At 30.8% G+C, this 53,414-nt stretch overlaps 2 protein-coding genes and 1 long non-coding RNA gene across 10 annotated transcripts; all 3 read right to left on the bottom strand.

Moving 5' to 3' along the window:
• Positions 1 to 17,570: 17,570 nt before the first annotated feature.
• On the bottom strand, positions 17,571 to 19,636 carry LOC129288029 (uncharacterized). The gene is made up of 3 exons (XR_008587882.1): positions 19,389 to 19,636; positions 19,147 to 19,241; positions 17,571 to 17,809 (listed from the first exon to the last, which is right to left on the bottom strand). It is a non-coding gene; the product is annotated as an uncharacterized LOC129288029 (long non-coding RNA).
• A 573-nt stretch (positions 19,637 to 20,209) lies between these two features.
• Positions 20,210 to 31,428, bottom strand: LOC129288023 (disease resistance protein RPV1-like). 8 transcript variants are annotated; one of them, XM_054924330.1, is made up of 8 exons: positions 31,201 to 31,428; positions 30,960 to 31,074; positions 27,722 to 27,985; positions 27,082 to 27,535; positions 23,300 to 24,404; positions 22,881 to 23,156; positions 20,968 to 21,729; positions 20,210 to 20,847 (listed from the first exon to the last, which is right to left on the bottom strand). In XM_054924330.1, exons 3-8 carry the CDS (start codon positions 27,837 to 27,839, stop codon positions 20,485 to 20,487), a joined length of 3,078 nt encoding a protein of 1,025 aa, XP_054780305.1. In that variant the 5' UTR covers positions 27,840 to 27,985; positions 30,960 to 31,074; positions 31,201 to 31,428; the 3' UTR covers positions 20,210 to 20,484. The 8 variants fall into 8 exon arrangements, with proteins under 8 accessions (XP_054780305.1, XP_054780307.1, XP_054780303.1 ...); XM_054924332.1 differs by having other exon boundaries at positions 27,722 to 27,978; XM_054924328.1 differs by having other exon boundaries at positions 30,960 to 31,054.
• Positions 31,429 to 32,523: 1,095 nt separating this feature from the next.
• Positions 32,524 to 33,214, bottom strand: LOC129289453 (uncharacterized). The gene is made up of 2 exons (XM_054926224.1): positions 32,981 to 33,214; positions 32,524 to 32,880 (listed from the first exon to the last, which is right to left on the bottom strand). The coding sequence occupies exons 1-2, from the start codon at positions 33,141 to 33,143 to the stop codon at positions 32,738 to 32,740; spliced, it is 306 nt and encodes a 101-aa protein (XP_054782199.1). The 5' UTR covers positions 33,144 to 33,214; the 3' UTR covers positions 32,524 to 32,737.
• Positions 33,215 to 53,414: the final 20,200 nt, after the last annotated feature.

Here is a 53,414-nt window from a genome sequence, read left to right as displayed (position 1 = left end):
AAAGAATGAAATCACCAATCACGAGTGTTAGATAAGTAGAGCTTGACAAAAGTGATTTATTCTGGTTTGACTCCTACCACTTGAGTCTACATTCAGTTTTCAGGAACGTCCTGAGATTTTCAACTATATTACTAAAGATTAATCTGAGCTTTTGGTTGCCTCAGTACATAAACAAACTTCTCAATAAATCAGAAACTCTCTTCCTTATAAAGGTAATGATAAATCTCCTTAAGCTTCTCGAGCCTAAGTTCCTTTGTTTTGAAGTTGTAAGACAGGGATAAACAGAGTAAGTTCAAGAATGAACTATTATTGCTTTAAAACTCTCTTTTAGAGTAGATATATAATTAATGAAACTCTATCAATAAATGATACACAGAAGGTAGGTAAACTTTGATGCTCAAAATAAATGCAGAATGTTCTTGTTCTCGTTGTTCCTCTTCTTCGTCAGGTTTCATAAATGAGTTTATTTACAGTTGAGAATCATAAATGATCTGTTAGACTCATAAATTTTTCCATTAGAGGTTGCTTGTAATCTGTTTCTTTGTAGCTTTGAGTTTCCTTGAATATCTGAGCTTCTCTGAGGTGCTCCGATGGGTTTGCCAATGGAATAGTGCTTTACGGTAGAGATTTCCTCTTTTATACAGTAACGGCTAAAAATATTAAATGCTTCTGACAAAAGTGGTTAAAATGTATATGTTTTGATATAATAGAAAGCAAGCTTGTAACACTTGCCCCGAGTGTTATCCAAAAATCACACAATTCAAATAAGCTAAGTGTGGTTAAGGAATTAATCCTAAAACCAACTTAGGAAACAAACCATTTAAATCACTAAACAAATACACAATTGCAAAGTAAACATTTAAAGCTTTTTGAAAAAATTTATAGGTTCTACCTATAGCGCACGGAAGCAAGTTAGGCAAAAGAAAGGTAAAAATATGTTGTCATGACAGCATTAAATTACTGTCATGACAGCCCTCCTGAGTCAACTTCAGGGAGGCACCGTTCTGTCTTTCTATCTCTGATCGAAGAAATTTTAAAGCTTACACATCACATTCAAAGGGTACTATAAGTGTACCAAATTTTAAAAAGATCCAACGGTCGGATTAAAATTTTGACATGTTAAGCTGTCATGACAGCACTTCCGGACCAACTTCCGGAGTGCACCATTTCATCATCCGACCTCCGATCGGAGTGATTCCAAAGCCCACATGTCACTTTTTAAGAATACTAGTAGCATACCAAATTTTGAAATCATCCAATGGACGGATTGAATTTTGTGTAGGTTACAATATCACTACTGTAGCTGTCATGACAGAAATGAAATGTTGTCATGACAGCACCTCCAGACCAAATTTCGGAGTGCGCCATTTCTCCATTCGATATCCAATCGACATGATTCCAAATCCCACACAAAACTTATAAAAAGTTTTACTTGTAAGCCAAATTTTAGAGAAATTCAACGGTCGGATTAAGATTTGGACACCCGGATGCAAAAGTACAGCTTTTTGGTAAAAACCAAAATTGTCCAAATCTCATCCTAATGATCATAAACCTGTGGGAACACTTTGGACACATCAAATAAGACCAAAAAAACACATGAGAAAACATTCAAATGATGGAAAACCCTCATACATTAAAATTTGACCACCCGAGTGCCATTTCTCAAAATGGACCCTAAACCCTCAAAATGCACAAATCATCCAAGAGTGGTCACAAATCAATCCAAATACCATATATTTATATAAATACATATACTAAACATTTTCACTTGGCTCAAAGTTCTTGTGGGGCCCACACACCCACTCTCTCTATCCAAGGTATATGTTTGCCCATAGTACACCATTTGCAATGCAACTACTTTGCATTTGTTTGTATAATCACATATATATCAAAATAAATATCTATTTGTAATAGAAACATAGTCTACTCAGTAAATCCATCAAAACCACACGCCATAACCAAGTTTCCTAGCAACAAGTCTACAAACAGATAAAAATTCATACACAAGCACACAATCCACACATATTCACTCACAGATACATAATCATATCCTACTGGCACCCTAATCCTAAATACATTACAATATATTTGCTCAAAAGAAAGGGGTTGCAGTTCTTTACAAATCACAAGCGAACCCCTAGCTTTGCTCCTTTCCTCGTCCACCACTGGATCCTTCTCCTGGACCTAGAATATTGAAAAGAAAGGGGTGAGACAACCACAGTCTCAGTAACAGAGAAATCTACATTGATTATAACAAAGTAAGCCATAATCAAATAAACGAATAATAAATTCAACATAGTATATAATTTAGCCATTTAAAATGCATGAATGCATAACCTAGGCCGGTATGGCCTTTCATGACCAACAGAATGCCCCCTGGCACTCTTTAACTCATAGGTAAACCTTATACCTACTTGTACCTCCACAAGTACAAAACATAATCTAAGGCATGATTTGATCCACCGAACCGCCTATGCCCCTTCAATGTGAATCCTGAGCAGTCAAAGCTAACTCCCTCCCAGAGCCAGCCCGACTTACTCTCCATGTGAGGGCTACCTTGGCCTAGGCACTCAACCTCACACTTCATATGTCGGATTCCCTCTCCCACTGAGAGGTGTCGAACACTCAATACACTAACCACTTTAGTGCACTGAGCCCATAATACATAAGGCAACACTGAGTACTGGCAGTATGCCATAGAATATCAAAAGTACATACCTTCTCATTGGTGAACTCCCACCGAGATCATTCCTTTTATTCGTGTCTACCTTTCCCGAGTATTGACCACTTCAACACTTTAAGGTAGTATAACATTTATAAATCTCCCTTAAACGGTTCCTTAGCCTATCTAAGGTATCTTACTTAGTTACACTTCCTTAAGTGCAACTTTTATTCCTTATGATTAAAATACACGTAAATAAATCTTGTTTCCATAAAAATATTGTTGTTAAACAATTAGAAAATATATTTGCACTATAATCAAATTAGTACCCCATAACCCCTTATAAAGCACATTTAATCTTTTAAAACATGTAATGCATCATAGCTAGTAATAGTTATTTAAAAATAGCTAAAACAGAGTAATAAAAAATATAAATTTCCCTTGTTACCTCAACCCTTTGGTATCAAAAGGGTTCCTTTTGTACAAAATAGAACTTGGCTTGTTCATTAACTTCCGAACAAATTCCACCAACAATCCCTACAACATATAAGTGATCACATCACTTATCATGTCAAATAGCATTAATGAAGACTATAACTCATACCACACAACTTGGGTCTATGAGCCATAATCCATCCCAATAGTCCATATATTAAACCAACCATTCACATAGTATCACTTAACCACCAAAACCATTTATTAGCCATCACTAGGCTAATTTCTAATTTATATAATTTTTAATCAATTAAAAACCTTTACTTAGTGCCACCAACTTTTACCATTAGCCCTTGTAATGAAAACCAAACCTTAATTTAAATCTTATTGGGCTTAAATAGGAAAATTATAACTAAATCAATAGGCTTAAACTATTGAGGAGCAAGACCCAATCTCTCAGGGTTTAATTTGTTCCCAAAACACCTCTTTTCATCCAATTATCCACTCAAAATATTAGATCACTATATAGAAACTCAAAACATGCTCCCTAGGATTCAAAGAAACAAAAGCTTACAAGAATAAAGCCTTTGGGATCAAAATCCAAAAATTGAAGAAAATTAAGAGAAAGAGAAGAGGATTGAAGTAGGGAGTTTACCTATTATGTAGCCGAGCTCACAACGGTCGCAAAGACTCCTAAATCTGAGCCTAACTCCCTTTCTTTTTCCTTTCTTCTTCCTCTCTCTCTCTCTCTCACGCGTTCGGTTCCTTATTTTTCTTTGTTCTGTGTTTTCTGCGTGCTTTCACTTTTAAAAACTGATGCTAAAACATTTTGGGGCAAATTACAAGAAAGGGCCCAATATTTTTTATTATTGCACAAAAGCTCGGGTCAACTTTGATAATTTTTCCCATAGTTAAAAATTCAAATAAAACCAAACTTTTTCTTAGCAAAATTCAAACTCTGGACCTCTATCAAATTATTCTAAATTTTAATTTAATTATAGATATTTTATTTTATTTTATTTTTATAAATCTGAGTTTTAAAATTTCAGGATGTTACATAGCTCGGCGACCAAATCAAACATAAGCAACCAGAATAACTTCAAGAAAATAATTATGTTTAAATATTATTTAGTAAAGATATAGAGTGAACACAATTGATTTTGTATGAAAAAAAGGATTAAAAGATAAGTTCTGATGAACTTCAGAGAAGATGTGAAAAATAGAGTATAAAGATTCAAAGTAGTGTTAGTGTTACTATGTTCTAGTATTGGTGTTACAATTATGAGCAGGCACAAAAAAGAAGGTCATAGCACATGTGTTGTCCTTGTAGTACCAGTGTAATCTAATACGTAAAAGATAAAAATTTTTAATATTTTTTGAAGAATTAGAATATTTCTGAAAAGATTATTTAACACTGGTGTTAAAAGAAAATAACACCAAAGTAACATATCAATCAAATCTCTTTGTAAAATAGAAAGGATAGTATCAGTGTTAAGGTGTTAGCACAAGTGTTGCACAAACTTGAACAAAACTTAATATTAGTGCTAACCAAGTAAAATAGGTGTTGACATGACTCAACTAAGGATAAATGAAGAATAAGATCGATATTCATAAGATAATACTAGTGCAAGGAAAAAGGTTCGAATAAGAGAGACTTAATTGCATAGGTTTTAAAAGGGTAACACTGATGTTAGAATGAGTAGAACCGGTGTCATATAAAACATGAATTAATAAAATAGTGAAGATAATAGAGGTAACACGAGTGTTAAGTTTCCAGTACTGGTGTTATCAACACTTGAAAATATTTTTGAACAAGACAACTTCAAGCACTGACTTAACTATCAAGATGGTATAGCTTCTATTATGTATAAGCTCTTACTTAGTCAGATTTAACATAAATCCAATTAATTTGGTTTTAATTAAGAAAGCCTAAAACGCACAAAACTTCTCTTTATTTTATAATCATCAAAACTAAGGTTCAACAAATTTGTGACTATTTAGTGTAATTAAAGATAATGCTAAAAGCCATTATTCTGCCTAAATTTTTGTCAAAGAACGCTAAGCACCTTTTAACAAGTGGGGTAATGTTTTTCTAAACTATTTTTTTGAGGAACAATTGTCCTTCCATTAAAGAACTATCAGTTTCACTATAATCTGCCTACATGGATTACGTGTGGGCCTCATTAACCATCTGACCAAGCTTATTATTATTATTATTATTATTATTATTATTATTATTATTATTATAGTGTTAAAATACTAATTTGCCTTTAAACTTTTTCCATGAGTGCTAGGTACCAAGAAATCTTGTTAAAATACAATTTAATAAATATTTATTTTAAAGAAATCATTTTAAAATATTAAATATTTTAATATTTAATAATTTAAATATTATTATTTACAAATATACATTCAAAATTTATAAATTATTTTTTTTAAAATATAATAGCTAACTAGTTTTTCATAAATTTATAAATTATTTGCAAATTATATGTGAAGATTTGTAAACAACAACAATAATTACAAGTAAATTACGGAAAAGGATATAATAAGAAAATTAACATTGATTAAGTCTTTCAAATTTTCTAATATTTTTGAATAATTAACAGTTAAATTAATGAATATTTAATAGAGGAGTGATATTTTTTTTTGTTTTTAATACATGAAGGAAAAGATGATTTGAACTGAAGCGTCACTTGCTCAATTTTAAATATAATGGCTCATAAGAAGGAATGACACTTGAGAATTATTCAAGATAAAATCCCAACAAATTTTAAAATGCAAAGTAAGTCTCCTAAGTTCTTAATTGATGTTTTTATATAATGCAAGATGTTCCTGATTTTAAAATTGGAAAAATGAGTGACAAATTCAGTAAGATAATATTAATTTTATTTGTTAATTTGGAGGTTTATTTCTTTCATCTTTAATACAAAGTTATAAAACATCAAAATATTAAATTTGGATGATGTAATATTTTAAAAGAAGATTGTTAATTAAAAAAAATTCTATAATTACATAGAAAATTTAAGGGACTTAATCAATATTAATTTAGTCGTAAATAATAATAATAATAATAATAATAATAATAATAATAATTTTATTTACAATCTTCAAACACAATTTATAAGTTATTTATGAATTTCTGAAAAACTAGTTTGGACTATTAATATTTAAAAATAATTTATAAATTTGGATGAATATTTATAAATAATAATATTTCAATTATTAAATATTAAAATATTTAATATTTTAACATTATTTTACTAAAATAAATATTAAATTTTATTTTAACAAAACTTCAAGATACCTATCACTCCTATAAAAGGAATTTAAGAACAGATTAGCACTTTTACCTTATAGTAATACGTTGGATTAGATGATCAATGTGGCCCATATATAATCCATGTAGGAAAATCATGGTGAAATTGATGGTTCTTTAATATAAGAATAAAATTGCTCCTCGAGAAAATAACTTAGAGGGAACATTAAAGATACCAATACAAGGTTACCCACACTCCTAAAAAAAATGGGAAAAAAATAATCTTTAACCATTAAAGATATTACAAGATAAACCATGTTCAAAATCAACAATAAAACTATTATTTTTACTTTTGAAAAATGAAGAATAAAGTGAAATGAAATTTGAAGCATGCAAACTGTTAAAATGGAGTAGATTTTACAAAGTATACCTAAAATCAGTAAAAAGAAAAAAAAATTACATATACGTTCTTGTAAAAAAAAACTTATTTATAAATAAATCTATTGTAGAAATTGTGTGTGTACGTGTGTGTCAAAAAAAGGAGTCCCACATTGCCTAAATATAAAGAGCTCTTTGTGTATAAATATTAAGGAATGAAATGAATTAGTAAAATGGATTTGAAGGAAAAGTGGGCTTGCACGTATGAAACAAGCCAACTCAAGAGGCTTTGGGTTCCCTTTTTTAGATTATTTTTGTGAAAAAATAAATAATTATTTATTTAAATGAGCTTATCTAAAAGCCTTATTTTTGACTGATTCAATTTTAAATTTGAATCTCAGCTGTTTTTAGCCTTTGACTAAAATTCTTAAAGGAATTTTGTTAATCAATTTCCTTTACACATTTGTACCAACGGCTCTAGACATTGGTTAATGGCATTTTATGTTTGTGTAATTGAGGCTTAATAGTGTTTAATCTAGTGATTATGAGCCCAATGTTCATGTCTATGGTTTCAGCCATCTATAGGTGTGGGTGCAGACAAGATAAGGTGCTAGGCTCTTGAGTTTTTGAGCCACTTCTTCCCTCCTTTACCTTGATTGTGTGCTATGTTCATTTAAGTTTTTTTTCTTGTTAATGCTGCTATTTTGTTGCCTTGCTTGTACAAGACATTCTTGTTTAATCTTGGGGAACTGTCGATCTATCATCTCAGTGTGCCAGAATAATTCTTAAGGACAGTGTCCTTCAGCATGACTCAAGCAACTTTCATTTTCCTTCTTGTCGCCAACAATTTTAAGAACTATATGATGTCCAATGCTGAGAATGTCATCCCTGAGGATGTACCTAGTTGTTCTAGTGCAGATTAGTTCATCCTAGCTATTGTTGCTGTCCCCCTACTAAGGCCATTCTCAGACATTTCAAAGATAAAAGTATTTGATATGCATGGTGTAGTTACTGCTCTTGCTCAACCTGAACTCGCTGCTAACGCTGACTAAGCCTAAAGAGTTGCACGGACTCATGCAAACAAGGTATGCCAATATACTATTATTAGCACTTTATCTAATGATCTGTTTGATGTCTACTACATCTACAAAGAAGCTTGTAAGATATGGGAGTCCTTATTGGTAAAGTACATTGCTAAAGATGCTGGCAAACAAAAGTTCATTATGAAAAACTATTATAGATAGGAGATGATTGAGAACAAAGATGTGAAGGAGTAGATAAATGAATATCACAAACTACTGGAGAAGCTTCGAGCTGAAAACATCAACCTTCCTGATAAGTTCGTTACTGGAATCCTTATTAAGAAGATGCCAGAATTGTGGAATGATTACAGACAATAGTTGAAACAAAACAAAAGTAGCTATCCTTGACTGACTTGATCACTCACATCATAATCGAAGACACCAATCGTAAGGCAGTGTGTGCAGCTCAAACTAAAGAAATGACATCCAAAGCAAATCTGGTAGAGACAAAGCCTCAAAACAACAAGTGTGACCCTAAAACCAAAGATAACAAAAATAATAGGAAATTTGATTATAAACACAGTACTTTTAAGCCCTTTTTGAAGAAAAAAGGAGACTGTTTTGTCTATGATAAATCAGGATACTATACAACACAATGTATGAAGAGAGCAAATAGTGATAAACCTTAAAAGCCAAATGTAAATTCGATATAGGATGATGATAATGATATGACATCATTGCTGTAGTGGTGTCTCAAGCTCTCTTAATTTCTGATGTAAAGAAATGAGTGATAGACTCTTGGGCTATGAGACACTTATATGCTAACCAGGAGATGTTTACCTTTTATGATCTTATAAAGGAAGGGGAAGACCATGTTTACTTTATTTATTCTCAAATTGCCAGAGTTCAAGGAAAAGGGAAAGCAGTCTTAAGGCTCATATCAAGAAAGACTCTAGCTTTGAACGATATTCTGCATGTGCCTGAAGTTAGAGAAAACTTAGTTTTAGTTGCTCTATTAGGGAAAGCTAGGGTCAAAGTGTCATTTGAATTTAACAATATTGTAATGATAAAGAATAATGTATTTATGGGGAAAGGTATTGTAATTAGGGATTGTTTGTTTTGAATGTTAATTAAATAAATAACTGCATCTTCTAAATATATACCTATTTATGTAATTGATTCCTTTGATTTGTGGCATGTTAAATTAGATCACATTAGTAAAGGTTATATGAATAGGATGCAAAAACTTGGACTTCTTTTTGAAATTAAAAACAATGTTTTTGAAAAATGTGAAGTGTGTGCAGAAACCAAACAAAGTAAAAAAATCCTCATTTTTCTAGTCAAAGAGAACTTAAATTATTGTTTTTAATTCACATTGATTTAGGTTATTTGAAACAAACTATGACTAGAGGTGGTAAAATATATTATATCACTTTTATTGATGATTTTTCAAGATATACTAAGGCATACTTGTTAATAAATAAAGATGAGACTTTTGAAAAATTTCTTTTATATAGAGCAAAAGTTGAGAATCAATTAAACAAAAAGCTTAAAAGAGTTAGATTTGATAGAGGTGGAGAATATATTTTATTAAGTGATTTTTGTGAAAAAGAAGGTATTATTCATGAGAAAACACCTTCTTATTCTCCCAAGTCTAATGGTGTTGCAAAAAGAAAAAATAGAACATGAAAAGAGATGATGAATGCTTTACTTATGAGTTCTTCTGCACCTGATAACTTATAAGGTGAAGCTATTTTGTCTGCATGTTTTTTTACAAAACAAGGTACCTCATATGAAAACAAAGAAAACACCTTATAAATTGTGGAAAGGGTTTACCCCAAATTTAAAATATTTGAAAGTGTGGGAGTGTCTTGCAAAAGTTTTATTGCCTGATCCTAAAAAGAGAAAAATTAGTTCTAAAACTTCTGATTGTATGTTTATTGGATATGCTAAACAAAGTGCAGCTTATCATTTCTTGGTTTTAAAAAGTGATGTTTTAGACTAAAACACAATTGTTGAGACTAAGGATGCTGAATTTTTTGAACATATTTTTTCCTTGAAAATTGAGTGTGTTTCTAAACCTGTTGAAAATTTTGAGTTTGAACGAAATTCAAATAAGGATTTGGTTTTAAGAAGTAAAAGACAAAGAAAAGAAACATGTTTTGAAGATGATTTTTATACTTATTTGGTGCAAGATAAATCACTTAATTTTTATGAAGCTATTTCTTCTCCTAATGTTAAGTTTTGGAAAGAAGTAATTAAAATTGAATTTGGGTCCCTAAGGAAAAATAAAACTTAGGTTTTAGCATATTTGCCTTAAGGAGCAAAGGTTATTAGGTGTAAATGGATTGTTAAGAAAAAAATATTTTCTAGATGGTTCAATCGATAAATATAAAACAAGGGTTGTAGCCAAATATTTTACTCAAAACAAAAATATTAATTATTTTGACATATTTTTTCCTATGGCTAGAATTTCTTCTATAAAATTTTTTATTGCTTTGGCTTTGATTTACAAGCTTTTTGTTCATCAAATAAATGTTAAAATATCGTTTTTGAATGGTGATTTGGAAGAAGATATTTACATAGTGTAGCTTGAGGGATGTATGATTCCTGGGCAAGAAAATAAAGTTTATAAACTTTTCAAATCTTTATATGGCTTAAAACAAGCACCAAATCAATAGCATGAAAAACTTGATCAAGTTTTGATAAATAGTGGAATTTTACTATTGAACTAGAAAGATGTGTTTATACAAAGCTTGTAAAAAATGATTGTATGATTATATGCTTATATGTGGATAACATGCTAATCTTTAGCTCCTGTATGTGTGTTATTAATGAAATAAAAAATTTTCTTTTTTCAAATTTTGATATGAAAGATATAGATGAAGCCAAGGTAATCTTGGGTATAAAAATCATAAGGAATGATAATGGGATTTTACTTTCTTAAGAACATTATGTTGAGAAATTTTCAAAAAGTTTAGACATCTTAAAAAGGCTCCTTTGAGTATTCTTTATGATTCGAGCATGTAATTAAAAAAGTACAAGAGTAACCCAATTGCTTAATCTGAGTATGCACAAATTATTAGGAGTTTGTTGCATTTGATGAATTTTACCAGGCCTGATATAGCTTATGCTATAAGTAGATTGAGTAGATATACCTACTAGCCAGACGGTGAACACTGAAAGGCTTTGTTTGAGGGTCTTGAGATATTTAAGAGATACTGTGAACTATGGTATATTGTATAGTAGATTTCTCGCTGTATTAGAAGGATACAATGATGCTAATTGGATCTCAATTCAAAAGAGACAAAATCCACTAGTGGTTATATATTCACTCTTGATGGTGGTGTAATAACTTGGAAGTCTGCAAAACAAATAATCAATACAAAATCCTGAAGGGATTCTAAATTTATTACTATGGAGCTGGCTAAAACTAAAGCTAAGTGGTTGAAAAACTTCTTAGCGAGTATTTCAATAGGTGAAAAGCCCACACCATCAGTGTCTTTATACTATAATAGTTAGTCTGCAATAGCAACGATAAAAAAATAAGACCTTTAATGGCAAAAGTAGATATATTTAATTGAGACATAATATTATAAGGTAGCTGCTCAAAGATAGGGTCATCTCAATCAATTATGTAAGATCAGAGTTAAATCTGGTGGATTCGTTAACTAAGCCTCTGGGAAAGAAATTTATTATTGAAACGTTAAGGGAAATGAGACTTAAGTCTATTTGAAATTAATGGTGATGACAACCTAACCTTTATGATTGGAGATCCCATGAAGAAAGTTTAATGAATGAGAACAAGTCACTTATTAGTTCTACTAGCACTGAATTTTTGTCCCTTTGTCGCACCCGAAAATGTGACGCTGACGGCGCGCAAGAGAGGAGGTTCCGGCCTTTGAAGCGAGAACTAGCTGTATAAGAGTCGCCACTAAAATTTTGAGAAAAATATTGAAAAACCATTTAAAGGAGGTAAGGATGGCCTGGAAAATCAGAAATGGGTTCGGGAATCGATTAAGTGTGGGGAAGGTGTTAAGCACCCCACAACACTTGTTCGTAAAAACAGTTATCTAAAGTTAGTTGTGCTAAATTTATATGGTTTTAAAGTTATTTTAATTATCCCTTTCTTATTCACATGTTTGGTAAAAACTGATAATAATTAAGTGAAAAATATCTATTTATTTACAAGGGAGGACTTGATTCAGAATCAAATTCTAAGACCTATGTACCCTGTGATAGGGATCAAAGTCCATGTAGTTCGGAATTAAAAGTCATTGGTGAAAATATTTTTGAAGAGAAATGAATTAGAAATAATTCACCAATTTGGAAATAAAATAATTTTCTAACATTTGGATATGTGAGTTTTAAATTGCAAAAAGCAATTTAATTTCAATTATTTTCTCAATTTTGAAATTTTGAAATAAGGAAAGAAAAGAGTTTAAAATTATTATTTTTTATGTTTTATGATTGGGAATTTAATTGCTATACCTGAAAAATCTTATTGGTTGATACAATAATATAATTATTCTAAATATCTATGGAGATTTTGAAATCTCATACGATAAAAGAGTTTAACAACTTAATATATTTTTTTAGACATATATATATATATATATATATATATGTATGTATTTTAAAGACTTTTAATCATTATACCTGCAAAGCCTTATTAACTTATACTGTAATATGATTATTCTAAATATCTATTAAGATTCTAAAATCTCGCACGATAAAAGATTAAATAATATGCATTTAACTATATTTTAATTTAATTAATTTATTATGTATGTATATAATTTACATATTTCTTTAAAAACTTAATCGTCATATTTGTAGAGTCTTATTAACTTATAAGATAATATAATTATTTTAAAAATCTACGAAGATTCAAAAATCTCACGTGACTAAAAGATATAATTAGTAAATATGATTACAATTTGAATACATTAATTTGATTAATTAATTTTTCTAAATTGTGTATTATATCATTATTTACAAAAATTATTTATTTATTATATAAATTGAGAATCACGATGTCTGTGAAGATTTATTATCCCACGCGATGATGTAATTAATTTAAATCTCTCTGAAAATTCTTGAAACCTCACATAAGACTTAAATAAATTATTAATTTAGATTATAAAAGAGAGTTAATTTTAATGATGAGCTTTCGAAACCTATATTAACATATAAATTTTGCTCTCATATCTGTGAAACCTTATTGATTTACACGATACGAGATTATCCTAAATATCTACGAAGATTCAAAGTCTCACACAATATAAGGATTACATAATATTCACTTTAAATATATTTTAATGTGTAATTATACAACGTACATTTTTTAAATATAGAAATCTTAATCGTTATACTTGCGAAGCATTATTGACTCACACGGTATGCGATCATTTAAATTTCTGTGAAGATTCTCAAAATCTCATACAACAAACATTAAAAATTGATATTTGTGTTTAACATTGGGGCATAAAAGAGTATATATGTTCAAGAATCATTCATTTAAATATAAAATTCACAGAAGCAATTAATAAGGAGTAAACCGTTTCCGCTTCTGACTAGGCCATGTAACCTTAAACGATTGGCTTAATGCTTCAATGATATTCAAAAGGAAGTAACATTAAATAATATGAAGCAGCAATGTTATTTCATTAAAATGGGAAAACCAAATATGTAAGTCATGTAGCAATCACAATATTATTCTCACAAGTAAAGCTTTTAATTTTTTCAAAAATAATCAACACGTCCCTTCAACAAAATAATAAGAAGCAGCCTGGTCTATACATTTTTTGTTGGTGCCAATATGAATCTAAAATCTAATTTCAATCTATGTCACAAATCACTCACAACTTGGGGCACAAACAAAATGGAAATTTGCTCGAAGCTAAATTAAACTAGTTAGAACAGAAAAACCTCACTTGAACTATACGAAGAAAAACAATCAACCATCGTACTAATTACGTATTATGATTGGTAAGAATAGTAAGATCAAAGAGACACCTAACTATCTAAAACTCATCATAACTCATAAGCACCCATGAGATCTAAGCCGATCAAATCATATACCAATCTCACTCAATATGTAGATAGCGATTAAATAGAAATATGACAATTCAGGGGCCAAGAGCTAAACTTTCAATGATCAAATTTTATATTCCTAAAAAGATATGATCAAATTTTATATTCCTAAAAAGATGAAAGAACAGGAAATGCAGGTTACCAGCCAATTAAAATAAGGAATGAAGCCAACAATCTCCATCACAACGAACATAGTATCAGTTTAATCACCGATGGAATCACCATCCCCCTCTTGTCCACCATCAGAGACAGGGAAAACAAAAGAAGTGAGCATACAAGCCCTGATTGCCACAACAAACGGACCATCAACACCGAAGTGAACCTATTCAAGATGCCAAATTCAGAAAACCAAGCGTAATATGAGTTTGAGAGAGGTAAAGTAGAGGCAAAGGGTTTGATGAAACAGTGCTGCATGCACCATTTTTCTCCCGTGGAAGATTGCAGTGTCCGTTTTTGTAAACTGTTAAATGAATGACAGCCTACGCATGCCTCGCCTGTGTCCCTTGAGCTGAACCATCTTCTCCCTTTTTTTTTTTCCTTTCAGTTCCTCTTCCAACTACCACTGCTTTCCCACTCTCGGTCTCTCTCTCGCTCCAACCTCCAGAAATCTCTGCTGTTGCTCCCTTACTTTCGGTCTCTCTCTCGCTCTAAAGAAATCTTTGCTGTTGCTCTCTCACTCTTGGTTTCTCCCTCACTCTCAGTCCCTGTTTAGACTCGCCTACTCTCGGTCTCTTTTCTTTCTCCAACTTCTTCTTCTTCACTCGATCTCCTCTTGCTTCAGCCTCTCGTTCTCTGTCCTCTCTTGTCCGTTCTTTTCTGTTATAAGTGTTGCATGCAGCTCGTTTGTTTGACTCCTGCGCTTGCGTCCGTGAGTTTCTCTTCTGCTCTTTGCTTTGTGTGTGGCCAAGTCTGCTCTCTCTCTCTGCGTTTCCATCTACTGCGTGAGTGCTATGTATGTGTTGCATTTCTGCTCTGTTTTTCTATTCTTCTACAACGTGCATGTGTTTCTTCTGCAGAGTGAAGCTTTTTTGTTGCCTTCCTTTGTGTTTTCGTTTGCTTTTCTTCTGCTTTTTGCTTTGCGTGTGGTCGAATCTGCTCTCTCTCTCTCTCTCCGTTGCTATGTTCGTACGTTTCGTTTCTATTCTTCTGCCTCTGCTTTTTGCGCGCGCGAGTAAACTCTCGCTTTTCTTCTCTTCGTCCGTGCGTCCAGGGATGTCCATAGGTTCGGTTTGGTCAAACTGAACCAATTGGTTTAAACATTAGTGAAACTTGATCAGTTTTAACTGAAATCGGTTTGGTTCGGTTTTATTTCGGTTTGATTAAGGTTTGGATCAAACTTTAATGAATTTATTTTTTTTCTTTTTTCCTGTCTTTGTAATAGTTAGACTTTTTTATTTTGAATTGATTTATGCATTATTAGCTCTTTTATTGTATGGAAGGTTCTTACTTATCTTGTGCTTTATTTCAATCACAATCATAATATATTTATGAAGATTAAAAAGTTTATGAACTTTGATTAATTACATATCATATGCATACATGTTCATCTTTTTTTTTTTTTTTTGCTTGGTCTCAAATGTATCAAAGATAAAAAAAAATTATGTTTATATCATATTAATCTTATTCACCTCTTCATTTCATTGACCTTGAATGTACTATATTTTCATGATATCATCAATCTACTCCCATAATCCAATATATATATATATATATATAATATAAATTAATTTTATGATTGCAAGCAGCAAAAAATCAAAATAATGATGATCAACTAATCATTTTTATAATTATATTAGATACATTATTTGAATCTTCGTAGAGAAAATTCATCACCTAATAGCAAGTAGCAAACATACAAATATCTAAAGACTAAATATCCAAAATTTCAAATATCACACTATTTAATATTAATAATTACACTTATAGTTCCATAAATATATATATTCAAAACACAATATCCAATATCCATCTCTCAATATCATAATATCCACTTAAATTATATCAACTATCTATTATCCAAAAAAGAACGTTTATATTTAATTAGATACATATTATATAAATAAATATTATTTTTAATCAAGCTTGGTTCAAGTTTGGTTCGGTTTTCATATCTCAAAACCGAAACCAAACCGAACCAATCGGTTTGTGTATCATAAAAACCAAAACAGACTTGATTAATGGTCAATTTTGATCGGTTCATTTCGGTTCGGATCGGTTTGGTTTGGTCTGTTCGGTTTGGATTGGTTTTGAACACCCTTACGTGCGTCTACTCTTTTGGTTTCTTCTCTCAATCTCATGCAAAATGCACGCGCTTGGCATTCTGCTCCTTTTCTCATTTCCTCTCTCAATCTCATGCAAAATGCATGTTTTGCTCCTTTTTTTTGTTTATTAACTTCAAGAATTAAATTAAGAGGAAGAAAAAAAAACTAATTTTGAGTTAAACTGGAATATCTCTCTGCTTTTTTTTTTGGAAAACAACAAGATTTAAGGAAAGAATCTTAAAAAAAATTAACACTCAAAAGTTAATTTTCAATACTTTTAAATGATTGGGATAATTTGGGAGAGATTTTTAAAGATTTAAGATTATTTTTTTAATTTTGTTAGATTATTATTTTTTTAAAATATAATCATAAAAAGGATTAAATTTTATTTTTGTATTTTTATGTTTTTTGGTTATTTTTTAATGAACTAAAAGAAATAAAATCCTAACCAACAAAATATTATCTAGGTTAAAATAAAATTAAACCTATTAATTAAAGATTTTTTTATTTTGAAAATATAATCCTAAAAGGGATTAAATTTTATTTTTGTATTTTTATATTTTTTTGGTTGAATTTATTATTATTTTTATTAAATGTAAAATATGCCCGAACAAAATACAATATTCACACCCTTCCTATGACTTGAGAAAATGCTAGAATGCATTGAACGGAGGATGAGTAAAAGCTCTTAATATTTTAGTAGTCTTTATGGATGCTGTATTCATTGCAAATACACTTAATGAAGACACCTATACAAATATGGATGGGGCCACTCCTATGAGATTGTGGCAAAATCTCTAGAGAATTTGTTAAAACCAAGCATGCGCATGGCTATAACGTGCAAAATCGTCATTAACAGTTAAGATTATGATGGTATAATCTAATTAATAAGACTTCTAATATATGCTCAAGATCTGTTAGTTCAAAAACAAATTTACACGAACTTTTATTAGTTTAGGTTTGATTCAAGTTGATAGACACCAAATTCAAAGTGATTATCCTCCATGTAAATAACTTAGAGGATAGTAAATCCTTTTGACATGTGGGGGATTGTTGTCGAAATTTTGTGTGTGTGTGTCAAAAGAAGTTTCACATTGCCTAAATATAGAGAGGTCTTGGTGTATAAATATGAAAAATGAAATGAACTTGGAGGAGAAGTAGGCTGGCACACACAAAACATGCTAACTCAAGACAATCGCAATTGAAAACAACCGATTCCCCCCTATGTGCAAGTTCAAGAGGCATTAGTTTCTTTTTATCGAATTATTTTTGCAAAAAATAAATAATTATTTATTTTAATGAGCTTACCTGAAAGCCTTATTTTTTACTGATTCAAATTTAAATTTGAACCTCAATCATTTTTAGCCTTTAACCAAAATTCTTAAACGAATTTTGTTAATCAATTTCCTTTACATGTTTGTCCCAATGGCTCCAGACATTTGGTTAATGGCATTTTATGTTTCTATAACCAAGGCTTAATGGTGTTTAATCCAGTGATTATGATCCCAACGTTCATATCTATGGTTTTGACCTATATATAAGCGTGGGTGCAGACAGGACAAGGTGCCGAGCTCTTGAGTTTTCAAGCCACTTCTTCCCTCCTCTACCTTGACTGTGTGCTGTGTTCATTTGAGTTTCTTTCTTGTTAGTGCTGCTGTTTTGTTGCCTTGCTTGTGTAAGACATGCTTGTTTAACCCTGAAAAACTATCAATCCATCATCTCAATGTGCCAGAATAATTTTTAAGGACAGTGTCCTTTAGCACGACTCAAGCAACTTTCATTTTTCTCGCTGTCGCCAACAAAATCTTGTGAAATTCAAAATCTACAATCATGTCCTATGGGACTTGAATGTCATTTAAAATTAAGATATAAAGACAATAATACTCTTATTAAAAATACATTACATTACTCAAATAATATAATTTATAACTACTTTATTAGTAATTTATAATTATCATTTTAACTTTTTATAACTCTTATTTCACATATTCAATAGTTAAGCTGATCATATATTACAAGTTTAATATTAATTATATGCAACTACTCCATCAATAATTTATGACTATTACTTCAATATTTTACAATTATAACTTCACATATTTAATTGTTAACGCGTTACTACCAAAGTCTAATAATAATAACTATTTCATCAGTAATTTACAACTATCACTTCAATATTTTATAAAAAAAAATTACATATAGGTCCTGTTGAGCTAATTTATTTACAAATAAGTCTCGCGAAATTTAAAAACCATAACTAGGTCTCTTGAGACCTGAGTATAATCTAAAATTTGGGTAAAAAGACAATAATGCCCCTATTGAACATATATACATTACATCAGTCAAATAATTTATAACTATTTCATTAGTAATTTATAACTATAACTTTAACTTTTTATAATTGTAACTTCATATATTCAATAATTAAATTGATCAGTTTAACTATTGAATATGTGAAGTTATAGTTGTAAAAAGTTAAAATTATAGTTATAAATTATTAATGAAGTAGTTGTCAACAATCAATGTGAAACTTTATTTGTAACGCATGATTATTTAATTATTGGATATATGAAGTTATAGGTATAAAAAGTTAAAATTATAATTATAAATTACTAATGAAGTAGTTATAAATTAATTATTTAATTGATGTAATGTATATTTAAGAAGGGTGTTATTATCTTTACAGCCTAATTTTAAATTACAATTAGATCCTAATAGACCTAGCTGTAATTTTTGAATTCTGTAGGACTTATTTATAAATAAATCTACTCCATGGAACTTATACATAATTTTTCTTATTTGATAACTATAACTTTACATATGAAATAGTTAAACTGATCGTGCATTACTAACTGTAAGGGAAGCATTGTCTTTGTACCCTAATTCTAAATTATAATCAAGTCTCAAGGACCTACTTGTAGTTTTTAAATTTTACCAAATTTATTTGTAAATAAGTCTATTTTATGGGACCTGTTTACGTAATTTCCCTTAAAAAAATATCTTGTCACCGAAGGTAAAAGCATAAACGGTTACCCTCGTGGCTCATAGGCTCGTTCACCAGATCCATGGAATCTTCCCTCCGTCTCCGCTTGAAAGATATTGGACTGTTGGAACGTTAAGTCGTCTTTCTAATGAGGAGGAGGAGGAGAATCCGTTAAAAGTGGAGCAGCTAGTAAATCAACATCTATAAATGAAACATAGATATGGAAGGGAAGAGAGGAAATACAGAAACGAAAAAAAAAAAGAAAAATTGTGTAGATCGTGCGGAAAGTTACCAGAGAATTGCTTGGTTGGTGAAAGAGACACGATCACGAATCTAGTTTATGATAGAGATCAGACAAGAAAGAGATTTATTTGTGAGGCTCTTGCTGCTTCTATATACTGATCATGAATGAAGGTCTATAGTGAAATAAAAGTATGGCTACCTCCAGGAAAGTTAATGGAATCTTCTTCAGATCGCCTCAGAAAGAACCTATCAGAACAGAAATTTATTCGTAATAATTGAACAAAACAGAGAGAATATGACGCAGTGAGGCTATAGTGAAGGCAGCTGCCAGGAAAGTGAAGGGAAACCAAACTGGAAAAAAGAGGAAAGCAATCTAACGCAGACAACAAATCCTCCAGGTGATGAAGTATCTTTTTTTTTTTTTAAGTAAAAAAAGTACTTTAATGCAGATAACAATCCTCCGAGTGAAGTATCTTTTTTAAAAAAAAAAAAAGTACTTAAGTTTGGGGGACGATTTTTATAAAAAAGAAAACAAAAAGCCTTGGGCTACGAGAAAGTGGTGATGAATTGTTTAAATAACCGCAAGTATAATCATTTTTATCCCGTCTCCGCTCTACATTTTTTAGACCCTAAAAGAAAATTTTGATGAATTAAATTCAAGACCAATCCTCCCAACCAAAACAAAAGTTTTATGGATTAAAGTGATAGTAACACGCCAGTAGTGAAGTTATTATGAAATATAAAATTCATAATAAGTGGCATCATTCTGGCACTTCTTAAATGATAAATTTGGTCTTATTTTTTAAAAACGAGATAATTAGAAGATTATGTTTATTTTGGATAATACATCTATTAAAATAAAATTTATTTAAAATACAAAAGATAATATAATATTCACACCAATTTTCTTTTAAAAAAATATAATTAGGAAAGATAAATTAATCTAAACCCACTATTCACTTTGAAGAGAGCCAATTCACGTCAATTCCTGGTTTTCCTATGACATTTAGCCCAACTTAGTCTGAATTAGGCCCGTCTATAACTTTTCTCCTCTACACTTCCATAACCTTTTTGGGTCTCACAGACTGAAAACACCATCTGTTCATCAACTGAGTCACAGTATATCAAGTAAACCGCTGTCTGCTTCACAGTGAATCCATTCCCAAAACTGCAATCACCTCCACTTCATCATCTGAGCTCAGATTTGTTATTATTTCCTTCCACTTTGCTTCTCCAAAGGAAGTTACTCTGTCTCTTTCATAGAGCAAAGTGGTTTTCTTTGTATAATTTACAATCAATAACAAGTTAACTGAAGATTCAGGTGACATGTTGCCCGAATCACCTGCAGGAAAATATACATAACAAAGAGCAATCCCTTTGAAATTAGGACCACTAACTCTAGGCACTTTGAATTTTACAGAAGCCCCTTTTCCCTTGAAAGTTAGCCAATAAGGATAATTATCACCAGGGAGAATACAATCATCGCTGCACTTTGCAAGAGTCAATCCCTACACAATAACAAAATCACAACCTCTAATTTAATTCAACTATATAAAATATGCAAAGAGAAATGTTTTATTGAAAAGAAAAACAAATTGGTGAGAGAGAGAGAGAGAGAGAGAGAGAACCTGTGTAATACACTCTGAAAGAGTAGTAATGTCTTGGTCGGTCATTCCAATTTTAATCAAAAGATATCTCAAGCAATTATCTAGCCTTGAGATGTCCTCATTACAATTTGTGGCAAACAAGGAAGACATCATTTTTGTGATTCCTCTGTTCACTTGAGTTTGAATATCCAATCCATATTCCAATAAAAGAGATTGTTGCTGAGGTAGGTTACTTGGAATTGATGAAGCACCTGGGATGCTACTATTTAGCATATCCCACAAAATTGGAGATGGCATGCCCCCATACGTTGGAATAAGAGATAGAGCACTATTTGTTGGGGACATCCTAGACCAAATGAGAGAAGGAAACACGTCCTGTGTTAATCCTTCATAACCGCAAAGAGATATATATCCAATCCTTTTTAATCTTATTAATGAAGAAGGAACTTGTGTTATTGCAGTGTTATCAGCAATCAATGTTGTCAAAGAATCCATTTGCTCAATGTCCTCCTCTAACTTTTCAATCATCAGGCAACCAGAAAGAATGAGAGTTTTTAAACTTTTCAGTTTATAAATGCTTCCTGGGAGACTACGAAGGCCCGTGCAATCCTTTAAATTTAGCAGAACAAGTTCATCAAGAAGCCCAATAGAATGATGTATCATGGATAAACTTGGACAATCTTTGAGGATCAACTTTTCAAGGCTTGGTAGTTTTGAAAAATCAGGAGTTTGCTCCAAGCATGTACAGTGGCTGAGATTGAGGATTTTAAGTCTCTCCAATAACTAAAAGAAACCATTTCAAAGTGGAATTAGAGAAAAAATATATATTATACGAGGAAATATTTATGCGTAGAATCCTTCATCTCAAGTAAACATTTTAATCTAGAACTTGTTGTCCTCAAACTTTCCCTCAGTTATTTAGTTCCAAAACTTCAACTTGAATCAATACCTATATTTCTTGACTCTTAACAACTAAGTTCTTATAATTTCTTGACTCAAAATAACTCATTCCTTATACTTTTTTGACTCAACAATTCCATGCCTATAATTCCTTAATTCGATAAACAACATGAATTGAGTTATAACGACTTAAAGTTCAAGAATGGAATCAATGATTAGGGGAAAGTTTAGAGACTAAAAGTTATATTTTCCCTTGAAAGTATTTTTCAATTTATTGAAAACTAAATCATGTGAGTATGCTACAGTGATTAAATTCTTGGTAAGAGTTATGCCTCCAAAGAGATGCTCACAAGCTACCGACCGGATTAGTACAGGTTGAAGACCTAGGATACCGGAGCAAAAGCAAAAACAAAAAGAATATCAAATAATTAATCTAGAAAAAGTAACACAGTTTTGATGGTGCAATTGTTAGATGTATAGCAAGTTACAAAAAGGAATGAATTAAACAAAATATAGCTGCTTTATTCTATCAGAAGGGAAGAAATAGACATGAAGCAAAGAATGATTCTCATTGATAAAATGAATAATACATGTATTCATAGGGATGATTAACTCTAACCACTTATAAAAGGATTTCTGTAGTAGGATTTTACATCGATTGAAAACAAACTGATAGGGAAAAAAAGTGATTGATAGTATTTTTGTAAATAAGTTATTGTGGTGTTCGACTTTCTACACCAGTTCTTAAAGCCACTGGTGTAGAAAATATTTTTACTTACTTTCTACAATGATCAGACACACAATCAGTGTATAACAGCCCAGCCCAGCCCAAGATTTTTTTTTTCCATATGTTCCTTAACCAACTGGTGTATATTTTTATTTACTGCAATCCCACAAATTTGTAGTATTTTGGTATTTATTCACAGAAACAAGGCTTTCTGCCAAATAGCAATTAAGTAATTTTGTTTTTTTTTCATTTTTTGCTGTATATGGCTCAAAAGGATAATGAAGCAACTATTAGTTAATTTACATACCTGGGGTTCCTTCCACATTCGAGTGAGGCTGCTGTATTTCAAGTCAACAGCAACTAAATTTTCTTGATAAAAGTTGCTAGGAACGTATTTCAAGGGAAAGCTATGCCAACAAAGCCACCTGAGATCTCTACCAATGTATTCATAGTCCCCTCTTAGTAGTACATTGTCAAGGTGAAGTAATCTGAGTCTATTCATCTTTTTAAATGCTTTTGTCTGAAAATGCATTTTTTCAGTTTGTGTCAACTTCAAAGCTAGCCCTTCAATAGCATTGGTTCCCTGCGAAATAAAAGCTTATCAAAACCAGAGTGTGCACCACACCTAGTATTTGTGGCCACAAAATGTGTTTTAAAATCAATAAGAAACCATATGGTTTCTATGACCAATTCATTAATACCTATATAGGCTAAAGAAGTTCTTACCGTGCATTTTGATAACACAGCTTGTACATCCCCATGAAACCATAATCTACTTCGCTCTCCAGGTTCTTTTGGTGACTGTTCACGTATTATTTCTCTTCCCATGTCCCGCAACAAATCATGCATTCCAAGTTTGTTGCTTCTATCAATGGTTACAAGGCTTCGCTCCTTAAGGACGCTTATGCCAATATCAGCAAAAACTCCACAACCATTCAATATTTGTGTCACATCATTCCTGTCCTTCCCAATAAAAAAACAAGCTATATCAAGAAATATTTCCTTCTCCATTTCATCATTTAAACCATCAAAACTTATTTTTAACTTATTTTGTATCTCATTGTTGGGAATTCTTTTTAGTTTCTCCAATGCATTTTTCCACTCTATCACTTCTCTATCAAACAAATAAGAGCCCAAGACTTCAAGAGCTAGTGGTAATCCCCCTGAATAAGCAACTATATTTCTAGACAGTCTAGCAAAATCTTCTTTAGGACCTGCTTGCTTAAATGCATGCCAGCTGAAAAGCTCAATAGACTCATTTTGGCCCATAATTTCCATTTTATATACACAATCAACTCTAAGAACATTGAGTAGATGTTGATCTCTAGTAGTGATGATTATTCTACTCCCTTGTCCATACCATTCACGACTTCCAGACAAAGCATTTAGTTGCTCTAATTTATCCACATTATCAAGTGCAACAAATGCCCGTTTATGGCGAAGTCTATCCCTCAATGTGGTTTTTCCGGATTCAATGCTATTTATAGCCATCTTTGTTGTTTTACAAATTTCTAAAAGAAGTCTGTTTTGCAGATAAATTTGGCCATTATCTTGCTCCCAAATTTCCCTGATATTTGAAAGAAAACTTCTACTATCAAATGTGTGACCAATTTCATTGTAAATGGCTTTGGCAATGGTTGTTTTGCCAATTCCCCCCATTCCCCATATCCCTACCAAGACAACATCTTTTGATTGATGCTTCTGGAGCATTGAAATCACATCTTGCACGCGAGAGTCAACTCCAACTGGGTGATCTGTGACAAACAAGTCTTTCTTGTCCAATATATTGCAAACATGCTCAACAATGTTCTCAATATCCTCACTTTCATTCCTGTGAATTACAAAGAAGAATAGTAGAAGAGGAAAATATATTTATATAAGCATGGTCACAAATAAAGTTATGATATTAAAAGCACTATGAAGAAGAATAGTGGAAATTAAAGGAGGATTAATTCTATAAGGATGGTCACAAATAAAGCAACTCATGACATCAAAACAACGTGTGCCAGAATAAGAGGCAAAATTATGGGCAAACTAGAAGGAAATCCAATTGGAACTAAACCTATCTATGGTGACAACAATAACAACACGTAAGTATCATTGAAACTAAAAGGTATCAATAACAGACTAAAAATAAAAAATTGAAAATTTGTCACAAAAAAACTTCGGTGGCATTGAGGGAATAACCTGCCATATATTTTGAAGACCACTGAAACTAAAGTTGACAAAATAAGAACACAACAGAACATTAATTCAATTAGGACTAATGAAATTTCCATGTATTAGGTTCCACTCTATCGAAGAAAGTGTAAATTTCAAACAAACTTTTTATTTATTTATTGTGACACTTAAAATACTTATTTGCCATAGAATACATTATATTTAGATTAGATTATAAAATTCACTCGAAATTTAAAAACAGTAGGGTTAATCAAGTCTATCAACTTGGCATTTTTTTGGTCGAACATCAACTTGACATCTTCATAGGATTCTAATATTGCAATTTATTGTGGTGATCATGTTCTACAAATCAAGCTTCTGCTATACATGAGAACTATGAATCAAAAGGAACTCTATTTGTGTCCTACACCATTAACTAACATTGAATATGTTACAAAATGGTGATAAATATCTGAAAACGAGTTACATAACACTATATGTTCATCATAGATTGTTGGATGATATTAAAGGAAATCATTAGCCCTAATTATTTTATTAAATTTGAAAATAACAAATTAGCTACATAGATTACTAGTATATTCTTATGATCACTGATTTGTGCATGATGATAAGGGTTCCCTTGTTTAATATGAAATATGAATCAAATCTTTTACCCTAATGTATAAGATGTGTTTGTTTGACATAAATCTTGTCAGTTTTCACTTTTCAGGTTATGTATAATCTAAAATGTGTGTGTGAAAAAGATGAATCCATAATCAGATTATTTATATTTCAATAAATGTTACCAAGTGATACATCTAGATCTTTGCATCGTAAGTTAAATATCTTTTTTTTAATAGTATGATGGAACCCCCTCCTCTAATAAATTTAAAACAAGCAAAAACCAGAAAAATATACTACAAATGGCAGTGAAAATGCTATTGCTGAATAATAATATTTGATTACAAGGATGTTAATGATTCACACCAAACTCATATCCCTTGTACACTTAAACTACAGTTACAAGGACAGCACAAAATACACTCACGAACAGTAACATAAGCATAAGCCATAGGCCACTCACAAACAAACTAAGCAAAAGATAAAATAATGAAGAAAGATGACTTCCTTCACCCCAATACACTGGACCTTTAAGAGGCCAGAACTCTCCTCACCACTCTCAATATTCAAAATACTCCATGCCCTCCCTCTGCACGAAAGGAAAGATTTAAAGAGCCAAAAAGTTACAAAAGGTTGAACATAATCCTAGTTGAACCTAATTCCTATTCATACATCACTTTTTCCCCTTATGGCCAGGAACCTTTGGGTAATTCTCTTATCCGCTGGAAGTTAATTCTTTAGTCTCTTTCCTACATCATTTCCCTTCACATAGACTGTGTTATAGGCCTCAGGAAATGATATATAAATCTGTTCTAATTCTTCAGCTCTATCATAGTACAAGGAATAGGTCCTGTGGACAACAAAGATTATCTCTACCAAGCTATTGAGGGCAAAAGGTAGACTTCTCCCAACTAAGTTGCTACATATACGAGGGTGAGGACTTGAACCTCCAACTACTTGCTTAAATGACGACAACCCATATCACTCACGCCAACTTTAGTTGATAGTTAAATATCTCTCGTTTTGAATAGTCCGAGAACAACAAGTGCTACTTCTTTCATACATGTAGAGACTGTGGTTAATTTAATTAGCAATTAATAGTGAAATATGCTTTGAAGTAAATTGAAATGGAATTCTAGACTAACATATTATTTACATGATTAATAAATTTTCTTTTCTTTTCATTGGGGAGGGGAGTTTTAATCAACCATTATGAAGTGATTGAAGGAAGAATAATCCTAAGAGGCTCATTAATCCCAAAGTTCAAATTTAAATTGCTTCTTTGATTTTAGTTTTATCCAAAGCAATTTCATTTAACAACTCAATTGATTAGCTCAATTTAAACAAAAGTGTGACATTTGGAATTCAAACAACTTTTGACCACACACAAATCTTCTAGGGAGATCTTTACTCAGTCCATATTACTTGTCGGACTCCTACATTTGCAATTTACCCCATACCAAAGCATGAATAATTTGAGTCAAAATTACACTTGGTTTTTCTCACCCAAAAAAATCGATGTATGCTAAGCTGAATGTGAATAAGAAATTACCCTTGTGTTTTCTGCTGTTGAGGAACAACATTCCACCCAAAGAATGAATTATATATATATATATATATGAATCAATATGGCATTTATTTTCTTTCGATAACTAATTGATATATACTGTTAAGAATTTCAGCAAAAGCAATTGAAGCCGTAATAACTAAAAGGGGGGAAAAAGTACCTCGAGTCAAACACAACAAACCCTGCAATGCCCCCAACTTCACGCAATGCTATCCTCCATCTGAACACTTCATATTCTGCTGGTGAGATTCTAAGTATAAGATCTTCAAATGCTTCTCCAAAACTCGAAGTCAGGCGGCGAACGTCAGATGGATCCACGTCATAAAACACAGGCAAAACCACCAGACCCACTCTCTTGTGAAGTTCCATGATTTTTGACAGTTCCTCCAGACACCATCTCGAACCAGCATATCTTTTAGACAAGATGATGATTGAAATTTCAGAACTTTCAATTCCTTGTGACAGTTCAATTGATATATGGTTACCTCTCGGAATCTCAACATCATCTTTGAAAACATTAATGCCGGCATTACATAGAGATGAATAAAGATGTGAAGTGAAGGATGCTCTAGTGTCTTCCCCTCTGTAGCTCAAGAACACGTCATGTTTTTTGCCTGAATTATTATATTAGAAAATGAATTGCAATTTAATTTCTTCCTTTTTTCCCCCTTTACTTCAACCCACTCTTAAAAATCTTTGAAGCCGAAGTAAACAATATATAATATAGACAAGAAGAAGAAAGGCTATCTGAATGGGCCTGAAAAAACAAAAACAAAAAAAAAAGGAACAAGAAAGCATACCTCGAACTCGAGCTTTAAGAACAGCGCCACAACCACCACATTGATAAGCAATGTAACCGCGGGGCTCGGGAAGGATCTTTTTGCACTTAGGACATTTAACGAGCCGAATCTTCTCCATTTCCGACGTGGATGAGAAAAGCAGAGGACTATTCAGTCACCATGACCATCGAACTGAGAAGAAAAACAAACGCAGGGTTTTCTCGGAAGCAACGACGTTGAAGGGGGTAGTCCCACCTAAAGTTGCGAAAGCAGCGCACCTAGAATCTAATACATTATTGTTTAGGCAGGCGTATTTTTCTTTTTTTAAATGCGCGGACTGCATATAATAGATAAATGGATGGAAGATAGATATCGCATTGTTTACTTGAGGATTTTGTCATCATGTTTATGCACACGATAACATGCATATATTTAAAAAACTTATACTCCTTTCATTTAAAAATATAAAATATTTTTAACTAAATATCATTCTCTAATAAAATAATTATTTATTTTTAAATTAATCTTATTTTTTTATAGTTATCCCTATTAAACACTCTAAAATAAATATAAAGTCATTATCAATAAGGACACTTTTATAAAAAAAATAATAGTTATATTTTGAAAGATTAAAAATATCTTATATTTTTTAACATTTAACTTTTTTAAAAAATATTTTATCTTTTTTAACGGAGGGAGTATATCATTAGTCAACACTATATATAATAAATTACTAATGTGGGGTTAATGCATGAATCTTATCACATTTTTATAGACATTGTAGCATGCATATATGTAAGAAACTTGTATATTATTATTTAACTTGATCACATAAATTATATATAATAAATGGATATTATATTATTTACATATGCACATTTCATATTCTTTACAAATATTGTATTGTACATTCACATGGGAAATTTGTATATTTAAAGCAAATGTGTCTTTTCATGAAAAAACATATTTGAATTTGAGGCATGTGGGCTTGCAAAAACAATTTAGAATATAGAGTTAAAAGGATGATTTTTTCCATTCTAATGGCCTTATATGAAAATCTTCCTTTAAAAACATATCTAAGAAATCATCTATTAAGAACATGCAATAGTCTAAAGTGAAAAAAATACACGAGTATCCGTGAAGTTATTTTTTTCATATATCTTAGTTAACATTGTTGACTTTTAACGGTTTGATCACAAATGTATTAAAAAAAATAATTTCAGAATGCCTATATATTTTTTCTCACTTTAGGTCACTAGGTATTTCTGGTCAATGATTTCCTAAGTATTTTTGCTCCTTTGCCTTATAATAAGGATCCAACCCAATGCAATATTGCAAATTTTAGTTCAATACCATTATGTCACGATGGCTGATGATAATAAGCAAATTCACAATAATTTAACATGAGCATAGCTGTTAACTCAAAAACCCAGTCCATATTTATCTTAATTATAAGCCCACCATGACACATTATTAATGGTTTTACTCGTGGAGATAATTATTCAACAAAGTTGACTATCTACGAACAATTGCATTAAATGTGAAAAATACAGTGTCATCTATTTGGCATACAATCATGAAACTGTCAGTATGAGAATTATACGTTGAATGTCATCATATGGATAAAATTGCTTGATCATTGTGTATAGGCAGTCTTCTATGTAAATGTTCAGATTAAGAGTTTTTTTTTTTTCATTTTTCCTTGTTTTTTAGTTGTCAATTTGGATATATGAACATCATCCTAATAATTATTATGCAGTCTGTTGTAATGGTTGTGTTGTGAAATTCTTAGGTAGAGCTAATGTACCATATCATTTATAATCCATCCACTAAAAACATAGCATACAGATGACATTAAATGTAAGTTAATTTTAATATTAATGATGGTATAAAAAGAAAAAGGATAAAATTAAACAAACATTCTATTATAAAAATAAACTCATTAAAAATAATAACATAATATTTTATTTAATTGAATTAGTATAACTTTATTGAATGAACGATGAATAATGTGATGCATTAAGTCTGTCACAGAATTTTTCTAGTTGTGTTTGGATCAATATATCTTTTATTTATACAAAAAGTATCAATGTTTTGGTTTCTGTTTTGTTAGAACCTAATTAGTCGCCTGTAAATCTAAAAACGCATCCATCATATCTATGCCACCAGAATCGATTGTTCCGATAAAGTGATGGCATTTATTTTAAGAACTTTGAATATTTATCATAGTTGCGAAATTGATCTGAAGTATCATAAACAATTTCATTTAAAAAAAATACGAATTGATATTTGCCATCAGATTCAATTTATAAATTAAATTACTTAATCAATTTTACGCAATATGCGAATGTTGCAGTAAAATAATTGTTGTTTTAAATATTGTTTTACATTCTACCACTTCTATAGAATTGGCCATAATGATGGTTTTTATTTGATGGTTATTGAAGGAGCCGTCAAATATGTAAAGGTGGGATTGCATATTTGATAGTTCCCTCCGTTGATCATCAAATCTAATAAAATATAGTATTTAAAGTTTGACGGTTGTGAAGGAAAACCATTAAATTAAAAAAAAATATTTTTTTTAAAAATATTTTATATATTTAACAATTTTAACAAACAACCATTAAATATTATGTAATATACTTGATAGTCAGTGGCAGATGCACTTATGGTTGAGAGTGGGCAAGCACCCCCTTAACTTGGAAAAAATTATGAGGTAAGAGTTTTAAAAATTTGTCCTCATTACCCCTATAATTTTGAACCTACTAAACTCAAATTAAAATATTTCAATTAAAAAATATTCAGGTATTTATATTTCACTTAAGTTCAATAAATTTTAATTTTAAATTCATTATATTTAACTTTATATTACTTTTATAAAAATTAATTTTAATTTTTTTAATATTTTACAAAACTAAAGTCAAACCAATTATCATTTCAATATTTTATCATTATAATTTCACATATTTGATAGTCAAACAATAATTGGTTATAACTACTTTATCAATTATTTTTAACTATTACTTTAATATTTTATAATTATAATTTTATATATTTAATAGTTAAGTTGATCATAACTTACTAATTGTAAAAGAAGTATTGTCTTTACACTCTAATTTTAAATTACACTTAAGTTTTAAGGATCTAAATGCGATTTTAAAATTTCATGAGATATATTTATAAATAAATTTATTTTATGAAACTTATATATGTAATTTTCCCTTAAAAAAAAAAATCGAAGGTAAGGATAAACGGTTACCCTGGTTGTTCATACGCTCGTTCATCAGATCCATGGAATCTTCCCTCCATGTCCGCTTGAAAGATATCGGACTGTTGGAACGTTCAATAGTTTTTCTGAGGAGCAGGAAGAGAATCTGTTAAAAGCGGAGCAGCTAGCAAATCAAGATACAAGATCTATAAATGAAACGAAGATATGGAGGGGAAAAAAGGAAATACAGATACGAAAAGAAAAAAAAAATGCAGATCGTGCGGAAAGTTACCTCAGAATTGCTTGGTTGGTGAAAGAGACACGATCACGAATCTAGTTTATGATAAAGATCAGACAAGAGAAGGAGATTTATACGTGAGGCTCTTGCTGCTTCTATATACTGATCATGAAGGTCTATGGTGAAATAAAGTACGGCAACCAGCTCCAGGAAAGTGAATGGAAGAAATTAAACATCAATATTCTTCTTCACATCGACTCAGAAAGTACCTATTGGAACAGAAATTTATTCATAATAATTGATCAAAACAGAGAGATTATGACGCAGTGAGGCTACAAAGAAGGTAGCTACCAGGAAAGTGAAGGGAAACCAAGCTGTGGAAAAGGAGGAAAGCGATCTAATGCAGACAACAAATATTCCAAGTAATGAAGTATCTTTTAAAAAAAAAAAATCTATGCAAGTTTGGGGCACGATTTTTACAAAAAGGATCGGGAAAAAGGAAAAAAAAGCTTGGGACACGAGAAAGTGGTGATGAATCGTTTAAATAAAACTATAAAAGCAAGCATTTTTTATTTATTTTAACTTAAACCACTTTTATCCCATCTCTGCTCTACATTTTTATTAAAAAAAAAAAAGTAGACGAATTAAATTCAAGAACGAGGCATGCCTCCCAACCTAGGTAAAATTTTATGGATTGAAGATAGTAATACACCATTAGTGAAGTTATTATGAAATATAAAATTCATAATAAGTGGTATTATTCTAGTACTTTTTTAAATGATAAATTTATTTTAGTTTTATAAAAAGAGATAATTAGAAGATTATGTTTATTTTGAATAATATATCTATTAAAATATAAAGATAATATAATATCCACACCAATTTTTTTTAAAAAAATATAATTAGAAAAGTTGAATTAATCTAAACCCACCGTTCACTTTGAAGCGAGCCAATTCACGTCAATTCTTGGTTTCCCTTTGATAACTTGGTCTGAGTGAGACCCATCTCTAACTTTTCTCCTGTATACTTTCACAACCTTTTAGGGTCTTACAGATTGAACACACTATTTGTTCATCAAATGAGTCACAAATAAATCTTGAGCTGAGAAAACGAGCTTACTCGGCCCTTAACGGGGTCGAGCCTAAAAGGATTAACCTGTTTAAGCCTGAGTTCTCTTTAAGAGGCTTAATACTAAAGCCCAACCTTAAGTATAACAGGCTTAAGGCCGACCTTGAGGGTTTTGAGTCCTTTTGCTTTTTTTCTTTTTTTTTTTTTTTCAAATTGACATTGGTTCAATCTTTTCACTAAAACAAAAAATTTTACTCCAATATCAAATCACATAAGCTAAACAACAATAAACAATAAACAAACTAACCAACCACAATAAGCAAGTTGCAATAAGCTCAACAACAAGTAGCAATAACCAAACAAACAAAATAACATCTAAATGAGCTAGATGTTAAAAACACAATCCAAATGAAAATAATAGCATGCAATGAAGCTAAGGTTAGCTGAATCTATCTAGTATCCACAACTAAAAACCACAGTCTCATAAAAATCTTTAAATCATTACACATGAATACTCAATAATTCAAACATTGGTAGCATCATCATCATCTTCTTCTTCTTCTTCACTGTCATCAAGCTCAACAAAATTCAATTGTGATCCACTTATAGCTGGTTCATTAGGGGCAAAAATATCAAGATTTTCTTCTTCTTCTTCACCTTCATTATCTGCAATAAATAATAAACAAAAATACTTACACAATTATAGTTATTATTTATTATGTTGTTTGCATGGCAAAAAAATAAAATAACTATAAATTAAATTTACCATTGTACACAAAATCATGTAAGCAATTACGAACACAAATGATAGCCTGAACATCAGTTGAAAGAATGGAACTTTGGTACTTTGTTAGGACGTGTGAACCGATGCTAAAAGCTAATTCACTAGTTACTGTAGTGATCGAAATACTAAGAATATCAGATGCCATCTTGAAAGAATTGGATATCGATGTTGATTACTTTTCAACCAGTTCAAGACATCCAATTCTTTGCAACTATCAGGCTTAAGTATTGGTTCCTTCAAATGATTTTCAAATTCAGACTTATTCAAGGAAGAATGATTCATAATTGCAAAAATATCTTGATAATCCTGCATCATGTATTTATAAAGGATTAGAAAATATCAAATAAAGACTAGATTAGTGAAAAAAGTGAAAGAATTTAAAAATACAAGGAATTTAAAATTTACATCAAATGCACTATCAAAAGAGGTTGATGTTGAAAAGCTTGAAGCCAAGGAAGAATGACGAGTAGTAACTGTTGAAGCTCTACAACTTGATCCACTTAAAGCCCGACCAACTCCAAAATTGGTAGATGTCCCCATACTTGAATATTCATTAAACATGAATATTAACTGGCTCTTAATATTAGCAACATTCTCATGGCAAGTGATAGGGTCAATCTTTGTATGGCAATATTAAATTATATTAAGCTTCTATCTTAGATCGAAAACTATTGCAAGGGCAATAATGACACTGTACTCATTCTAATACTTGTCAAACTTTTGTTTCATTTTCCTAGCCACCTCTTAAATCATAGGATCGGGGCTCTTCATATTTGCATCAAGCAACATCTCAATTTTGGAAATTTGCATAAAATAAGAGTTTGAAGTAGGATATGATGACCTAAAAATTAACCTTGTAATCTTCTCAATTGCCTCAAGAAGGTGCACATTGCATCAGCTCTAGCTCACTCATCATGTGTGAGACGAAACTTGTAATTTGTATCATTTACAGCCATGTGTGCAAAAGCACGATGATATTTAATTCCACTCTCAAGCATCATGTAAGTGGAGTTTCATCTAGTGGACACATCTAACCGTAAGCCCATTAAGGTGTCAATGCTACCAACTTGCTCAACATATTGTTTAAAAAGAATTGACCTTGCCTCTAATGCTTTCACAAATTTAATACTTTCTCTAATCTTGTGCAAAGCAGAACTTGTAACTTTCAAACCTTCCTGAACTATCAAGTCTAGAATATGAGCACAACACCTCACATGAAAAAATTCTCCATTACTTACTAATTTGAAATCATCTTGAAAACTTAACCTCTCTTTTAATATGTCTTGCATATTATCATTTGCAGATGCATTGTCTAAAGTATTGAGAATATTTTGTTCTCAATCCCCTAATCAATCAAATGTTCATGCACTTTTCCAACTAAATCTATCCCAAAATGTTGAGGTTCTATTTTACAAAATGAAAGTATTTTACTACACAATTTCTACCTTTTATCTACAAAATGTGCTGTCAAACAAATATACCCTTCAAAAGTCACAGAAGTCCAACAATTAGATATCAAACAAATTCTACTATTACTTCTCTTCAACTTTTGTTTTAGATTTTCTTTTTGTCAAAGGAAGAATTTCATAACATTAGCAATAATAGTTTTTCTACTATAGAGCCTACTAACATTAGGATTCAATGTCAAAAGTAATTCTTTGATCCACTTGTACTCAACAAAGAAATAAGGAAGATCATGTTCAATTATGGCCATACTTATAATCCCCCGCATTTGCATGTTATTAATTTTTTGACACCTAATATTGCCTTCTTTATCCAATAATATTACTCCAATATCATGAAACTTGTCTAGAACTTTTCAAGACCCAGCATGCCTGCAATTAAAAGAGATTAATTTAAAATTTTAAATATATTTACAAAGTTAGAGTAAATAATAAAGTAATTAAGTATATTTTATTAATTTTTGGGAGAAGATTTGATAAGATTTATTGGTGGTTTAGTGGTGATTTTATTTGCTAAACGCCCTCAGGATTTTGGGTTTGATTTTTTTTGGGCCCAAAGTGAAGCATTTTGTTTATTTTAGCCAAACCTTTTGAAATTACAAAAATGACATTAATAAGAAGCCAAACACGCATAGGCTTTCACATTTTCCTTCCCCATTTGCGATTGTTCCAGAACGAAGGGGAGAGAGTGAGAGCTCGGTGTGCCATCTTTCGTCCTCTCTTTCGATCATCTATTGCCAGCGATTGTGGGTGTGCTGTCCACCATTGTGAGGGGTTCTGTAAGCTTTTGATTTCTTCCTCCTCCTCTGTTTTAGCGTTGGGTGCTTTCCTTCTCTCTATCTCTGTTGTGCGTTGTTACTGTCTTGGGTGAGTGGAAGGGCTGGATTCTTTCTTTCCATTTCTCCTTTGCTTGTTTGTGAGTTCAAGCTTCATTTGTTCCCTCCCTTGTTTCAAAATTATGTGGCTGTGGTTGTTGAATGGATTATTGTAACAGAGATAGAAAAACTGATTCTCCCTCATTGTTCTTGCTTGTTGAGTAAATGCAAGAGTAGTTTGGATCTGGGCAAACTGAAATTTAAGTTCAAAGAGCATGAATTTTGATAAACGATTCCACTTTAGTCGCTTTCTTGGGTGAAAAAAATGGGTAGGGATTCATGCACGTATTAGTGACTGAATGAAGTCTTAGCTAAAGCTGTATTGCATTTTTCTTATTTAACTGTGCCAAGTGCTTTTGTTCTTATCATATTGCCTATTATTTTATTTTATAACGTAGTGTTGGTTGCTGTGTTTGTACTCCTCTCTTTTAAGATTGATTCTTGACAAGGAATTGAATTTGAGAAGCATAATAAATTTAAATGATGAAGATGATTGGAAAAATTTTGGAAGAGATATTTAAAGAATAGGATGGTGGCTGTATGGTTTGATTTGAATACACACAAGGCATTTGGTAAATTGTTTGATAGAAGAATTTTAGTCTAGGATAGCAAATAAATATAAGAAATGTAGTATTGTTAACTAAATTATTATTGAAGATAATTATTCTCTATAATGAAAGGTGAGAAATAAAGATAGAAAATTTGAAAAAAGGAATTTGGTTAATAATTATATGTTCAAGTTTGTTGTTCTTATGTTAGATTTTGGTACATATAAAGCGTTAGATGAAATGTTTGAGTGAAGAAAGTTTATGAAATTAGATATACTTGAGTAATAATTTTAATCAAATCATAGAAGTTTTTTATTTTCTATAAGTAAACTTGAAAACTTTGAATATTATTTAAATATGTGTTTGTTGAAGATTTATCATTTAATTCAATATGGCTTCTTATTTGTGAAATGTTGATTTTGAGATTCTCCTTGTCAATTCTCTAAATTTGTTTCAACTAAAGATTTTGGATTTATAAAGTGTACAAAAGAAACAACAATAATGTCCCTTTGGACATTTGGGAATTAAGGCACAGACAATATTACAAAAATACTAATCAACAGTAAATTATATATTTGGAAATGTGTCAGGTAAGTGGATAACGTTTCATTTAATTTTTTAATAAAAATTTTCTTTACTAAAATAGTACATTTTTATGCAAATTATTTAATAACAATGATGTGTTTATTGAATAGTTTATTTATTAAACTTCTTTATTTCGCGAAAACTACCTTTATCGGTTTTTAAAATTTAATTGATTAATAATTACAAGTTTGGATTTTGATTATATATTTTATTTTATCGAATATTGGATTGTTACAAGAATAATTCATGTAAGTTTGACTTTGAAAATAAAAACTTTATTTATTTCAATGATTTTCTCGCATGTTTGAAATTAAATTTAAAAGGGACTTATTACAAAGCACTGATTGCTAACGGCAGTTCCGTTAGCTCTTGGCACATCATGGTTATGACTAGTTAATTTGACTTTCTTGAGCATCGCATTCACGTTTGTTATTTGTCACATCCCAAAAATAGACATGATCGAAACAGGATAGAAACACAAATACATATACTTTAAACCTTGATCGTGGAAACATTGACTTAATATCTTAACTCATTTGAAATAGGATTAGAGAATCACTATAACCCATTCATGCAAACAAAAAGATTCCAAAATTTTCTATGGAAATTTTGATAAGACCTTCCCTAAGAAAATAGGATTCCCTAAAAGTTATACAACAATATTATCATAACAAAATAATAATAAGTGAGTTCAGTACCTACCAGCAGACCAACAATACAGATAGTAACAAGGATTATAACTATAGTTTATGTGGAGCATTTGAAATAAAATTCGCAAAATACAAAAATATTTTTTAGGTTTAAATTGAAGGGAGATTACCAAAATAATGCTCCAACTTCAACTTGACATTCCACTCCTCAACGATCATCTAAAGGTACAAGATCGACTACATTATCTGAGAACAAAAATTTTTAGTGAATAACGTCCTAACTTACAGTTGAAGAATTAATTGAAAGTACGTCAATAAATCAAGTATAAACTTAGTATAATAATCAATTAAAAATAGTATAAGCATATACCTCAAAATATCAATACCAATAACTATATAAAGTATACAACATGAATGTAAATATTCAATTAAAAATTATAAAGAATTCAAGTTTCACCTTTAATTTTCACGTATACTTAAAACGCCTTGGAATTTGTGTTGCTCAATGTAAAATTCATATATGGTAAAAAATAACCATTTGCTTTTCAAGAACCAACCTATGAAAAATAAACTTCAAAACTCTTTATTTAGCAAGACTTAATCAGAATAATTAACAAACGTGGACACAAAGTTTATGAGGGCAAATAACCAACGAGCGTGGACACACAACCACGAGGGCAAGTAACCAAGCATGGCAAAAGCCACGAAACAAGCATGACAAGAGTCATGAAACAAGCACGGGAAAAGCCATGAAACAAGTGTGAATACAATGCTCACAAATATCCATCCCTCCATTCAACGTGTGTTGGCCTGCACACGGGGCTAGCATTTCCTACAAACACCCTGCTAGCTAGATGTACCATGACGCGCCAAAGGCTAACGAAACTGTCGTTAGCAACCAGCGTTCTAATTTAATCCCATTCCAAATCAAATATACGTGGATATAACATCAGCATGATTTTCTCTTACATATAAATCAACACAACAATTGCATTCAGGTATTCATTTGAAGTGAATAACTCCAAATATTTCTATAAAATTTATTTATGTAGAAAACATTTTAAATTCAATTGTCGTTAATAAATTTAAAATAACAAATGATTGAGGAATATATAAAAAAAACATTGTATAATCATTTTTAAGAAGCAAAGGTTTATATAACTAGAGGATGTGGCATATAAATTTATTAAAATATGCTCAAGCAATATTTCCAATTAAATAAGTTTGATAACAAACTATTGGGACGTTATTCACTTACCTGTCCAGAGCCCTCAAAACTCAATAATTTCTCCTTTCAACACTTATCAAGGTTCTCTTCTTCTATACACCCTATAAGAATATATACATGGAATTTCAATCAACTTCTTATAATTATATATAAACTCTTTTTCACAACTAATGCAACCCCCATCACTACAACCATTCAAATTCCAAAACCATCAAGATTCATATCTTAAGGTTTCCTAAACATCTTTACTTAATACCAATTTTATCTCATATCACATTGGCTATAACTAACTATTTGAATGAGATATGACTTTCTTTTAGGCTTTATGTCAAACACTTTATGTGCATAATTTCCAAACCATCTGACAAGGCTCTTTAATATTCAAATCTCTTATCTAACAATTTATTACAACCTTATAATTCCCAAGAATTCAATTAGTTTCATATTAACTTCATAATCAAACTCCTTTGTAATGTTGAAGATAAAACTTAATAACATTTGATTCAATCATGCTTTTCACCATAATTAATGGGATTTTACAAAATGCATAATCAAATAAAACTATCCTAATGGCAATTTATCAAACACCCTATGGGCATTAATTTTCAAGTTTTAAGTCTAGGCTCTTTTCTTCCAATCTCATCCTAACCATTTTCCATAAATTCTTCAATGCTAGTATTTGAATTGATTAAACATCCTTTCAATACAAATCAATTTTTTAAATCCAGAAAATTAAACCCCCCATCTTCCCCTTGGTCACAGCAACAGAAAGGGGAAAAATCACCAGCACTTACAAATACCCGGCATAGCAGTAGAGAAATAAAGAATCAAATGTCCTCACCTCAGATTGTCTACAAGACAGAAAGGAAAGGAAAGAAAGAAACATACAGAACAAAGGAGATGTAAGTAGCAGAGTTGCTTGAGCGCAAATGGAAGAAAGGAAAACATCCTAACAGCCTACAGAGTCCAGCGACGACAATGACAATAGCGAGGGGCGCATCCCAAATCATCGGCCATTAGACGAAGAAGGAAGGACGTGATCTGAAGCTTCTCTCTCTGACTCTCTCTCTCTCTCTCTCTCTCTCTCTCTCTCTCTCTCTCACTCGCTCGATGTGTCTGTCTCTACTAGAAAGAACCGAATGCACAAAGGGGAAGGGAAAAGAAAAACAAATCCAGATAAATTAGCTATGGGCAAAACGGTAATTTCAAGGAAGCGAAGCAAAATAAAATATCTGCCTCTGCCACAGCGACTCGAACTTAGCACCCAAAAAAAATTTAATAAATAAATTATTAGCAAACTTTCCAGTAAATCTGTCTAAATCTCTTGTTATATATATTTATTTCAAAATTTGTAAAAATAACTTCAAAATATGTTATTAGTTGATAATAATTAAGTTTTAAATTTATAAATACATATATATATATATATATATTTTGCTAGGGTTATTACATTATTCGTGGGTTTCATACCTATGTTTGATTTTGTAGCTTCGAGCTGTGTTTGGTTAGCATTGCCCTCTTAGACTATGTGTCCTCCTTTGTTTCATAGCTCAGGCTGCTTTTGGTTACTTACTCTTGTGGATTGTGTGTCCATATTTGTTTTTGTAGCATAAGCCGTGTTTGGTCATTTACTCTCATAGATTATGTGTCCACGTTTGTTACTTGCTCTGATAAAATCCCTATAATTATAAGTTTTTAATTATTTGATTGATGTATTTTTCATTAGTTTTGATTGATGAAATATTTTTATAATTATTTTATGGAATTATTTGCTTTATTGAAATTACATGATAATGACATTTGATATGATACTTTAATGAATTAAGAATTTATTTAAAGTTATATAAAGTCCTTTGTGATGAAATTTATTAAATACTTGTTTGCAAAAATTGTTATTTTTAGCACACATAATTATATTAAACTTTCTTTTTATGTACATTTAATTATTTATTGGTGGGATGCTATTCACTAAAAATTTATTTTTGATCTCAGATGGTATAGCTAAACTTGTATCTTGAGGTTTTTCATTAAGGAGTTTTATTGCTGAACTAAAGCAGAAGAATTATTTTTAGAAAAATCTTAATTTGATGAAAATTTAAACTTTGTACTTATATTAAAGTCTGGCCTTAAGTGCTCCACATAGACTGCAGGTAGGACCTCTCTTGTTTTTAAGATTAAATATCTGATTTACTATTGTTAAAAAATTATAATCATCCTATTAATGTGCTCAAAGTATTAGCTTTGTGGTTTCTTCTTCTCCGATCAAGGCTTAAGGAATGTGAGTTTTATGCCCATATCTCATGCCGGTCACACCTGATTTTTAAAGTGTGATAATGCCTATTTAAATGTGAAGTACCATTAGCCCCACTCAATGCTAATAAAGTTTGACATTCATTACATCTTGCTTTAGGTTTTCATTAACATCAATTCTAGTAAAATACTTCTAAACATCAGAGGTCAAAGTTTTAGCTTTTTTAGACTTGGATTCATAAGTCTCTTGAGTAAAAGAAAATGACTTACCTCTAAACTTTTTAGTTTTTAGTTCATCATCCATGTGCATGTTGTCTGTCTCTTAAACTACACTACTAGGTACTTTTCCTTTATCTTTTCCAACAAGATTGACACTGCCAGTAGCTGAAGTAGGGACCATACCACTCTGAACCAATGTTCTATCATCACACTTGGCAAGTCATTGCTTGAGACGTTAGTTGCCTTGCTCTTACTCTTGTGTGATTGTGAGGTAGACATTATAAATTTATAATGCTGTCTGCCTACTGCATTGCATCAAAGTAGAAAGAATAAATTACTCACAAATCAAATCTAGAACAGAACACTCAATTACCCAAGCAAAAGAGGAGAAAGCTCAAACTTGTACAACTATGCTTTATGAACACTCACAAATTGCTTTGTAAACAGAACACCTAAGCAAAAGAATGAGGACTTTGTGAACACTTAACAGAACACCCAAGCAAAAGAGGAGAACGCTTCGTGAACACTTGTAGACTCTTGATGGTGGGTTCAATCTTATTCACATGAGTTCTAAGTTTTATTTTAATTAGAGATGACTCTCAATTCAAACCTCAACCTCGTTCGTATGAGTTCTGAGTCTCGACATTAGCTCTCATCAGCTCCAGGCTCTAGCTTGTATTCGTGTGATTGTTTGAAGAGTGAAGAGTGATTGTCTAATTGAGAGTGAATGACTCAACCTGAACATGCTATGAACCTGAACGTGAGAGTGAATTAGGATTTAAGGTTAGTTTTTTTTTCATTCCCTCCTTTACTAGATATGGGATCCAAGCCTCCAACTTACACAATTCCAACCCAAGCGAGATTCAGACCAGTCCACATAAGGCATGCTGCCTACAGCTTGCATGTGCTGATTAGGAAAAAAAAATACATGGGCTTAAATGGGCTAGCCCTCGACCCATTAAAGCTAACCCGTTTAAATTAGGGTTTAAACAAGCCAACCCATTTGAAATCGTTTATCATTTGAAGGGTCTTAATTGCAAGCCTAGCCTTCCTATTATACAAGCTTGAATGGGTAAACTTGACGGGCTCGGCCTGTTTTCTTGACTCTAAGTAGATTGCTATCTTTTTCATAGTAAATCCATTCCCAAAAACTGCAATCACCTCCACTTCATCATTTGAGCTCAAATTTGTTATTATTTCCTTCCACTTTGCTTCTCTAAAGGAAGTCATTGTCTCTTTCATAGAGCAAAGTGGTTTTCTTTGTATAATTACAATCAATAACAAGTTGATTGAAGATTCAAGTGACATGTTGCCCAAATCACCTAAAGGAAAATATACATAACAAAGAGCAATCCCTTTGAAATTAGGACCACTAACTCCAGGCACTTTTGAATTTTATAGAAGCTCTTTTTCCCTTAAAAGCTAGCCAATAAGGATAATTATCACCAGGAAGAATACAATCATCGCTGCACTGTGTAAGAGTCAATTCCTACACAATAGCAAAAACACAACCTCTAATTTAATTCAACTACGTAAATTAAACAAAGAGATCGAGATGTTTTATTGAAAAAATACAAAATTTTGTGCGCGCTTGTGTGTGAGAGTAGGGGAGGGAGGGAGGGAGGGAGTACCTATGAAATACACCCTGAAAGAGTAGTAATGACTTGGTTAGTCTTTCCAATTTGAATCAAAAGATATCTCAAGCAATTATCTAGTCTTGAGATGTCGTTATTTCAATTTGTAGCTAAAAAGGAAGTTATCATTTTTGTGATACCTCTGTTCACTTGAGTTTGAATATTCGATCCACATTCCAATCAGAGACTGTTGCTGAGGCAGGTTGCAGGGAATTCATGAACCACCTAGGATGCTACTATTTAGCATGTCCCTCAAAATTGGAGATGGCATGGCCCCATATGTTGAAATAAGAGATAGAGCACTATTTGTTGGGGACATCCTAGACCAAATGAGAGAAGGAAACACGTCCCGTGTGAATCCTTTATAACCACAAAGAGATTTATGTGTGTGTGTGTGTATCCAATCCTTTTTAATGTTATTAATGAAGAAGGATCTTGTGTTATTGCAGTGTTATCAGCAATCAATGTTGTCAAAGAATCCGTTTGCTCAATGTCCTCCTCTAACTTGTCATTTTCAATAAATTCTAGAAATATAATTGCTCTCTTCTCATTTTGTTACCCATTATTCTTGATTCCATGCATGCATTGACATGAATGAAACTCATTTGTATTTTTGTTTTGATTTCGACAATTTCATTCTGTGAAAGAATTTCTTGAAATTATGTTTATGACCCCAAAATTCTTAGAAAAAATATATTTTGCACTGTTTTCCAAAATTTTAATTTTGGTCCCTAAAATTTCTAAAATTGCTTGATACGGCTTGGTCGGTAATTAAAAAAACTGGGTGGATAACTTTATAAAAAAAATTATCGTCAAGAACTCAAGATGTTATGTTTTTTCTAATAAGGTAATACGAAAAAGTTATTATCATAATAAAAAAATATAATTTTAATATCTTTAAAAAAATAAAGCACTCAACTTTGGCTTTAACTTTTGGATGAATGACATTTAAGGCCCTCTAAAAAAATATATATGAATTATTCATACATTTAACTTTACTTACTTTTATTTATAATAATATTATATTATATTATAGCATCAATAAAAGTTATAAATTTCATTTATAATAGTTGTTTATTTTTTTATAAAAAATATTTTTGTGAAAATAACGTTGGAAAAGATTCTCCATCTGTGCATCATCAAAGAAAGGAATGATTCTAGCATCTGTCAAAACATCTTCAAGATACGCTTTTATAGGATGATTGGTATCTCTCAGAGTGATCACCACGTCGTAATGTTTGGAAGAAAAGCAGACGACATGATTAACTGCAGGAGAACAAAGAAGCGAATGATCGGATATCCTTGATCTTGATGTATCTAAACGCAAGGGGATTAAAAAGTCAAATATATTGATTCATGGATGATTGGTCAAAAAGTTGAAGCAAAAGTTGTTCGCTTTTGAGGATTTTCTAAAAACCACGGGGGGCCCCAAAAGAAAAAAACAGTCTACAGCAAATAATTAAGACACCCTAATAGTGAGATGAAAAATTGAAATGCTGAGTACTTTGCATGATGACTCACTGTAGCCCTAAATTGCTCAACATTGATGGAGGCTACAATAACAAACATGTCCTCCCTCTCTGTTTGAGTCCTTTCTTTTCTCAGGAAAATGTGAAATTTATAATTTGTTAGACCAATTAAAAGATTGAAAATATAGTCCGGATAAAAAATATTCAGTTGTTCACTGATTTGTGGATCTTTCCTATTTAAATGACTAACTTACCTAACTCCTAAATTAAAACTAATTTAGTAAAAAGAAAAAAAAATTAAAACTGTTGATGGTGATTCTGGCTAAGGAATTCAGAGAAAAGTTTAATGGGCATGGAAGTGGGTGTTAATTCCATTTTTGACATTCTAAATGCTCGAAGTAAATTTCATTCTAAATTAGTGGAAGTTGCCATATTGATTGATTGATGGACTGATTGAGGGAGGGCTGAGAGAAAGAGAAAAATGAGGGGTGGTGGGGCGGAAAAGAAAAATGCAAAGACGATACTATCCCACATGGGTAATCACTTGTTTTAATTAACAGAGTCAAGGTCACCATCAGTGGCGCTTAACACCTCTCTTTCTTTCTGGTAGCCATACTTTCTTTCACTACACCTCCCTTCATCAGTGTATAGAAGCAACAAAAACCTCATATATATGTGTAAGTGCTTCTGATCTTTTATCTTGAACTAGCTAGATTTGTGACTCTCTCTCACCAACCCATCAGCAATCGCCAGGTAACTTTCTCAATAAATATCACCACTGTGTTTAGTTTATAGATCGCCATGATGCTGCCTTATCATCATCATCTTGTTTTTCTACAGATAGTAAGAATTAAGTCTTAATAAGTCTTCACGCGTGGTTGACTTGCCATGGCTGTACAAGTCAGGTCATCACAGGAGTGGAGGAATGAATGTCGAAGGAAGTAAAATTAATACATGTTAGTTATTCACTGACAAGTACCCATTTAATTTTGATAATAATTTATTTATGATTGATAATAATATATTGAGACGTTTAACAAGTAAAATGAGTAAAGTTTTAAAGCTCTCAATTTATAATTATTCATGTCAGATTAATAAGTGACATTTATAAAATAACAAGTTTTCTTCAGAAATTAACAACACATCATTAAGTTATTACATGGAAGTAATATTGTGCTTGATTTACTACTTATATATATATATATATATATATTTGTTTGTGTATAGTGGCCACCAAGCTTTTTGGGTAGCTAAAGGTTATGGGATCAAACCCACCCTTAGCCATTTAAAAACTTTATTTCTCAAATAAAATATTATCGGTGCTGGAGCTCCAGCGACCAATCACCAATAGCGGGGGCTCCAGCAACTCACCGCTAGTGGTAGTTCGACAGCCAGCGATGATGATGATGGGGTTTCTTTTTTTTTTTTTTAAACTATGAGAGGCATTTCAATCTTTTCATATGAAATCAATATGTTAAAAGGACTAGAGGACTATAGTGTTATTATTAAATTATTTAATCCTTATGAGATATAAATTTTATACATTAGTTCTTGGATGCTATTTTTCCTTCTTTCTTTTTTTTTGCTAATTTTCATTTAGTGAGCGCTAAACCCTGGACCTTAATCCGTTGCTAATTTTCATTGAGCAAGCGCTAATTCAGTTTTTTCCAGTAAAATATAATAGTTTGTGCTTATTTCTAACGAATAGAGGCTTTCGTATGATTTGATATTAAGACCCTAACAAGATGCAAAGTTGCAGCTACATACCTACATTTATACATAGAGGGGGCAATTGGCTCCATTAAAAAGGTAAATATTTTATTTGAGGTTTAATTAAAATTATGTTGGTCCTCCTTTAAACTCACGACTCCCCCCATAAAAGATTAATTGCCCCACACTCTGTTTAAAGTTACCAAACATACATATTTAAAAATATTCTTTACTTTTATATTCATTATAAAAATAAATCTATGATACAAATAACATTAATATGTATTTGGTTAAAATATAGTTTTTGTCCTCTAATTTTATATAAAGTTTCAGTTTTATTTTTTAATTTTATAAAATATTTTTCAATCCTCTAACTTCTAACATCATCAAATTCAAATGATTATTTTTCATGCTAGTCATTATTATTTTAAAAAATTAAACTTAATATATAAAAATTTAAAAATATTTTATTAATATTTAAAAGTTTAATGTAGGAATTTCTTATTAATAAAATTAAAGATGTTAGAGTTAAAAAACTAAAAACATACACCATAAAATTAAGAAATTAAAATGAAATCTTATATAAAATTAAGAAATTAAATATATACTTTAACTTATTTATTTTTTTCAAATAATTTATTTATATATATTATTTTAAATGATGTTAGAATTAAAAAATTAAAAAGATACATTATAAGATTATATTTTTAAGAAAATATTAATATTTAAATCTAGTATAAATTTTTCCTCCTTTAGTTTTTTTTTTTTTTTTTTTTTTGAGTCCGTGACTCCAGAATGATCGCACTTCATATTGAGAGGACAAATAACCAAAACCGATGAAGACCCTTTTACGTTGCTCATGAAGTTTGGCCAATCAGAAGAAGAGTTGTGTCAAGTATCGGAATTACCATCAACACCTTTATCAATTAATTTAAGATGGATCTTAAACATTAAATTTTAATAATTTATAACTCAATTTTTTAATTTTATAATTTTATTATAATAAATTTATAATTTATATTTTAAATTTTAATATAAAAATAATTTTTTTAACTATATTAAAATTTAAAAACAAATTGCAAGTTCATTATAAATATAATTATAAAATTAAAAAATTTAATTATAAATTTCTAAATTTAAACATTTAAGATTTAATTTAAATCAATTTTTTTTTTTGGAGATACTTTTGTCATTCTCTCTTTATCATTCCATCCCGAGGAAAAGGCACCAGTTTATCTTGATATGGAGTAGTTAGCGCGGTGGTTGCAAATTTTATACTATATATTCACATTTACAGAAAATGAATACGGAGTCAAGTACTCAAGTCAATATAATGTTGTCAATTTGTGGAAAAGGCTCGGCGTTTCTACTTTCCACGTCAATCCCAAAAAATTCTCCCTTTTTTCATTCTTTGCCTTTTGCTTTTGGGACTCATAAACTAGTAGACGTCAATTGTTTAAATATAATTTAAACAGTTTAAATTTAATATTTTAATTTACAATTTTAAAATAATAAATTTATTATTAATAAATTAACAGTTTAAAAATCATCTTCATTTTAGAATCTATTATATCTATTGAGATATCTTTTAAAATATAAAAATAAATTAATATTAAATTTAAAAATTTAGTTTTAATTTAAATAATCCAGTTTTAAGTGATGAGCACTCAAACTCAACTTACCACGCGACTTCTTTCATAAAAAAAAGGTTCACAGGTCTCACATTCTCCCATGAATCCACAGTTAGAGTTCTTTATAATTTTTTTTTCTTTTTTTATTTTTATTAAAAAATATAAAATATTATCCTTTCCTTTCATTCATTTTTGCTTTAATCGCCATGAATTTTTTTTTTTTCAATCAAATGACCATTGACCAGGATATACTTTGTTTAAAATTGGTTGTTTAATGAAAGGAATCTACCTACCAATTTCGAGTTCGTCATTTGAGCAACGTAACATTTTTTTAAAATATAAGGTCACGAAAAATTACGTACAAGAAAATAAATTAATTCATATCGGGATTAATTTAAAAAGGATCTGCATGCAGGTGGTGTAATTATTTGTCACTCTAAATATGTAGTTGATTTGAGCAACATTTTTAATTCATTAATAGAATCAACAATCAAGCTACGACAAAATTGGAATTGAAAATTTTAGCTGTCCACTAAGGTCTCGTGTTCCATCTTTTTCAATAAAATCCTTATTAAAGATACTTTATAAGTCTGAAATAAAATAAATATTGGAAATTTATAATAAAATTTAATTGAATCACCGATTAAAGAATCCACGAATATAAGAACCCATATGTTATTATTTTTTTTTTTTTCAATTTCTTCTCTGTCTTGGCTTCTTTGTACATGGTTCTTCTTCTCTTTCTCCCTCTCTTTTTTTTTTTTTTTACCAACATTCTCTTTCTCTTCACTTACTATCATCAATTTTTAAATTGTTAGAATTTAATATTTTATAAAATTTAATTTTTTTATTTTTTAATTACAATCTTAAATCTTGAATTATGGTTTAGATCAAACTTGTTACATGTTAAATTTATTTTTTTTATTTTTCATGATTTCATATTTTAATAATAATTTTATATAATATAAATTCTAATCATTAAAAATTTAATTTAAGGGTTGAGATAATAAGTGTGGAGGAAGTGGAGAGAAGCTAAATGGAGCTAAGCAAAAGAAAATATCATTTCGCTCTAATTTTTCCCTAATTTTTTCTTCTTACTTTTTCTGTTCTTAACATCATTCGAAGCACGGCGTGGGAGAGAGAATGGATGGGTGGGGGCAAGCGGTGACGATCGAATTCGCTGTCATGTTTTCAAAACCTCTGAGTCCTTTCTTTTTCAGAAAAATGTGAAATTTATAATTTGTTAATAAAGCTATTAAAAGATTAAAAATATAGTCGGGATAAAGAATATTCAGTCAAATTTACTGATTTATGGATCTTCCTTATTAAGATGACAAACTTATCTAACTCTTAAATTTTTGTTTAGAAAGGGAGAAACAAAACAAAATTGTTGTTTGTGATTCAGAGAAGAGTTTAATGGGCATGGAAGAGGGTGTTAATTCCATTTTTAACATTCTAAATAAAGCCGGGAATTCAGGCGGGCCGGGCTTATTCGGGCCGAATAGGCCTGACTCCTCCAAAAGCCTGAATAGTCAAGCCCGGCCCGAATTCCTTCAGGCTTCGGGTGGCCCTAATACCCGAATTTTAATTTTTAAAATTATTTTTAATTATTTTTTTACTTTGAAATTAATTATTTTATTTTATAAAAAATATAAAATATATTTTTTTAATACTTAAATGATGTGTAGGACTCAAATATATGGTATTTTAGTATAAAATGATCTAAAACTTAAAGAATTAATTAATATTTATTATATTATATATATTTTTTAAAAATATAAATTTTTTTTATTCGGGTATTCGGACCAAGCCCGAACCCGATCGGGCTTGGCCTAAATTTTTTTCGGGCCGGCCCGAATAGGCCCGAATATAAAAAAACACCTTTTTTTTAAGTCTGGCCTTAAAATTTTTCGGGCCAATTCGAACTAGCCCATCGAGCTTGGCCTGAATTACCGGCTCTAGTTCTAAACGCTTGAAGTAAATTTCATTCTAAATTCGTGGAAGATGCCCAACCAGCTTGAGGATTCGGATGCTCTTGGCTTTTGCGCGGTTTGTTTTTGAACGCGTGAACAGTAAAAAAGTTAAAGCCAAAGTTGGTTACTTTAATTTCTTAAAGATACTAGCTTTATATTTTTTTTTTCTTCACGGTGAAAAGAACTTTCTCATCTTACTTTATTAAAATATATAAATATATATATATATATATATAAAGACCTTGAGTGCTTGACCATAATTTTTTTAAAAAAATTATTCACCCAATTTCCTTAATTACCAACCAAAGACGAATCAAGCAATTTTAGAAATTTTAGGGACCAAAATTAAAATTTTGGAAAACAGTGTGAAATTTTTTTCTAAGAATTTTGGGGTCATAAACATAATTTCAAAAAATTATTTGACATAATGAAATTGTTGAAATTAAAACATTTACAAGTGTTAGTGTGTGTTTGGTTTTTAATTTATCAAAAGTCTATTTACAAAAAATTTATTTGTTAAAAGTCAGTTATAATAACAAAATTTATATTCCGATAAATTTTATCAAAAATCAGTTTGGTAAAATAAAAAAATTTTTGGATTATATATAGTGAAATGTATTTTTAAATATACAATTATCAAAAAAATATTAATTTATAATAATTTTTAATTTTTATTATACAAATATAATATATTAGAAATGTTTAAAAAATGTGATAAAATTTTGAATAACATAAAATTTGATATGTTAAATAATAAAAAATATAAAGTTTGATATGTTGAAAAAAATTATATAATAAATAGTTCAGCATACATTAATATTAAAAATTAACTTGATTATTTGTTCAATTTATAATGTCTAATTTGGTTTCTAATTGAATCGCAAACTCTATTCATTTTTTATCAAAAGCCACATTTAAAATATTCATAATAAAATAAAAATAGTTGTATAAAAATAGTCCAAGGAGTAAAAAATATAAAGAACTTTTTTTTGTGATAAAAATATAAAGAAAGATTAAAAATCAAAGAGTCATTAAAAATTTTGGATAACATGGTCATATCAAAAGGCAAAGGGATCACATTTTAAAAGTACATTGCAATCATTCATGTCAATGCATGCATGGCATGCAATCAAGAATCGTGTGTTGCAAAATAAGAAGGGAGTAATTATATTTCTAGACTTTATTTAAAATGAAAAATATAATGTGTGATTAGCAAAAAGGAGATGTAATTGTTCAAATCCATGACGTGTTTGAATCTATTAGAAATAAAAAATCTAACGTGTGTATGTGATGTACAGTTGAATGGTCCATTTATTTCCATCGGCTACTGTGACCTTAGCTTTTCTCTTCAATGATCTCAAATGGCCATCCTAGGCTTTACTTAACTCCTTTTGATCCTCTCCAATCTAGTCCATCTCGAGATAGCTTGATTTATTTCGATCTTAATAAAAACTGATCTTTTAAAATTAAAAAGACTAAACTCTCTCTTTCGGTTGGATTGAATAAGAGATTGAGCATCTGGACCACTTAATCTAGTTTGATCCTATAAATTTTTTTGATGTAATTATAATTAATTTATTAATTATTGTTACAATAAGTTAATTTATAATAATAATTAGTATTTTTTTGTATTTTGTACTCGTGAAATCATGAATATTAAGCAAAATTCCAGCATTGAGTAACATCAATCTTGTCCTTTTATTAGTGAAATTTGTTGTTAACTTAATGTAATGGACTTTAGACATGTTGAAGGTTGTTTAATATTGTTGAAGATTGTTTAATTTGAATCTTGTGTGTTGTAACTGAAATTCTTTTTGTTATTGTTGGAGATTGTTGTAGATTTATAATTGTTATTGTTGTGATAAATTTTATATGATTATAAATAATTTTATTATATTAATTGAGTTTATTATGTTGAAATAAATTGCTGTCTCTCATAGATGAAAAAAAATAAAGTGAGATACTAAACAAGACCAGGACCAGTCTCCTAGTCCTACTAGACCAATTTAGTCCTATTCGACTTCGGGTTATACCATGACGAGACTAGACCATGGGTTGCCTAACTCAGTCATTTTCATGAAAAGGACCAGATTTTAGGTTAGGCCGAGATCCTATTGGGTTTGTCCTTTATGTAGTATTCTCTCAGATTAATTTAAGATCCGGCTATCACCAGTTGAGAGTGAAAATGAATGATGTGCTGAAGACTTCTTTTAGAACCAAGGTACAGACACTATGAGTTTCTAGTTATGCCTTTTAGACTGACAAATGCGCCAGCAATCTTTATGGACTACATGAATCAAATTTTCAGGCCCCACTTAGATAAGTTTGTAGTAATCTTTATAGATGATATTTTAATATATTTGATTGATGAAGAGGAACATGCTAAACACTTGAGGATAGAATTGCAAATCTTGAATGAGAAGAAGCTATGCGAAGTTGAGTAAATGTGAGTTTTAGTTTCTGTGATGTGAACTTTTTAGGTCATGTAGTATATGCTAATGATATTATAGTTGATCCTCACAAGGTTGATACGGCACTACAATGGAAAAGACCAACCTCTATGACAAAGATTAGAAGCTTCTTGGGTTTAGCTAGGTACTATTGGAGATTTATTCAGGGATTTTTCCAAATTGCCTCTGCTTTGACTAAATTAACCAAAAAAGATCAGCCTTTTTGTATGGACTGACTAGCATAAAGAGGTTTTACAAGAGTTAAAAAAGAGATTAACTATCGTACCAGTGTTGACTATTCCAGATGACAAGGTCTTGGCATCTGACTGCACTAGGAAAACTATCTGACCTAAAATCTTAAACTTACGACAGTTGTGTTTGCACTCAAAATATGGCATCATTACTTGTATGTTACGTAATTCGAGGTGTATAGCAATCACAAGAGTCTCAAGTATCTGGTAGACTAGAAAGAACTAAATATAAGACAGTAGAGATGGATAAAGTTCCTAAAGAACTACAACTTTGAGTTGAAATATCATCTTGGGAAGGCCAACATTGTGGCTGACGCTTCGAGTCAAAAGACGTTACACGTGGCATTCATGATGATGTAAAAGCAGATGTTAGAAGATTCTCAAATAAACACAAGAATGTTCTAGATTTTACATTGCACACCTTAAGTGTCACTGTGATCATGAATGTATTTTGGAAGGAGTTGAGAAAAGCACAATTGAAAGATGAGTACCTATTAGAGATTCGGGAAGACATTGAGGAGAACCAGAACACAACTTTTGGTTTTAGTGATGAAGAGTTCATGATTTATCATGATAGGATGTGTGTACCAGATGATAGGAAGATTAAAGAGACCATTTTGTTATAGGCTCACTGGAGTAAATTCACTATTCACATTGGTGCTACTAAAATGTACCAAGATATGAAGAAACTGTGGTGGTGGCACAAGATAAAAAGAGATGTGATTGAGTTCGTCTCTAAGTGCCTGACGTGTCAAAAAGTCAAAATAGAACATCAAAAGCTGCCTGATTTGCTACAATCATTAGAGATCCTAATATGAAAATGTGACAACGTATCCATACACTTTATTATAGGATTGCCTCATACTCAATCAAATTATGATACGATATGGGTAATCGTTGATAGACTAAATAAGTCAGCTCATTTTTTTACTGTAAAAGCAAACTACACATTAGAGAAGTTTGCTAAAGTCTATAGCTAGGAGATAGTGTGGTTACATGGGGTACTAAAGGATATTGTGTCAGATCACAATTTGAGGTGCACATCAAACTTCTGGAAGACTTTACATCAAGCCATGGGTGCAAAGTTGAAGTTTAGTATGACCTATCACCCCTAGAACAATGGACAAGTTGAGAGGACAATTCAAACTCTCGAAGATATGTTTAGAAGTTTTGTGATTGAACTCAGTGGAAGTTGGGACAAAACACTTGCCACTTATGGAATTTTCTTACAATAACAGCTTTAATGTAAGTATTCATATGGCTTTGTATGAATCTTTACAGTTGAAAGTACCGATCACCTCTTTGTTGGACCGAACTAAGTGAAAAGAGTATTTTAGGTCCATACTTGGTGGATCAGGCTACAGAGAAGATAGAGATGGTCCGACAAAAGTTGTTAACTACCCAGAGTCAGCAGAAGAGTTATGCGGATAAGAGGAGGAGACCGTTAGAGTTTATGGTAAGTGACCATATTTTCTTGAAG

This window comes from Prosopis cineraria, unplaced genomic scaffold (assembly GCF_029017545.1).
Source record: "Prosopis cineraria cultivar Desert tree isolate PC_DT_omini unplaced genomic scaffold, ASM2901754v1 PC12, whole genome shotgun sequence".
Lineage (NCBI taxonomy): Eukaryota > Viridiplantae > Streptophyta > Magnoliopsida > Fabales > Fabaceae > Prosopis > Prosopis cineraria.
This window is presented reverse-complemented; position numbering and strand designations above follow the sequence as displayed.

Coding starts and splice junctions, on each gene's coding strand:
- LOC129288023 (XM_054924330.1), bottom strand. CDS start 27,839: ATGGAGAAGATTCGGCTCGTTAAATGTCCTAAGTGCAAAAAGATCCTT. Junction 27,536..27,721: donor TCTTAAAGCTCGAGTTCGAG/GTATGCTTTCTT, acceptor ATAATAATTCAG/GCAAAAAACATGACGTGTTC. Junction 21,730..22,880: donor GAATGTGGAAGGAACCCCAG/GTATGTAAATTA, acceptor GGTTTCTTTTAG/TTATTGGAGAGACTTAAAAT.
- LOC129289453 (XM_054926224.1), bottom strand. CDS start 33,143: ATGGCATCTGATATTCTTAGTATTTCGATCACTACAGTAACTAGTGAA. Junction 32,881..32,980: donor ACATGATTTTGTGTACAATG/GTAAATTTAATT, acceptor TATTTATTGCAG/ATAATGAAGGTGAAGAAGAA.